The sequence below is a fragment of the Sesamum indicum genome, linkage group LG12, assembly GCF_026168435.1.
Source record: "Sesamum indicum cultivar Baizhima isolate 11 linkage group LG12, ASM2616843v1, whole genome shotgun sequence".
NCBI lineage: Eukaryota > Viridiplantae > Streptophyta > Magnoliopsida > Lamiales > Pedaliaceae > Sesamum > Sesamum indicum.
Window position 1 is genome coordinate 6,854,283 of NC_142668.1, and position 72,089 is coordinate 6,926,371.

General features: G+C 36.9%; 3 protein-coding genes, 2 long non-coding RNA genes and 2 pseudogenes across 5 annotated transcripts in view; 5 read left to right on the forward strand and 2 right to left on the reverse strand.

Moving 5' to 3' along the window:
* Positions 1-1,186, forward strand: part of LOC105178646 (anthocyanidin 3-O-glucosyltransferase 2) — a 1,733-nt gene extending 547 nt beyond the window's left edge. Inside the window, exon 1 of the mRNA XM_011102157.3 lies at positions 1-1,186. This exon is cut by the window's left edge and continues 547 nt beyond it. Coding sequence (XP_011100459.1) covers positions 1-1,081 — 1,081 coding nt within the window. The 3' untranslated portion in view covers positions 1,082-1,186.
* Positions 1,187-22,360: 21,174 nt separating this feature from the next.
* Positions 22,361-23,933, forward strand: LOC148784809 (uncharacterized). Its single transcript, XM_088876522.1, is given in 4 exon segments — positions 22,361-22,392; positions 22,721-23,018; positions 23,626-23,776; positions 23,779-23,933. Coding segments are annotated over 4 exon segments (636 nt in total).
* A 2,158-nt stretch (positions 23,934-26,091) lies between these two features.
* Positions 26,092-27,778, forward strand: LOC148784810 (uncharacterized). Its single transcript, XR_016063008.1, has 3 exons — positions 26,092-26,181; positions 27,518-27,621; positions 27,702-27,778. It is a non-coding gene; the product is annotated as an uncharacterized LOC148784810 (long non-coding RNA).
* Positions 27,779-32,153: 4,375 nt separating this feature from the next.
* Positions 32,154-33,769, reverse strand: LOC148784811 (uncharacterized). The gene is made up of 2 exons (XR_016063346.1): positions 33,646-33,769; positions 32,154-33,163 (listed from the first exon to the last, which is right to left on the reverse strand). It is a non-coding gene; the product is annotated as an uncharacterized LOC148784811 (long non-coding RNA).
* A 2,972-nt stretch (positions 33,770-36,741) lies between these two features.
* Positions 36,742-38,444, forward strand: LOC105178645 (anthocyanidin 3-O-glucosyltransferase 2-like). Its single transcript, XM_011102156.3, has one exon. The coding sequence runs from the start codon at positions 36,864-36,866 to the stop codon at positions 38,289-38,291; it is 1,428 nt and encodes a 475-aa protein (XP_011100458.2). The 5' UTR covers positions 36,742-36,863; the 3' UTR covers positions 38,292-38,444.
* Positions 38,445-51,495: 13,051 nt separating this feature from the next.
* Positions 51,496-53,141, forward strand: LOC105178644 (anthocyanidin 3-O-glucosyltransferase 2-like; annotated as a pseudogene).
* A 6,101-nt stretch (positions 53,142-59,242) lies between these two features.
* LOC105178695 (berberine bridge enzyme-like 8 pseudogene) lies at positions 59,243-60,922 on the reverse strand (annotated as a pseudogene).
* Positions 60,923-72,089: the final 11,167 nt, after the last annotated feature.

Sequence of the window (72,089 nt, forward strand, 5' to 3'; positions counted from 1 at the left end):
GTTCTGCACTAAATTCATACAAGTCGCCGACGAGTTCAACCTCCCGGCTTATGTTTACTTCACTTCCGGTGCGGCTGCACTCGGCCTGTTTTACCATCTCGTCTGGCTTAGATTCGAGCAGAATGAAGATTTATCAAAGTACAAATCCTCCGACGTTGAATTGTCTGTCCCATGTTTCTCCAATCCTGTTCCAGCAAAAGTATTGCCTGCTGTTTTTGTAGAAGAAGGTCCCATGTCCACTGTCTTCTTGAGCTACTTCAAGAGACTGACGGAGACGAAAGGGATTATCGTGAACACGTTCTACGAGCTTGAATCCTATGCGATTGAATCTCTACTAGCTGACACTAAGAAACCAAAAGTTTATCCTGTAGGCCCTATTATGAAATCGAGCTCTGATCAGTCGTTTGATGAAGATATCAAGAAATGGCTGGATGATCAGCCCGAAAACTCGGTTGTTTTCTTGTGCTTTGGGACTATGGGGAGTTTCGTGGAAGCCCAGGTGAAAGAAATCGCGATGGCACTGGAGAACAGTGGAAGCCGTTTCTTGTGGTCCTTAAGAAAGCCGGGACAGAAGGGAGTGATGCAATTGCCGACCGAGTATGAAGATTTTAATGAAGTGCTACCAGAAGGGTTCTTGGAGAGGACTGAAGGGATTGGGAAGGTGATCGGATGGGCGCCGCAGGTGGCCGTTCTGTCCCACCCAGCGGTGGGGGGATTTGTGTCGCACTGTGGCTGGAACTCAACATTGGAGAGCGTTTGGTTTGGCGTGCCGATGGCTACGTTTCCATTGTATGCTGAGCAGCAGCTCAATGCTTTTCAATTGGTTAAGGAGCTGGGGATGGCCGAGGCGATCAGAATAGACTACAAGAAGGACTTTCGAGGAGAGAAGCCGCCGGAAATTGTGGGGGCCGAGGAGATAGAGGCAGCGATAAGACGGCTGATGACGGAGGAGAGTGGAAGTGGGGTGAGGCAGAAGGTGAAGGAGATGAAGGACAAAAGCAGGATGGCTTTAATGGAAGGTGGATCTTCTTATAATGCTCAGAGTCTCTTCATTGAAGATGTTATTAAAAACATTGCTTAGGAATTTAAACTTGCTCCCAAAAAATTCTGTTGGATCAATTAGTCCATTCAATATATCTCACGTGTTTATATTTTTTTCCAAATAAAATATATAAGGTTATTATTACATACATAGTGTGTAAGTTGAATCAAGAAAAAAATGAAAAAGAAGTTTGTAACAGAAAACTTACTTGCCTTTGTTGTAATGAATAGTGTAATTCAATAGTCTAAATTTGTTCCCACAAAAGAAAACACACGAGGTAAGAATATTTGTGCAAAAGGAATTATGTCCTTGTGGAATGTAATGATACAAACATTCTCATATAATACGAGCGTGCATATCATAAAATAAGAATTAAGTTTTATGTGGGTAAATTCATTCCTATTGCGCGGAACTCCAGGTCCTGATTGTATCTCCACTGGAATGTGTGATACTCGACCTCTTTTCTTTCACATTAAGTACACAATGTACTAATAGCAATGTAGTAATTAAGCATATATATATATATGCATTGTATTCTATTCTATCCAAAAGGTTTAAATTTTTAACGTGTCTAATCCATATTCGTTATGATTTGTAGCCAGAGGCAAAATATTTGTCATGGTTTTAATCATAGCTAGTGTTTTAGCCACACTTGTAAAAACAATGGTTAATGGCCATTGCGAAGCCATGGTTAGTCGTATTCGCCACGATTTTCTTCTTTTAACTATAATAATTTGCCATAGATAAAATCATATTTTTCCTACCGTAGTTCTCCATTTTAGGAAATTCGAATGATTTCAAAGAAAAATATTTATTAAAGGGGATGATTGCTATAATTCATGAGGTAGATTTAATTTATATGTTGTCATCATTTTATTAATAAAATTATGTCATAGCCCTCATATAAACAACAGAATACTCATATTTCTTATAATAGAAACTTATGAGTCTTATAAAGAAATAAGCTGAAATTTATATTTAAACTATAAAAAATAGCATGTATTATAACTAAGGGTACGCATGCCATTGAATTGCGACGTTTATAACTAAGTAAATACGTTGCTACAGGTAGTTTTATTTGGGCTCAAAGCCTCAAAATGATCAGGATTGCGCCAACTAAGGGTGACTTATTAGGGCTCACTAACAATATAGAAATACTAGCCAGAGTGCGCCATGTAAGGGCGGCTTATTAGGGCTTGCAACCAACAAAAATGCGTGCACTAGAATAGGCAACTTATTAAAGCTCGAAGCCAGCGAGGATGCATGTGCTAACTGAGGGCGGCTTATTAGGTCTCAAAGCCAGCAAAAATTAAGGTGTATTAGGGCTCAAAGCTAGCCAAAATGCATGCGTCTGATGAGGGCAACTTATTAAGGCTCAAAACCATCAAGGTTATTAACCTGTGATCAATACATAATATAGCAGGGGAACGAAATCGTTCTTATTCTAGTAGGATAATGCTTTAGCAAGTAAAGCAATAAGATTATGAGTAAGAGTAGGGTTTTAAGAGTAAAATTTTCTAAGGTTGTAAGCACTCATGGTCGGCAGAGCTTTCTGCCATTTGAGCTCATATGCTCGAAAATTAACGATATAAGGCAGCTTATAAAGACCCTCCCAGTTGGGGGCTAGCTTTCCTATTGGTTACAAAGCACTTGCTTGCCTTAGCCCGAGATCTCCCATATGGAACTCTCTCCTTCTCATCCCCTTGTTGTAGGCATTCACCACCTATTATTTGTATCTTTCCATGCGGGTTCGAGCATCTTCTCGAACCTTATCTATTAAATCAAGTTAGCACGTAGCAAGATATTGTTACCCTGTTGTCTATAGTGCTGGACTTTGAAGGTATTGAACCCTACTTTAGTAGGGATAAAGGCTTTTGAACTGTACACCATGTAAAAATGAGTTTCTCCTATGGTTGACCTAGGGATGGTCTTACAGGACCACAACCCGAGGGCATCAACCTTTTGCCCTCCTATTTGCTCAAGCTCTGTTTTGATGATTTGCACCAAGATTCTATTTGTGACCACCCCTTGACCATTAGCTTGGGGATGATCATCGAAGTAAATCATTGTTGGATGCCTAAGTTGGCACACCAATTCTGAATTTTCCAGCACTAGAATTGACGAATGTTGTCTGGAATAATTGAATGTGGTAAACCATACCTATAAACTATATTTTTCAGTGGAATTTGAGCACTTCGTTCTCTGTGATGTTAGCAAGAGGTTGAGCTTCCACGTGCTTGCTGAAGTAGTCAATCACTACCAACAAGAATTTGCATTGTCCTTGTGCTGCGAAGAAGAGACCGATCTACTGTATCCTTCTTAATAGTTAGCCAATAATATCTAACTCGTACTATATTCCTTGCAAGGGTTATCCTGCCTATATGAGACAAGCAGGACCTTCATGTATTTCCTAGCACGGTGCTTCCTTCCTCAACTGACAAGCATCAGATGTAGGGCTGAGAGAAACTACGTTTATAAATTATTCCTCCTAGCAAGGTAAACTAGGCTACCCTGGTTTTTTGGCAGGCTACCTTATTTTTGTCAACAAGAAGGGTGGTAGTTTTCTTATAGTTTTAGTGAGTATTTTTACAGTTGATGGTGCGAGTATTGCAATTGGCTAAAGAGTTAGGTAGACCAGAAAGGTAATCCACCTTGGTTTTCTGAATATGGGAATTTGGTCGAGCTAGAAACTTTTAAGACTGGTCTTAAGTTTGCTTTTTTCCCAGAGGTATTCCTTCATCCTATTGTCCTTTACATGATATGTGCTATATGCATGATTGGTCACAAGTTGGACATCGGGATAGGAAATTAGATTTCTTGCTCCTGAATCAAGGGTATTCTGTTACCTATTAATAGAACCTCATATTCAACCTCGTTATTTGAGGCTTTGAAATCAAATTTTAGGGCAAGCTACTAATCATCCCCTTTTGTGCTATTAAATCTCTTCCTCCACTGCCAAAGTAGGTGGAGGAGCTATCTGCGTTTAGAAGCCATTTTCCTTCATATTTCTCAGCCAGTGCTTGGGCCTTGATGGTTGTCCTGGGATGGTAAGAGATATCATACTCACTGAGTTTTACAGCCACTTTATTATTCTACCAAAAGTATCAGCTTTCCACAACGTTTGCCACCGGGGGTATTAGTGTACACAATAATAGAATATGATGGGAAGTATGGACGTAATTTCTTTGCAGGTTATTACTAAAGAGAAAACTAGTTTTTCTACCTCAGGATAGCTTTGTTCAGTGCCATGCAATACCTTGTTGACACAGTAGATGGGGTTTTGGGTTCCCTCCTCTTCTTTGATAAGATGAAGCTCACAACATGCTGCCCTACAAAGAGGTAAAGATACAAGGGTTCACCTGGTGATGGCTTATTGAGTGAAGATATCTCGACCAGGTAGGCCTATAGGTCCTAAAAGCCTTGCTGACAGGTCTCGTCCTAGGTGAAGCTTTTGGTTCTTCCTCAACACCATGAAGAAGAGCAGGCTGTGCTCTGCCGAGCTGCATAAGAACCTATTGAGATCAGTTATGCACCTAGCAAGATTTTGTACCTCATTGAGAGTTGTTGGAGGTTTCACATATTGAATTGCTTGTATTTTATTTGGATTAACCTTGACGTCATTTTCGGTCACCATTTAGCTGAGGATACGTCCAAAATGTGCATTTCCTAGTATTCTGAGTGTTTCAATAAGATTAGTGATGTGTTGATCATCTTGCCAACTATTAATTAGCATGTCATCCACATAGACCTTCGTGTTACACTCAAGTTGTTCTTGGGCGTACGATCGACTAACTGTTGGTAGGTAACACCTACTTTTTTATACCCAAAGGGATAACAATATAATAATATGTGGCTTCTAACGTGATGAAACTTACTCGCTTCTATTAATCGGGGTTAAGCATGAGCTGGTGATAGCCCTGTCATGCATGTATTAGACTTAACAGTTCATGACTAGAGGTGGAATCCACCAGCTAGACTATTGGGGAAAGAGAAATCTCTAGTTCATGTTTTATTAATATACCTAAAATCCAAACACATACGCCATTTGTTACCTGACTTGCGAACAAGTAAAACATATCATAGCTACTTGGAAAATTGAATTTTCTTGATGTGTCTCACTGCAAGGAGCTTACTTACCTCCTCTTTGATGACCTTGTCCTTCTCAGAACCAAAATATCATTTCTTTTGCTTCACTTGAGGGAAAGAATGAAAATCACCTGTTAGCCAACTGGGGTGAATTCCAAGTTTACTCCACAATGAAGGAAAAGCGAAAGTTATTGAGAATCAACAGCCAAATATACTAAAAAGGTAACAAAATCATTACAAAATCTTTTAAAACAGTAATTTATCGGAAATTATTGGCTCAATCTTTAATTGATCCTATTTATATTTTCATTACCAGACATAAAATTTTCCGGCACACATAAAATCCAACTATATATGCATACCACCTCAATAACACATTCATACACAGACAACGAAGATCTCTGTTGTGATGTGTGTTACAGAGCAAACGCAGAGCAGCTGAAGCTTGAAGACAATGCTCATTGTGCTGCCAACTTGGCGCTGACCTGGAGCTATGTTGGCTGCCTCATAACTTAACTTTATGTTCAGTCTCTGCTTTTAGTTAGTAAACACGCTTTTCATTGGTTAGATGTACGTTCTTTCCTGCAGTTAGTTTGCTAGCGTTAGTTGAGAACTGTTCTTCCTCCAACTTGTATAACTAATTCCTCCATGAATCAATGAGAATACACCACGGATTTTTCCCAATTCTGAAAATGATCACAGCACACACCTCAGACTCTGAAAATCTACAATCTCAAGATTGAGCACACTTGAACATGGCAAATATTAGACTTTTTCAACTAACTTTTATTGCAATTTTCGTCTGTGTCAACAGGTTTAGTTTTTCTCTTATTATGTTTTGATTGAAAAATCTTCAACGTTCGCAACCAATTATTTCTAGGCAGCATCTCCAAACTATTTCCACCATGAGGGAAAGACACTGAAATTCCGTCTCTGATTGGAGACGGGATTTTGTCGAGATGGAAAATTTGATGAGAATTACACTTTTAGTCGTTAAATTATATCACTTATATGATTTTTGTTTCTTAATAATCATTACTTATACTTTTCATCTCTAAACTGCCACTTTTTGTTGTTTTGGTCATTTTTGTGACCTGATTGTTAGATCAGACAAAAAATGAACATTTTTTTGTGCCTCCTTCCTAACCACATGTGTGCTATGTAATTTTTTCCGTCTCGGTTAATTTACCAAAATGCGTAAAATAGTTAAAAATTTGCATGTGTATAGGGACCAAAAGTGTAAGTTGTTGCTAATTAGGGACCAAAAGTGTAATTCTCTTGAAAATTCATCTCTATTCAATTTATATACGGACGGAAGCATCTAAATCCCTTTTCCCTAGTAGTTGTTTATTTTTATTATGTAGGAAAATTTTTGTGGTTAGATATAGTATTTCCATTGATCTAACTAATACCAATTATTATTCTACATATATGCGAACAGCTTACAGTTTTTAAGCTATATATATATATATGTATATCATAGTACAAATATAATTAACTGATTACATAAAAGTTTTGTCACGTCCCGTGCTTGATCTAAATTCACCGAGTGCGTTCTAACATTTGATTATAAACAACTCGTCAAAAATGAATTTTGAAGAGATGAATTTGAAATTTTTTTTATCAAAACTTATCTGATACTTATGTTATGAATTCAATGGTTAATTGTTTGGAAATTTGCAGTGCAATTGTCGACTAAAATGCTTGGAGGAGGGCGTTGGGCGACGGCTGTCGCCCAAGGGTGAGGAGGGTATGATACCCTCCTCTTCAGCCAGCGCCGCTGCTGCAATTTCTTTTTATAATTTAATTTAAATAATATTTTATTAATAATAAAAATATATAATATTTTAATTAAATAATTATTATAAAAATAATATTTTAAATAATTATTATAAAGATAATATTTTATTATTAATAAATATATATAATATTATATATTAACTGTGAGATAAGGGCAAAAATATAAAAAAAAGGGTACTTTTACAGAAAAATCACAGTCAAAGCGCGTGTCACCCAAATTTTGTACGAAGGAATTTTTAAACTTTATTTTATATCACGGGGAGTATTTGATACTTTAATTTTCATTAGGGGCTTTTTGAACATTCCTATTATCACAGAGTCTCTGAATTTTTCCCAAAATTTATACATGAATACATACGGAGGTTATCAAGAATCGAAGAAATAGAACTGTTGAGTATTTTATTGGATGACGATGTTTTCTTACAAAGATTTGAATACAATCATGCATCATAATTATTCTATTACTCTACTGCATAGATATCTTACCAGGAAAGTAGTTACAAAACTTTTGAGAAATTAAATTATATATAATACTCAAAAAGAAAAAAAAAGACAGTTTGATATAGAATAATAGACTGATACAATTTCCCCTTCCATCCTGCTCGCTTCAAATGGGTCTCTCTTGAACTCAGCTCCGTCCCCACTTCCTCCCTTTTTTTCAGATTGCACCCCCTTCTGCAGGCGAGCTCCTTTTGGCGCCCACCTCCCACTCCTCTGCACTTCTCTAACCTCATCCCCTAGCTTCAGATATCCTCTCTCCTCCTTCCTAATGGATGCCTGAGTTGCATCTGTTTTCACTGAAGATGGCTAACCCTCAGCCTGCAGTAGCTTCGATCCCCAACTCCAACACACCTCAAACTGTGAATTCTCTCAAGAAGCACCCCAAGGTCCTCTTCTCTACATTTTTAATATTTAAAATTATCATTTGGAATGTTAGAGGTATTGGTAAGTTTGAAAAACAAAAAATTCTTTCGGATATACTTTTAGAAGATAAACCTATCATGTTAATACTACTTGAACCTTTTCTACAGTTTGGTGTTTCCTTTTTCTCTCGTAAATTTGGTTTCAAATTAATCTGTGTTTTGTAATTCTAACAACAAGATTTCGTGTATTGCTATGTTTGGTGTTGATGTCTAGATTATTCAGGATCATACACAATTTTTGCATGTAAAGATCACCTCAGGAGCCCTTTCGGAAGAGATCTTATGTACATTCATCTACGCCAAGTGCTATAGAACTAAGGAGAATACTTTGGGAACAACTGACATGGATTTCCATTCAAAATGTACCTTGGCTTGTTGGAGGAGACCTTAACACTGTCTTACACTCAAAATGATAATCAAGGAGGAGATATGAGAAGGCTTGGACCTATGGATGACTTTAATGACATGATGTTTGACACCGAGTTAATTGATGCTGGATTTGAAGGGGAGTCATTCACTTGGACTAACAACAGAATTTGGAAGAGACTGGACAGGGTTCTCTATTCCAAAGAGTGGACTTAAATCTTCATCATCACTAGAGTTTCACACCTTCCCAAAAGCTCTGTTTTGATGATTTGCACCAAGATTCTATTTGTGACCACCCCTTGACCATTAGCTTGGGGATGATCATCGAAGTAAATCATTGTTGGATGCCTAAGTTATCCGAAATTATTGGCTCAATCTTTAATTGATTACAAAATATACTAAAAATGTAACAAAATCGTTACAAAATCTTTTAAAACAGTAATTTATCCGAAATTATTGGCTCAATCTTTAATTGATCCTATTTATATTTTCATTACCAGACATAAAATTTTCCGGCACACATAAAATCCAACTATATATGCATACCACCTCAATAACACATTCATACACAGACAACGAAGATCTCTGTTGTGATGTGTGTTACAGAGCAAACGCAGAGCAGATGAAGCTTGAAGACAATGCTCATTGTGCTGCCAACTTGGCGCTGACCTGGAGCTATGTTGGCTGCCTCATAACTTAACTTTATGTTCAGTCTTTGTTTTTAGTTTGTAAAACACGCTTTTCATTAATTAGATGTACGTTTCCTTCCTGCAGTTAGTTTGCTAGCGTTAGTTGAGCACTGTTCTTCCTCCCACTTGTATAACTAATTCCTCCATGAATCAATGAGAAAACACCACGGATTTTTCCCAATTCTGAAAATGATCACAGCACACACCTCAGACTCTGAAAATCTACAATCTCAAGATTGAGCATGGCAAATATTAGACTTTTTCAACGAACTTTTAATGCAATTTTCGTCGCGTCAACAGGTTTAGTTTTTCTCTTATTGATTGAAAAATCTTCAACGTTCACAACCAATTATATTTCTAGGCAGCATCTCCAAACTATTTCCACCATGAGGGAAAGACACTGAAATTCCGTCTCTGATTGGAGACGGGATTTTGTCGAGATGGAAAATTTGATGAGAATTACACTTTTAGTCGTTAAATTATATCACTTATATGATTTTTGTTTCTTAATAATCATTACTTATACTTTTGATCTCTAAACTGCCATTTTTTGTTGTTTTGGTCATTTTTGTGACCTGATTGTTAGATCAGACAAAAAATGAACATTTTTTTGTGCCTCCTTCCTAACCACATGTGTGCTATGTAATTTACCAAAATGAGTAAAACAGTTAAAAAATTGCATGTGTATAGGGACCAAAAGTGTGAGTTGTTGCTAATTAGGGACCAAAAGTGTAATTCTCCTGAAAATTCATCTCTATTCAATTTATATATGGACGGAAGCATCTAAATCCCTTTTCCCTTGTAGTTGTTTATTTTTATTATGTAGGAAATTTTTTGTGGTTATATATAGTACTTGAATTGATCTAACTAATACCAATTATTATTCTACATATATGTGAATAGCCTACAATTTTTAAGCTATATATATATATATATGTATATCATATTACAAATATAATTAACTGATTATATAAAAGTTTTGTCACATCCTGCGCCTGATTTAAATTCACCAAGTGCGTTCTAAAATTTGACTATAAATAACTCGTCGAAAAGAAATATCCAAAAGATGCATTTAAATGTTTTGATCAAAACTTATATGGTACTTATCTTATGAATTCAATGTGGGATTGGGGTATCAAAAAATAGTGTTTGCTAAATCTACCTTAACTAGAATTTATCGATTTTTTCAGAAAAATAGTTAATTGTTTGAAAATTTGCAGTGCTATTGTCGAATGAAATGCTTGGAGGAGGTGTATACACAGAAGCAAGAGAGTTAGGGCAAGGTGTTGAAATATGTGTGATTTGAGTGTGAAGGAAGAAAGAAGACAACCATTGTAGAGTAAATTCACTCTGAATTTTGTATATAATGCCAATCAATCTTTTATGTAGCAATACAAAGGATATAAATATGCGTTGGGTATAACCTCCTCTAACTAACTAACAAAATACTGTTACAGAAAAGGACAAAAGCGGTTAAAACAAATCTACCCCGTATCTAATAAAACTGCAATAGAATTTCCCACAACCTAATGACATGCGACCTAGGAATGAGTGGAAGGTGCTGCGACCTGGTGTGGGACCTCATTGCGACTGGCTGGTGAGGTAGCGACCTCATCGGATGCAATCCTCGGTCGATTTGGTCGAGAGGTCAACTCTCAACAGCCCCCTCACAAGTTGGACGTGCTCCGATCGAGAACAAACCCAACTTGGAGAGTAAAGTGTTAAAGGAAGATAGAGGCAGGACCTTGGTGAACAGGTCGGCTAGCTGCACCGAACTCCAAACGAAAGAGGGAGCGACAAAACCTTCTTTTTAGGCATCACGAACCAAGTGGCAATCCAGTTCTATGTGTTTGGTCCGTTCGTGGAAAACGGGATCAACCAGGATGTGTAGAGACGCCTTGCTATCATAAAGTAGTTCGATGGGCAGAGAGGTAGAAACACCAAGATCAGTTTGGATGTATGAAACCCAGCGCAGTTCGCAAACAGTGGCAGCGAGACTGCGGTACTCGGCCTCAACAGTCGACCTGGATATTGTAGGTTGCTTTTTAGTCTTCTAGGATACTAAAGTTGTTCCAAGGAATATACAAAAACCTGTAAGCGAATGCCTGAATCCGGGCAGGTCGCCCAATCTGCGTCGTAGAAAGCCTTCAACACTAAGGAGTTATGTGAGGGAAAGATAGCCCGTTAATGGGACAACCTTTGAGATAGCGAACCACGTGCAGAGCCGCACGCCAGTGGGAGTCACAATGATTTGTGAGGAATTGGCTAAGTTGTTGAACAGAATGAGAGATGTTTGGACGAGTGAACGCCAAATATAACAAGTGACCCACAAGACGACGATATGAGTCTAGGTTAGGGAGCGGATCATCTAAGGTAGAGTGAACCCTTAAACCTTGTGGAAGAGGTGTAGGAGCTGATTTTGCCTGACATAGACCTGCATCTCGAATGATATCTATAGTATACTTGGTCCGCGAGACATAGAGACCATCACTGCATCGAGCAACTTCCAACCCAAGAAAATAGCGAGCATCACCAATGTCTTTGATCGTGAATAGGGTGTGGAGGTAATCCTTCACCCCCCGAATGGCTGCCAACAAAGGACCAGTAATCAATATGTCATCGACGAAAACTAACAGTACCATCGGTCCTAAGGGAGTGTCTTTGACAAAGAGGCAGTGATCATGCGCTGATTGACGAAACCATAAACAGTGAGTCGAAGAGTGAATTCCACATTCCACTGTTGAGAGACCTGTTTCAGTCTGTACAACAATCTCTTCAACTTACAAACGAGATGGGGTTCCATATCATAGCCCTCAGGCGGAGTCATGTTGATATCTTCCTCTAGATGCCCGTGCAACAATGCGTTATTAATATCCAGTTGTTGTAGGGGCCACCCACGAGCTGCAGCAACAACAAGGAAGAGTCTCACTGTCACAGTTTTCGGTACTGGAGAGAAGCTGTCCACATAGTCAATGCCTTCGACTTCGGTGAAACCTTTAGCCACCAAGCGAGCCTTATACTCTACTGTAGCATCAGCTTGCATTTTGGTTTTGAAGACCCATTTACACCCTATCGACCACTTTACCCCGCTCACTTTCCCTCGGGTAAAGTGGTTGATGCCAAACACTATTTTTCTCCAAGGCCTCCGGTTCAGATCGCATCGCATCCCTCCACTCTTGATGTTCAACCGCCTCTGAGAATGATCGAGGCTCCTACAAAACAGACAACGAGGCCACAAAAGACATGTATGCAGGGTTGGCAGAAAGGGAGCAAGAAGAGGATCTGGCATTGCAAATGAAGTTGTTGAGCCAAGCAGGTCGCTATATGTTACGAGTAGATCTACGAGTAAGAAGTACCATAGGTATGGCTGGTGATGTATGAGTGGGGAAACGATTGATTAGAGTGGATGAGGTAGTAGGAGGTGGAGATCGCGGGTCGCTGATCAGAAGATCGGCGTGAGGAGCAACTACAGGAAGTGGGTAAGATGTGGAGGTCGTTTGCGAGTTAGCGTAAGGGAATTGATTTTCATAAAACTGGACATCTCTCCATGTGAAGGTGCTTGAATTCTCGAGGTCGTATAATTTATAAGCTTTAGGGTCGTGGCATACCCTATCATGACACATTTGAGGACTCTAAATTCAAATTTATGTTTATGGGGATTAGTATTGGTCGCACAGCAGAGGCAACAAAGGTACGAAGATGAGTATAGGAGGGAGAGAAACCATAGAGGAGTTCAAAAGGCGTCTTCTAGTGGAGTAGTTTGGAGGGAGTTCTATTTATCAGGTAGGTCGCTGTCATGATAGATTCGCCCCAGAATTTCGTAGGCAAAGAGGCTTGGAACAGTAGAGCTCGCACGACATCGAGTAGATGACGATGCTTGCATTCGACTCTATGGTTAAGGAGTATAAACACAGGAAGTTTGATGAATTATCCCCAAAGCATTACAAAGGTCACGACAACTATGGTTAAGGAATTCTGATCCGTTGTCAAATCGCAGGATTTTGACAGTTCTGTTAAATTGATTACGGACAAGATTAAGGAGTGTTTTTAGTGTAAAAGCGACCTGTGTCTTATGGTGGATAAGGTAAGTCCATAGGCTGCGACTATGATCATCCACAATGGTTAAGACATAGCTACAGTTGGAAAGGGTGGGGGTCTTATAAGGTCCCCAAAGATCTACATGAATGAGGTCGAAAGGAGCAGCAGATTGTGCTTTACTACAAGAGAAGAGAGATCGTGTTTGCTTTGATTTATGACAAATTTCACAAGATAGAGTCAATGAATTTTTATTTAAAATCAATTCTGGAATTTTTCTCAACACTTGTAAAGACGCGTGACCTAGTCTATGGTGCCAAGAAAAGGAAGCACTAAGACTGTAGGTCGCGGGTCGCTGGTTGGAAAGAGAGGCATTGCTAATACCCAGTTGCTTGACAACATACAGGTTCTTGAAAGGAAATCCCACAACCAGGTTTCTCTTAGTTACCCAGTCCTGCAAGATACAATTTGTTTTAGTGATCTGGAAGAAGTACGAACTATTATGACATAGCTGAGTGACATAAAGCAAGTTGACGGAGAAGGAAGGAATATAGAGAAGATCTGTGAGGGTGACCTCATCGTTCAAATGCACCTCACTAATGTATAGTGCATTTTTCTTACTCCCATCGGGTAGAATTATGGAGTATGTCTGTGAAGGTTTTGAGTAAGAGTGGAAGAGTGCAAAGTTAGTACATATGTGATTGGTGCCCCCGATGTCTATTATCCAGGAAGTCAGATTATTAACAAAGGTTTCAGAAACATTACCATCAAAGTCGTCATCAGTGCAAGCAAAATTAGTGGAGCTGGTGAGAGGGTCTATCGACATCTCCGCCCTCAGCATAAGCCTGATGAGGTCGCTCATGAGTTCTGCAATCTGTTTGGTGGGATCACGACCTCCTTAACATCTACTGCTGTTCCAGCACAGCCCTTGACACCTGACCCAGACCCCTTGCTTCTTCTGTTGTCGCTCAGAGCCTTATACCAATCTGGGGTCCCATGAAGCTGAAAACAAATTTCCTGAGTGTGTCCAGACTTGTGACAGTGTGAGCAGGTCGCGGTTCGCTTATCCACTGGAGGTCGTTTTTGGCTCTCAAACTTGTTCTCGGCTTCCCGTCTACCATCCTTGAATGCGAGTAAACAACATTGGAGAAGGCTCGTTCCATGTTAGGCAATGGATCTTGCATTAAAAGCTGACTTCTTTCGGCATCGTAGCTCTCATGAAGCCCCATGAGGAATTGCAGAAGTTGCGTCGCTTCATCCTTCTCCGCAATAGCTTTGTTAACACCATAAGAACACCCCTGGCAGGTCCAGCCTGGTGTGGGAGATAGACACAGGAGCTCGCTCCACAATTTCATTATCTTTGTCATGTATGATATCAGCGACATGTCACCTTGGGAAATGGTAAACCATAGGGTTATTACTGCTTCCATATCTGGCCTGAATCTCAAGCCATAACTCTCGCGACAATGAGACATACATAAAACCTTCTACAATATCTTTGGAAATTGAATTCCAAATCCATGACGTGACCATGAGATCCACACGCCTCCACTGTTCGAAATTCGCACACCCCATCAAGCGTCTGGGAAAAGTCCCATCAATGAAATCGAGTTTCATCTTGGTTCCAAGTGCAACATATACTGTCCGACTCTAGGGAAAAAAATTCGTACCTTCTAACGATGAGGAAGATAAAACCAGACTCAAGTGTTCGGAAGGATGCAAATATAGAGCATCCTTCTCATGTTATGTTATTTCTGGCATAGCATTGGAATATGCCATGATGTGGTGGCAGCGAGTTTAGATGTCGTATTCAGAGTCCTTCACAAGGAAGGCTCTGGTACCATGTTGAAGTATGTGTGATTTGAGTGTGAAGGAAGCAAGAAGACAACTATTGTAGAGTAAATCCACTCTGAATTTTGTATATATTGCTAATCAATCTTTTATGCAGCAATACAAAGGATATAAATATACATTGGGTATAACCTCCTCTAACAAACTAACAAAATACTATTACGGAAAAGGACAAAAGCGGTTAAAACAAATCTACCCCGTATCTAATAAAACTGCAACAGAATTTCCCGCAACCTCATGACATGCAACCTGGGAATGAGTGGAAGGTGTTGCGACCTCAAGATTAGCGACCTGGTGTTGGACCTCATTGCGACTGGCTGGTGAGGTAGTGACCTCATCAGATGAGATCTCTGGGCAATTTGGTGGAGAGGTCGAACTCTCAGCACAAGGCCATTTGCATGAATGCCGGAAAACTTGTGTCACCGACGAGGAATGTCTGAAAGCTAGTTGTGGCTTCCGATGTTTAAGATTTCTGATCTTATTAAACAAAATTTATGCATACATATGGAGGTTATCAAGAATCGAAGATATAAAACTGTCATGTATTTTATTAGACGACGATGTTTTCTTACAAAGATTTGAATACAATCATGAATCATAATTATTCTATTACTCTACTGCATAGATATCTTACCAGAAAAATAGCTACAAAAATTTTGAGAAATTAAATTATATATAATACCCAAAAAGAAAAAAAAAAGAGAGTTGATATAGAGTAATAGACTGATACAATTTTCTCTTCCATCCTCCTCGCTTCAAATGGTTCTCTCTTGAACTCAGCTCCATCCCCGCTTCCTCCCCTTTTTTCAGATTGCACCCCCTTCTGCAGGCGAGCTCCTTTCCGCACCAACCTCCCACTCCTCTGCACTTCTCCAACCTCATCCCCTAGCTTCAGATATCCTCTCTCTTCCTTCCTGATGGATGCCTGAGTTACATCTGTTTTCACTGAAGATTGCTAACCCTCAGCCTACAGTAGCTTCGATCCTTAACTCCAACACACCTCAAACTGTGAATTCTCTCAAGAATCAACCCAAGGTCCTCTTCTCTATAATTTTAATGTTTAAATTCATCATAACCCAACATGTTAATACTACTTGAACCTTTTCTACAGTTTGGTGTTTCATTTTTTACTCGTAAATTTGGTTTCAAATTAATCTGTGTTTTGTAATTCTTACAACAAGATTTTGTGTATTGCTAAGTTTGGTGTTGACGTCTAAATTATTCAGGATCACACACAATTTTTGCATGTAACGATCACCTCAAGAGCTCTTTCGGAAGAAATCGTATGTACATTCATCTATGCCAAGTGCAACAGAACTAAGGAGAACACTTTGGGAACAACTGACATGGATTTCCATTCAGAATGTACCTTGGCTTGTTGGAGGAGATCTTAACACTATCTTACACTCAGAATTACAATCAACAAGGAGACATGAGAAGGCTTGGACCTATGGATGACTTTAATGAGATGATGTTTGACAACAAGTTAATTGATGCTGGATTTGAAGGGGAGCCATTCACTTGGACTAAGAACATAATTTGGAAGAGATTGGACAAGGTTCTCTATTCCAAAGAGTGGGCTGAAATCTTCATCACTAGAGTTTCACACTTTCCCAAAAGACTCTGAGACCATCATCCACTACACATCGATGCTGCTAAAACTCAGGAAAAAAGGCTTTCCTCCTTCAGGTTTCAGAATATGTGGCTAAGACACCACACATTCCTTGATACAATCGAACCGTCATGGTGCCTACCAACACAAGGATATGGGATGTACAAGCTTCAATAGAAAATCTACAGAATAAAGGAACACCTCAAATAATGTAAAAAGGACACCTTTGGAAACATTTTTCACAACAGTACAGCAAGCTAAAAACAATTCCACCGAATCTGAAAAAAGATTTGACAGAGATCTATCCGAGCCCAACCTCATCGCTCTCAATAGATGTAATGGGGACCTTGTTCATGCACTCATATTGGAATCTAAATACTAGAGACAAAAGAGCAACTGTAAGTGGCTTGAAGCCGAGAAAAGGAATACAAAATACTACCATTCATTGGTGAAGAAGAAAAGGTTGAAGTTCACAACCCATAGAATCATGAAAGAGAACCAAGAAGTTACTAATCCAGTTCAAATAAGAGAATATGCAACTACTTCTTTCACAAACATCCTCTCTTGCAATTCGACCTGGAATAATGTCCCAAAATATACATTTTAAGATCCTGAAGTCTCAGAAGAAATCACTCATAACATCTGTAGCCTACCAACAGACATGAATATTAAAAACATAATTTTCAGTATTGATAAGGATAGTATGGTAGGTCCGGATGGCTTTTCATCAGCATTTTATCAAGCTTGCTGGGAATTCATTGCAATAGATATATGTTGAGGTAGTTAAGGACTTCTTTTGTGACACTCTAATGCCGAGTATTTTGACAGCTACAACAATTATGCTCATCCACAAAGTGGACTCCCCTCAGACCTAGAATGATTCCAAACCCATTTCCTTGTGTAATGTCACTAACATAATTCTGTCCAAGTTGCTCTATAACAAGCTTGCTGAAACACTCCCCGATCTAATCTCCTTCTCAAAGTGGTTTCATCCCAAGAAGATTAATTGGCGACAATATTCATATGGCACAAGAGATGATTCACCATCTTGACCTAAGATACAGCAAAGGTAACTTGAATTGTCAAACTAGACATGTCCAAAGTATATGACAGAGTTAACTAGAACTTCCTTCTTACAGTTGTGCAAAAGATGGGTTTCCCTCATAGATTCTTCACTTTTATCAAGCAGGTGATCCAAAACTGTTGGTTTACTGTTCTTGTCAATAGAGAAGCATCGGGATTTTTTAAGTCCACCTAGGGCATAAGATAATGTAAACCCATTTCTCTAGCCCATTATTGCAGCAGAAGCATTTTGAAGAGGCCTTCATCTCCTCTTCAATGAGAATCCAGAAATGTTTTTATTAGACCTATTATGAAGCTAACATCTCGCACCTCTCGTATGCTGATGATGTGATACTATTTACAAATTGTGAGGAGGTTAGCTTGAATAAACTCATGCAATTTTTAAGAAACTTTGAGTAACTGTCCGGCAGAAAATCAACCACTCAAAAAGTTCTTTCATTATATGGAAAAAATTCAATCTTACAAAATAAAGAATCAAAATTATTACTAGCTTCTTAACAAAGGCACTTCCTATTACCTACCTCGGAGCTCCTCTCTATAAGGGCAACAAGAAGAAAATACTCTATGAAAATCTTATAGATAACGTTAGAGCTAAAATCTCTGGATGGGAACACTGCCACCTTTCTTATGGGGGTAAACTCTAATTGATCAAGAGTGTGCCCTCCTCCATGCCAATCTACCTCCTCCAAGTGTTGAACCCGCCAGTGGGGATCATACAGAAACTAGAACAACTGTTCGCAAAGTATTTTTGGGGCAGCATAGCGAAACAAAGGAAAATCCAATGGACAAAGTAGCAAAACATTTGCTATCCCATTGAAAAAGGTGGGCTAGGGATTAGAGACCTTTGAAATTTGAGCACAGCATTCTCATATAAACTTTGGTGGTGATTGGGCTCAAAAATTTCCTATGCTCTAAATTCACCTTAATAAATATTGTGGAGGATACTTTCTCACACTCTCCAAAATTTTCATGACTGACTCGAACATCTGGAAAAGACTCTGCAAAATCCAAGAAAAAGCATAAGCAAACATCTTTTGGAGTGTGGGGGCTGGAACCACTTTTTTTTGGCATGACTAGTCGATACCGGAAGGCACCCTAGCTAACCTTTTGGGTGCTCACTACAATCTTCATGTTCCTGTTAACTGGGTTTGGATCAATTCTGAGTGAGATGTAGACAAGCTCCAGCAAGCTGTGCCACAACACATGATTCAGCTAATCGTGGAAGTCCCTATTATTCATAGTCAAATAGAGTTCCTACATTGGAAAATGTCCAAGAATGGTGCATTTACTACTAAATATGCTTGGAATGCAATTAGAGATCACCAACCCCCTCAGCACTTCTACAGAACCCTCTGGTCCAAATTGATCATTCCAAGCATTTCAATATTCGCTTGGATGTTGATTCACAATTAGATACCTGTTGACTAGAGGCTTAAACAAAAGGGAATCAAGCTCATCTCAACACCACGACAACATGCTTGGAGTCACCAGAACCTCCTCCAAAACATCCGGAATTTCTTGAGTCAGACTGTGTATAAGATCTCCCACATTGATAGAGAAGGCAACAAAGCGGCAGATTTTCAAGGATGCACATCCTAACAACTTAGCATTCTTTCCAAGGAACACTTCACAGGTAAAGCGAAAGGTATTGTTAATCTTGACTCTTGTGGCCTCCCATACATCCGCTTCTAAAAGATGTTGCTAACGTTACTTCAAGTTTTGTTTGGAAAGCTGGTTGAAATTATTCGCGTGTACAGGCCAAATTGGAGCTTTTTTGGCGATACTAACCCTGTTTGCAGGTGGTTGGAAGTAGCATTGTTGTTTGAAGTCCTTTGCTGCACCGGCATGACTTTTGAACCTTGATTGTGACGTCTTTTCATCTTTTTCGTGGTGTCTGTTTTTTATTTCTGCTGGTCTGCTTTACACCAGCTGCTGCCATGGTTCTTTTCTGCTGTTTAGTTGCATTTTTTACTGTCCATTTTTAGCTGACTGTGTTGCTGTTTTGCTGCATTTGATTTTATTGCCCTGTTCTGCTGCTGCCCATTCAGTGGTAACCACCGATGCCGCGGAGGAGTCTTCTCTTAGTTTCCTTTCATCGTCTTATGTTAGTCTTGAATTGTCTTCTAAAACTGAGACGGTGGAATCATTTTCAACAAATTCTGTCCGGGTGTAGCCTTTTTTGGTCGAGGTAGCACAGGAGACGCTGTTTCTGTTTCTGTGTTGTTGCAATGTCAGCGCCTGCTGTTCCAGTGTTACGGCATCGACTTTTGGGTTTGATAATTTCAGAATTTACACGACATTAAGGGGAACTGGTTGGGCTCATTACTTCTTGTTATGATCTGCTGTTTTTTGTCCTGAATGGCTGCATCCTTGAAGCTTTTTTAGCTTCTTTTTGTCTTGTGAGCATGTCGGGGTTGAATCCCACTATTGTGCATACTTGTATATTGTCTTTGGTGCTCACTTTTTGGCTAGTATTGCTTCATATTTTCGGTGAGAAAGCTGAGGGTTTATCCCACTTTTGTGCATACCTTGCTGTAAGTCGTCCTTTCTTTTCCCTCTAGCACTCCCATTTTTTCTTTACTTTGCATTACAATAGTTGGAGGTGTACAATCCACACCTGTACATTTGTTGGATTGTTTGCATAGTTTGTGTTACTTGTGCTTAATTGGAGCCGATGATTTGAGTCTTGTAGTAGAAACTTTTTGACTTACTGGATTATTGTTCCTAACTTTTTTGTCAACTTCGATTTTCATGTCTAACTATTGTAAGGGACTAGTATTCCTTTTTTGTGCTTTCCTGAATTGTGTAAAGGAATAGTACTCCTTATTTATACTTTTGGCGAATCTTTTGTAAGGGAATAGTACTCCTTATTTATGGTTCCTTGCATTTTTTCTCATTTTTCCCATTGGCATAGATTCGGGATGTAATTCATGTTCCATAACTTAGCCTATCTGCGATTTTAGTCTCATTGTTTTACAATTTAGTGGATTTAGAAGGTATTTGGGCTAAACTTTTTTAAAACATCTTATAAGCTCCTACATCTTATAAAAGGTAGGAGCTTACAATATGTTCGATTTTATTTTTAAAATAATCTACTAGAGTGTTTACATAAAAAAAGGATGTTAAAGCTTATAAGATGTAAAAGGATCTTATTTTTAAAATAAACTCCTAGAGTGTTTGGATAAAAGAAGATACTAAAATGGACATGATACCATTAGAATGAAATAAATTATTATTTCTTAACATATTTTGTTTTAAATACTTTTTGAATGCTTTAAAAATAATACATATTAGTTTAATTTCAAATAAAAATTTAATAGATAATCTTTTTACAAAAAAAATGACAAATTATTACCTAATTTTTTGAATAAAAATAATATATACAGTAAAATCTCTATAAATTAATAATGTTGGGACCATGGAATTTTATTAATTTAGAGAGATTAATTTATCGATAAATTAATATTTTATTAATTAAAAGAGAGACTTTTCTACTATAGCCAATTAAATATATTCATGCATGATTAATGAAACATATACTATATAAATCTTAATATGAAAATAAAATAATTCATAACACCCAATCATGTCTTCTCATCTAAAAGGCATCGCAAAATCATCCATGAATGTTCAAATGCGTAAAGCATTACAAACTTTATATTTTAGCATATTACCATAATATTTATAATTGTAATATTTATAAATAATTAATTTAGAGTTTTAATGGGACCTAATATTTATAAAGGAATTTTTCAAAAAATTATTATCTTATTATCTTATCGAATTTGAAAAATTTTAACAAAGGCCCAAGTCAGGACTGAAAGATTTTATTATTTTAAAGAGTTTATTAATTTATAGAGTATTAATTTATAGAGGTTTTACTGTATGTACATTCATACTAGTTGAATATTGATATAAATATAATTGATGTTTTTTTTATTAACGCGGTAACTATTTCTAGTCCTATAATTTATAATGTTTTGAATTGAGTTCGCTTCTGAGTGAGCTTCCTTCCTCATGCTCTGGCCTGACCTTCACGAACAGCTTTCTTTCAGCTACCAACTTCAAAGCTTGATCTCATCTCCCTTCTTTTGCTTCTTTTGAAAGTAAAGTACTCTACTTGTTGGCATGGAAGGAGTTCATCTTGAATTTTTCAGCAAATATAGTATTAATACCAATCTTATTTTTATTTAATTATAATAACTTATTATTAAATAATGAAGTATTTTCTTTTTTTTTAATATTAGAAAAATTAAATAACAAAAAAATTGTTTAAATCCTAGAGAGAGAGAAAGAGAGAGGAGAGAGTGTGTGGGTGTGTTAGGAGAGAGCGGGTGTGTGACTGTGATATTTTTGTCTTATAATATAATTATTTAATAAAACTTTTAAGATGTTATAAAAAATGTTACGAAAGCTAACTTTTCTTTAAAGAACTTATAAGATCTAAAGAATCTTATGTTGACATCTTATAAAATCTTTAAAAAAAATACCCAAACAAATATTGACATCTTATAAGATGTTTTGAGAAACTTATAAGTTAGCCAAAAACCCTCTTAGTCCCACAAAAAAAATGTTGCAATTTACGTCTTATTATTATTTGTCCAAGAGGTCTTTAAATGAGCATCTCTTCGGACACCACCTCAGGAGAACTTTCTCTAGCTTTGTTAGGTGCAATTCAGAAGGTGGTCGTGGCTACAATTTGGGAGCAGATGATAGTGCTTGTTCCTGGCCGCTTAGCTCCCGTAATAGAAGCAAGCATCCTTGAGGAAAGAATAGAAGGAGACCTATCTGAAGAAGATGCCCCCCTATCCAGAACCTCACTGATTGAGAAATAGGGGGGCCCTCCAGCGGTTTTCCAAGAGGTCCTTCGATAATGGCTGGCCTAACTGGAATGCCTCCAAAAAGGTCTCGAAGATGTCCAACATCCGATTGCAGGGGCACCTAAAGATGAGCAATAGGGTGTCCCCTTTACGGATCCATTGATGACGGATGAATTCCCAGCGAAATGCCGCACCCCAACTATTGCTGAATATGATAGGACAATTGGTCTTTAAGAGCATCTCTCATATTCTAAAAATGCAACTCTTTTGCATAGGTACACGGACTGAATAAAATATCGTGTTTTTGTGACCACCTTCGCCAGGGCTGCGCAGTAATGGTTCAATTAGTTGCCAGCGGGAGCGATAGGAAGTTTCCAATAATTTCGATCTCTCTTTTTGCACCAATTCGGTAGCATTCAGAAGCTTCGAAAGACGGATCTCAACCTTTTTACCATACACCAAAAGGACAATGAGCCATTAAAGGAATACTTGCTGAAATTCAATGCTGCAACGCTGGAGGTACCTGCCACCACTCAAGAAATGAAGGCTAGTGCTTTCTCAGAAGGACTACTGGATGGGGATTTCTTCAAGTCCCTGGTCAAGAAACCTGTTTCCAAGTTTGATGCTCTCCTAGCTCGTGCAGCTAAGTATATCAATATGGAGGACGCCCAAGCTACCAAAAAAGAGAGTCGTCGGGGAAAAAGAAAAGAAGTACAGGAGGAGGCCCCCTCCAAGAAGCCTCGAACTGATTTTTAGGAGAAGAAAACACCCTTCCAAAGGGTTAATGCAGTATACACCCTCCTGACGGTGCCTATCACTCAAGCCCTTATGGCGGTCGAAGGGAAAAACCTACTAGCTTGCCCCAAGTCATAGAGGGAGAACCCCTAACGTCCTAAGTCCGACAAATTGTGTCGTTTCCACCATGATTACTGTCACACCACTGAAGAGTGCCGGCATCTGAAAAGTAAGATTGAAAGACTTATCCAAAATGGATATCCGCAGGAGTACGTTTGTTGGAAAAAAGCTTAAGGAATAGGGTCATGTCAATAGCAGGAAACAGACAAAGGGAAAGAAGTGTAGATTTCCAGTCCTGAATCTTTACCAAACGAAGAGAACAGAAGTGCATTTGGGGGGAATGATGAAGCTAATGACCGACCCTCCTCGTAAAGGGGTTATACGAATGATTGCAGGGGGTCCGAGTGGAGGCGACTCCCATCATGCTAGAAAAACCCAAATCTGAGAGGCACATGGCATAACTATAAAAGAATTATGGGATGTTAGGGCGATGGAGGATACCCCCCTCATCCAATTCGTAAAGGCAGAACAATCAGATCCCAAAAGCTCTCATGATGATGCTCTAGTCATCATGGCATTATTAGGTAACTATGAAGTAGGATGCATCTTCATAGATTCAGGAAGTTCTGAAAATATATTATTTGGAGAAGCATACGATCAGATGTAGCTGGGGGACACCCCTTGGAAAAGGTGAACACCTCCTTGTATGGTTTCGAGGGAGAGGTAGTCCACCCTAGGGGCATGGTTTCACTCCCATTGACTCTAGGTGCTGGCACCACTCAGAAGACTTTGCTGTTGAAATTTTTAGTAGTGGATACCCCCTCAGCCTAAAACGTCATTTTGGGGAGACATACCCTTAACACTTTCCAAGCTGTAATTTCCACTTATCATATGAAAATCAAGTTCCCTATACGTGGAGGTGTAGGAGAAGTACAAGAAGACCCCCTCCAATCTTGCAAATGTTACATGGAAGCTGTACGCAAATGGCAGAAAAAAAACAAAGATGAGATGCTTAAGGAGGCTCCCCCAAGCAAGCGAGAGAAGGGGATTGTAAAGAAGACGTGGGGTCATCCCCCAAGGTCAGCCAGTTAAGGAATTAAAAAATGTTGAACTTGAATCTGGAAATCCAGAAAAATTTACACAAATCAGTTCTTAGATGGAGGATGCAGTACGTGAATAAATAATTCAATACCTGCATCGCAATGTAGACATCTTTGCATGGACCTCCCAAGACATAGAAGGGATTGATCCTAATGTCATAACTCACAAAATCAATATAAATCCCAGTATCAAGCCGACGAAACAAAAAAAGAGGCACTTTGGGCCTGAAAATGATAGAATAAAACTACAAAAAAGGCAAAATTTGGCACGGGTAAGGCAACCATTCCAAAACCTATTCCATATTGGAATGGGCCTTGGAACACATGAGGAACAAATATTGATAGATGATGTCATGATCAACATTTGTTTTGGATTATAATTTTAGAACGGCCAAACCGTTCCAATATGTGTTCCAAACTAATCGTTACAAAGCTGTTCCAAAGATCGCTCCAAGATCGTAACGATTAATATTTGGAACTCTGTTTGGAATAGATTGTTAGAATTATGAACGGTCTTGCAATGACGGTTCCTATATGTGCTTCAATAGATGTCCAAGAGATGACAGTTACAAAATATGTTCCAAAATGAGGTAAAATTTAAAACGGTTTTACTACACACTTAATCAATTATGCCAAAAGTCGTTCTAAATTATGAGTTTTACTTAAGAAGTAACGTGTTTCAAAAATCGTTCCAAAACCCATTACAAATTGAAATAGTTTATGGAATGGATTTTGTGGACAAATTGTAAAATAATGTTCTCACACAAATAAAATTATTTTTAAAACAAAAAAAATATTTTCCTGTTTAGGAACGGTCCGAAAACCAGAAGATCGTTCCAACTTTCAACGGACTTTAAAAAATAAACAGTTCCTAAATACATTACAATATCCTAAATAAAAAAGGAGGAAAAATCAAAATTTAGGAACGGTCAATTTATTTTGACTGTTCCAAAATCAGTTCCAAAAATTTTAATTTCATGCCATATGAAAAGTGGAAGGAAAATCAAACTTAGGTACGATTTTTTAAATATTTGATCATTCCTAAGATGAATTTAACAAAAATTATTCCTAAATGTATAAAATATCCGTTCCTAAAATGATTGCAAGAAACCATCCCTAAACGAGTTCCAAAATCGTTCCTAAATATGTCAACAAATTCCTCGTTCACTTTTCAGTTATGATATCTCAACATTCGGGACTCTGATTAATTCCGAACTTGAACTCAAAACAATACTTTCCATATGTGAGCATATCTGCGATATGATCTAAAATCACATGGTTTGATGGACAGTTGCGTCATTATTAATTTCGTTAATTATGTATCAGATACGATATTTCAGTATCTGTATAACAAAAATGTCCAAAATTTTATCGAATGTAGTATTTTGTCAATTTAATAATACCCAATGGTCTGATTAAAATTGTAAGGGTCTGATTAAGCGATCCACTACAACAGTATAAGATGCTACCTACATTTATATAAGACTAACAATCTTATATATACAAATATACTTAATCTTCTAATCATTAATGTGTCTGGGATAGTTTTTTCTATATTTTTTATTTTTCTATTTTTTTAGAAAAAATAATTTTGGCTCACAATTAGGAACGGTTTCTAATCATTACGAACGGTTTCTAATCATTAGGAACGGTCACATTAAATTATACAAAAAATATGTCATTTCGAAAAAAAATGACATCATTTTGTTTTTGTTGGAACGGTTAAACAATAGGAACAATTTTTTAAATAATGCTCATCAACAGAAACGACGTCATTTTTTTTCCTTTTTGCTAGGAACGATTTTTTCAAAATTGTCCGTTCCAAAACTCGCTCCAAAAATCAATATATATACAATATATAATAGAATTTTTTGTTTCCCCCTCCCTTTTCTTCCTTCACTCTCCTTCCCTCACTTTCCTTGACCGACCGCCTCCTGCCCCTGATACTCAGCTCCACCGCCGTCCGTTGCTGTCTACAGGTAAGTGGAATTAAATGACCGTTATTTTGTTTGTTTCTTGACCATCCCTTTTTTCTTTGATACCCCCCACCCCCACTATTTTTTTTCTTTTTTTCTACTACACTTTTCTTCCATTTCCCCCCACTTTCGTATAAAAATAAACCCCAACTTTTCTAAAAACATTTCGGCTAGTTTTCGCCAAAACATTGGTCCGTTTTTTTGATATAAAATTTTGGTTTTTTGAAAAAAATTTCTAATTTTTTTTGAAAAAAATAATTTCGGTTTTCTGAAAATATATTCAGAATATTCTGAAAATTTTCCAGAAAATAATCTAGAAAATATTTTTGAATATTTTCTGTTTTTCTGTAATTCTTTTTAGTTTTCCTAATTTTTTGTGTTGTTTTTGTAATTTTTCTAATTTTTTGTAAATTTTTGGTAATTTTTAATTTTCTTTTGTAAATTATTGGTATTTTTTAAAATTTTCTGTAAATTATTTTTTAATTTTTGAAAAATTGACAGAAAATTTTTGTTAAGGTTTAAAAAAAATTGTCAATTTTTTCTGATTTTTGGTAATTTCTACAATTTATGTGTAATTTCTGCAATTTATGTGCATTTTAATTGAGTAATTTATGCAACTTATGCGTAATTTATGAAATTTATGTGTAACTTAATTGAGTAATTTGTGCAATTTATGTATAATATATTGTGTAATTTATGCAATTTAGGTAAAAGCATTTGACCAATTTCGCCAATATTAACATTTTTACATAATAAATGTAAATCATCACAAAAATTGGAACAGTATTCCAATAATAAATCTATATAATAATCACATTAATATATTTTTTTTTTACCAATTTCCCCAATATTAAGATTTTTACATAATATATGAAAATAATCACAAATATTGGAACAATATTCCCATTAATAAATTTTTACATAATAATCACATTAACAAAAATTAGGCTAATATTCCCTATAATGGCATTATTTACATAACAATGTCAATAATTACAAAATTAGAAAATATTTCCAATAACAGTATTTTTACATAATAATGTCAATAATCACAAAATTAGATCAATAATCCTAATAATAATATTATTTACAAAATAATGTTAACAATAACAATATTAAGGTAATATTTTAAATGAAAATACAATTAATAATTAATAATTATTTAAAAATATATAATTCCTTCGTAACCACATACAAATTGATCACGCATGCCTTTAAGCTTGTTTAGCCCATCAAGTGAATTTTGGCAGTAGAACAAGTTAGGCTTATCCATCTGTCAACAAAAGAAAATGTTCATAAATAAGATGCTAACTGTTTTTTTTTTTTTTTTTTTCTACAGGAAGCAGAGCTTCATCAACCGCCCAAGCAGATGGAGTTATTTGAAAGGTGCTACAAGAAAAAGGAGGATGACGGCTAGAGGGGGCTGAGGGCTGCTGAGGTGCGGTAAGTAGATTATTAATATTATGTTTTTAGAAAAAAATAATTCTTGGTTAAAAATACTAATAATTATGTTTGTTTTACAGGAGACACTCCAGAACCGCTTCTGATAGACCCCTTGCCCTCGAACCAGGATGATATGGATGTTGCTGAAGAGGAGAGGTTAGATTAGGTCTTAATTTTCTTTCATTTTTGTAATTACATAATTTTTCATATTAATATAATGTTTTTCCTTAATTATTCATGTTTTATAATGTTTATTACTATCCATTATTTCATATTTAGTTAATTAATTAAATTCATAGATATAATTAAGTAAAATTTACTAAAATATATAAATTTATTTATTTATTACAATTCATTAAGTATTCTAATAAGTTATAAAATATAAATAAATTAAAAAATTAGGAAAAATTTTAGTATTGATAAAGAAATGTTACAAATCTAAATAAATTACCATTCCAAATACCATTACTAAAACAATTTCAAAAGCGTGTGCCTGAACTGCATTGATCGTTCCAAATATCATTGCTAAAACTATTTTAAATAAGTGTTCCTAAATAGTAGCTGACCGTTACTAATATCATTGCTATTTCAGTTTGAATAGGTGGTTCAAACTCAGAAAGACCCTTCCTAATACCATTACTAAAGCAATTTCATATACGTGTTCCTAAATAAGACTGACCGTTCCTAAAATCGTTTCAATTAAAAGTAATTTTTTTGATAAATTCAATATTAGGAACTGTTTTCATAAAGTGTTATAGTTCTTGTCTCTAATAGGAACGATTTTGGCTGAACCATTCCTAAAATTTTGTAAGGGCATTTGTATAGGACAGATTTTCAACAGTTTCAAAAACCACTCCAAATAAGTTCAGTATCCTGCAAACCGTTCCAAAAACAAAAAACTCGTTCCTAAACCCGCTCCAAATCCCACCTTTTTTTGTAGTGTAATCCAAGCTGAATTTGATAAATTATTGGCGGCATGACACATTGATGAAGTACAATTCCCCGAGTGGCTATCCAATATCGTATTAGTACCCAAACCAGGGGGAAAATGGAGAATGTGCATGACTTCAGAGACTTCAACAAGGCGTGGTCTAAGGATTTTTTTTCCTTTACCTCGAATTGATCAATTGGTGGATTCCACATTAAGATGTGGTTTGTTAAGCATATGGATGCATCTCAAGGATATCACCAAATAATGTTGGCCCCAGAAGATCGTGAGAGAGTCAGTTTCATCACTTTTGCTGGAATATTTTGTTATGTGGCCATGCCATTTGGTCTAAAGAAAATCGGGGCCACCTACCAACATTTGGTAGATAAAATATGTCATCACAAGTTGGAAGGAACGTCGAAATGTACATGGACGACATGCTAGTAAAAAGAAAGGAGAACAAAGACCATGTTGCAGACTTACAAGAAACATTCTTTGTTTTGAGGAACTACCAACTAAAGTTAAATTCTGGAAATACGCCTTTGGAGTGAAAAGGGGATGCTTCCTAGGGTTTATGGTCACCCAAAGAGGGATCAAGGCCAAGTCCCTCAAGATCAAAGTTATTCTGGATATGAAGGTCCCCTCCAAAATTAATGAAGTACAAGGACTAACTAGGAGAGTGGTGACACTTAGCCGTTTTATTTCCAAATTGGTAGAGAAAAGCCTACCACTTTTCAAAGTCCTGCGGAAGGTAAAGAATTTTGAGTGGGACAATGCGTCTCAACAAGCCTTTGAAGAATTTAAACAATATCTAACGGGACTCCCTCTACTGGTGAAACCATTTTCAGGGGATACCCGCAAACTATTAGCTCCATCCCTATTCATGAAGATAATGGAAAACAAATGATGATTTATTACGTCAGCAAAGTACTCAATGGAGCTGAAGGACGAAATATCCTTACTGAAAGAATGGCCCTCGTGCTCGTAATCACGGTTAGAAGATTACGACCCAACGGAGAGGATTTAGAGTTAGTCGTTAAAGCTTGGAATACAAAGTTACTAAAAGAAAACCTAGATTTTATTGAAGAATTGGGCGGAAAGCTTTCATTCGTATTCAAAGATACAAAAACACTATGATTAGCCCACAGCAAGAGAGTAAAAATTCGAAATTTTCAAGTCGGAGATCTAGTATTACGAAAAGTGGACACATTAAAATCAGTGCGAAAACTAGACTCCACTTGGGAAGGACCCTTTAAAGTTACAGGAGTAATAAGAGGAGGAGCATATGAGTTAGAAGATCTTGAGGGGCGTCGATGCACTATCACATCCTTGGAACATACACAACCTCAAAACATAATATGCATGAAGAAGGGCGTCCCCTTTGCGTTCAAAGAGTCCTCTAGTAAGTCATGTTGAAGGACTCCCTTTAAACATGTCCACTTGAAGGACATCTCCAATAAGTCCTCTTGAAGGACTCCCTCTAAACATGTTTTCCTGAAGGACATCCTCCAACAAGTCCTTCTGAAAGACTTCCTCTAAACATGTCCCCCTAAAAGACATTCTCTAACAAGTCCTCCTGAAGGACCCCCTCTAAATATGTCTTTCTTGAAGACATCCTCCAATAAGTCTTCCTGAAGGACTCCCTCTAACCATGTTCCCTGAAGGACCCCCTCTAAATATGTCTTTCTGGAAGACATCCTCCAATAAATCCTCCTAAAGGACTCCATCTAAGAAGTTTGTACCTGTAGACATCAAGAGTCAGATCATTACTGACGAATGGATATTCCATATTTCTCCTGTTGGGGGCATCCCCCATAAAGGTATGTCTTCTTGCATTTTTATTGAGCATGGTACAAAAATAGAATAAAAATAAGCTTTGCCAAAATTCATGCAGGCCTCCATCATCAATGGAGCCTCTGGGACTTCTTTTTTAAGCCCTCATACACCTCTCATCCATTTCTTTTCACATAAAAACGTTTCATATATAATATGAACAGTAAACCCATTCTTGAGTACTTAGAATATTGGAAAGACAAAGGGGGCATCCGACAAGAAGGGTAAAGAGGGCATTCCACAAGAAAGACAAAGGGAACATCCCTCATTGTCAGTCTCTCTCATATCGTGTCACTTCAAGCAAAGCCTAAGAACTCTATTAATCAGGAAAGCAGTGGAAAATAAAGGCAAAAGCTAAGGCATCACATTGTTACCCCTAGGCTAAAAACATGGCCAGGGGCAAAGCAAATATAACATCTAACAAGCAAAAACTGTAAATTTTCTCATCCCCATTCCATATGGGGAGAAAAGCAGAACATGAACAATTAAATTGTTTTCAGCTAACACGGAGACGGAGTATATCATATGACATCATCATTTTTTTCTCCACACGCAGGATTTTCCTTTTCCTTTTGAAGAGGGGCATCAACAGCAATCACAGGAGTAGTGGGAGGCTTAACATCAACGGCTAAAGAGGTTTTTCCTTCCTTCAATTTAGGGGTACCTACACCATGGAGATCTCCCACTGCGAAATCAATTGCTGCTTCATTAGTGGGACTACTCATTTCTGCCTCGACCTCTCCCAGTAGATGGTCCAAGTGTCCTTCTGCAAAACGTTGTAAAATCAGTATAAAGAAAAAAAGAGACATAAGAAGAGGATGAAGGAGGAAACTAACTTGAATCAAGGGGGGTACTCCCATCCTTGGGAATGGAGGGCTCAGCAAAGGGATAAGGCGCATTATATAAAAATGTGGCAGGGTCAAGGAAGGTAGACTCCTCTCCTTAAGGGGATACCCCTGAGCCTGGAATTGCTCCTTGCAAGCCGTGAAACTACGTTCAAATTAATGCCCAACTAGGTTGGCCACTTCCTGCTGGTAGCCTCAGATTTCTTAAACTCCTTGAGGCGACTCTCCCAATAAGCTTCGAAGTACTTTTTGCCCTCCTCTAAATTGGAAAAATCCAACACCGCCTTCTCTACCACCTTCTTAGCGCCCCTCGTGGCCGACCACCTCCTTCTACAGCTTTCTTAAGTATTTCTCCAACTGTTGGCAGCGGCTTGTAGCTTCCTTCTTCGCCTCCCTCAGTTTAGCATTTTTATTTCGCAGGCACTCCACCTTATCCTCCAATTTCCGCCTTTGGGCAATAGTTAGAGGGATAGAGGGGAACCCCTTGAGACTTGGAAGAAAGCTCTTCATATACAGAGGCCATTTATAAAAAAACATGGAGCATCAGAATATCATTTCAAAAAGGAAAGAGATACATCAATGTTATAATACTAGGAATCTACCATCTTCCCAAGCTCTTTTCTACGAAAAGAGGCCAGAAGTTGGTTATCCCTGGGGGATAAAACCCCCTTTCTAAGATCGGCTACTAAAGGATTTCTCCCCCTCTCCTAATCTAAGGAATGACGACTGTGAAAATAGGCTGAGAAAATGTACGAGGATCTAGGAGGAGTATCCATCTCTTCTTTGGAGGAGGGGGGATGTAGCACCCCCTTCGCTACAAGGCTATACCTTCCATAAACGTCATACTTATAGTAATCCCTGTGTTCATATATATAAATTTGCACATAATCAACTAATCAATTTGCATACGTAATCCCAACATGTCATAGCAAGTATTATCAACCTACAATATTATATATATATATACATATCAAACACCACAAGGTGATTCACCACAAGTAATCCGTACAATTATATTCTCTCTGCACAAACAAAATGTGAGTTGTACTCTAACTGACTAAGAGGAGAAAACTGCATACTGGGCCGACCTGCCTGAGTATAGCGCATGGACCTATTCTTCAATAGTCAGACACCTCAAAGTCTATTCCTGAAAGAAAATGTCAGAAGGGAAATGAGCCTGCCACTCAGTAAGCAAATAACCAGTCCTATCTATATATGCATGTCAACCATAGCCCAAACAAGAGAAACAAGCAACACAAATGGAATACAATCAATTTAATTCCAACATACTCAATTTTATTACACCACATGACTATCTCATAATAAGACAACTAACCAAACTCCATTTTTCCTAGTTTGCTTATCAGAAGGTGATATTGTGTTTTTCCCACCAACTCAATCTCACCGTTATATAAATTTAAGTGAATCCCCTTGACAGCCGGCTCATCAATCTCATTTCGCACATAGCATTTTCTTTTCGCACATAGCTCTTTCATATCGCATCAAAGCTCTTTTCATCTCATTTCGCCTTATATGCTTTTGAACACGTCAAGGGGTATTCACACCACAATTATATTCAATTTCCACCACTCCCTCATTTCCACATATCACCATTCTTGTAAGCAACTAGTAATGTAAAACAATATATCCATATATTCTCATTTTCAGACATCCACAACACATCAAACAATAAACATAATATTTCAACGTATGTTCTCATTCTACGTACACAATATCGTCAATCAAATCAAATCATCCACCACTCATATATTTTCAGATAAATCAATATCAGCATGAACCACAAATTTATATAATAGTAATATCACAAATAAATGGAACATATATAGATAATACTAATTATTTACTTACCTTGACCTTACAACGTTTCTTTCTACTCAATCGCTAATTGTCAGTCCTTTCACTTCACCCCCGTATCCTATAATGAGTTATACTACATACAGTTAATATATCGAGAATATCGTAATTTCTTTTAAATATAATATTAAATATTATTCGTACAATTTCTAATAATTCTTCAATATTCCATTTCTGTCGAAGTACAAATCTTCATTTTTCCTCTTTAATAACATAATATTTCTTAAAAATAATTTTCAAACCATTTTTATGAATTTTTTATGAATTTCTCGCTACTATACACTTTAATTACATCCAATACGTAGAATTGCGTATTTGGTTGACAATTCCGATTGAATTGTATAAATTAGCTATAGTAATATTCAAATCTAATAAATTTAATAATCTAATTAACCAACGATATTATTTTTATATCCAATTCGATATTTAATTCGACACTACTATTTTAAATAGTACATCACTTAGTATAAATAATATTTAATAAACGGACTAATTAAATACTATAATTATATAAATTAATAAAAATTAAATTACAATTCGTACCTCTGTTTCTTCCTCTTTCTTTTCGCTGAATTTGTGTGTGTGTGTGTTATGTGTATATTAGTATGTGTATACAACTACAAAACAAAAGAAAAGAAAAGGAAAGGGAGGGTGAGGCGGTGGGAGGTGGGCCACAGCCCACTCTCATCTTTTTCTCTACTCTTTCATATATATATATATATATATATATATATATTATTACTTAAATATATATATATTATTTACATATATATAATATTATTATTACATATATATAATATTATTATTATTATATTTATTTAATTAAATTTTTCTCAAAATACCAATTACGTCCTTCCTAAATTTCTTAATTAATAGAAATTGTACCAAAATATTATAACAAACTCCAATTTAATTCATTCAAGTGTTATTATATTACAATTATGACCCATAATTTAGTGGCTAATTAACTAAATTTCACGAAAATTTATCAATTAATCCTACAATTATGTATTATAATATTTGGGGTGTCACAGGGGAAGAGGAGACATAGATGAAAGACGTGACGGGGGAGCCACCATAGAGCCTGCACGAGGTCTTTTTGAAGAACTACCAGCGGTGGGCCCTGGAGATAAGAAGAAGATGGACGGTTACCCTTTAACTCATTGGAGATGGGGGTCTCCTTTGAGGACTTTCGAGTAGAGGTCCCTCCAGCATGGCCTCCCAAGACATGATCGCTCATGAGTTTGTTGAACATGATGTTTTCTGCCAAATACAAAGAAAAAGTTAGTACCCCAATGATACACAAGACAAAAAGCACAATAATAAATAGAAAACAAAGAGATACCTAAGGAATCTCCTAAGAGTTCCTTTAAGGGGCCAAGTCAAAGTGCCCTAACCGTCTATCGTCAATAAGGGATCGGTAATCATAGAAAGACAACAAAGAAGACAAAGACACTATTCTTGCCTCCATATGCACAAGAGGCGGGGTTTCTTGAACCTATTGACAAGGGAAGGACCAGGTATGGCGGGGGGATGACATAAAAATAACTATTCTTTCAATGTTTAGGGGGACTCAAAAGTGGTAAGAACGACACCCCCTTGCGAGAGACAAAACGAAAAAAACCTTTCTCAGCTCGTTTAAGGAGACAACATTTAGGAAAAACCATGTGCTGTTAGAGGGAACCATGAAAGCAAAAAAATAATAAAAAATTCAGCTAAATTCTAAAAGAGTTAGGGACTAATTGGTTCAAAGAAACTTGAAAAAGACAAGCGACCTTTGAATAAAAAAGAGGAATGGGAAAACCCAAACCTGAACGTAGCAAGGAGATGAGAAAACAAAAACAATTGGGGGGAGGATGAAACGGACGACTTGTGGGGAAAGGAGTATACACAATAAAGGAGGAAGGAACCTGAAACTCTTGGTGAAGCTGATCTATGGAAGAGGTTTTTAGAGTAGAAGAACCCCCCACTCTACCGGTGATTGGGGCACCCTGTCCTCGTTTGACATCTTCTCCTCCTCCACAGGAAGAGACCTAAACACCCTCTCCTCCTCAGGAGGAGACCTAGACACCCTGTCCTCCCCAAAGGAAGACCCAGGTATCTCCTTTCTCTTCCTTTAACGGAGACCTAGGCGCCGCCCTCTCTTCCTTAGGAAAGATCCCTCACTCTCATTTTCCCCTACCTCCTCATCGGAATCCTCGTCTATTAAATCATCGTGCAACAATAATCGCTTGTTGCAGACTCCCCCTCCAACCACTAGTAAATTGAGACAAGACAATACTTATCTTCCTGGAGGTGGCCTCGGAGGGATCATCGCCCAAGAAGATTTTGCTGAGGAAACGGACAGATTCATTGGAAGAAGGTATAGAGAAAGATGAATCTTGGAAATTCAAGAAAGGAGAGAATACTTATTGGAGATGAAGATGGGAAACCCTTGTGTTTCAAAAATGAATTCTTAGGTGGTCGAAGGGGATTAGACCCACAACCCACTTGTAACCGCACGAGAGTAGGTGGTTACCAAGTGCGTGGATGGATGGTTACCAGGCGCATGGGGGGTGGTTCCCTGCAGTAATTATGGCAATCAAATCAAACTGACAAAAAGTGAGATACACTTCCCTAGGTTGCAGAAAATGGCATAAGGAGCAAGCAGCCTTGATGTTGAAGAAGCATCCCCTGTTCTTGTGCTACAAAGGCTCCTACTCTAAGGAGCTCGGGGGGCATTCTTCCTCCTTAGAGTGGGGGGGGGGGAGACCGAATGCGGTCTAAGAGCATTTGGCCTAAAATAGGTTATGGAACCCAAGTTAGGCCCACCAGCCCATAAGAAGGGCAGTCCACCAGAAAATTCCCAAATTTAGCCAAAAAGGGGCACAGTAAAATGCTTGTCAGGTCACAGACCCGCCTTCAAAGCCTTGTTAAAGTAGTCCAAGAGAAGGGTTGCACCTCTAAGACGTTGGACTCCTTAATCTAGAAGGTCTCCATGCAGATAAGGAGTCATCACGTGAAATGAGTCATCACGTGAAAGGAGTCCTATCTCAAACAAAGACGTGTTGTGTATACTAATTACGTAAAGATAAGACCAAAAGCCTTATCCCACATGTATCCTGCCCCTTTTTTGAAAAATATAGGTAGTATGCAGAGTCCATATGGAGGGGTAGACTCGCTCTATAAATACAGGTATAGTCCCCCAACGGGGACACTCTCCAAAATCTGAAAATTACTTTCTACTCTTGCTATAGCTATCAACTTGCGCTCTAACACTAATTTTCTCACGAATTTCTTACTTATACCTCAATTTCTCATTACGATTTTTTTTACGATTATTCATTACTAAATACTTAAACGTCTGAGTGCCAACGTGTTGTTTTGCCAATTCCGTATTTTTAAGATCTTTTGCTTAATCAACCCAAGGTCCAAGCTCGTTGGACCAGTACTAAAATTATATGCATCATGCACATATCTTGTACATAAAATCTTCCTTTAAATAAAATAAATTCGATAATTTTTATACACATAACAAATATTATATAAAATAAAAAGTAGAGCTAATTTGAAATAAAAAGTCCAGTCCTGTACAGTCAATTCTGTGCAATGGTTGACAGGTGGTAGCTACTCTAGTCAAATAAAAAGGCTATGAGGTTATACATGGAGACACGCAAACATAACGAACGGCCAATGCAAATTGAAGTCCCTCGCCTTATCTTGTCCCTTCAACAAACTCCAAGCAACATTTCAACACCAAGCAAACAGCCAAGACCATAGTGATGACAACGAAGAACGCGGAATTGGTATTCGTCCCCTCTCCGGGGCTGAGCCACCTCGTCTCCACCGTGGAGATGGCCAAGCTCCTCCTTGACCGCGACGGCCGCCTCTCCATCACCGTACTCATCATGAAGCTGCCGACAGACCGTGCTGTCGATAGTTACACAGAAAACATCTCCGCAGATTCGCGTTTACGGTTCATAAACCTCCCAACTCAAGACGATGCCTCTTTGTTCAAAATGTTTGATTTCATGGACAATCAAATTACTCATGTTAGAGACATAGTCTCGAATCTCATCAAACAGCCATCTCTGCCCGGTTTTAAGCTGGCAGGCCTTGTGCTTGACATGTTCTGCACGAAGTTCATACAAGTAGCCGACGAGTTCAACCTCCCTGCTTATGTTTTCTTCACTTCCGGTGCGGCTGCCCTCGGCCTGTTTCACCATCTCGTCTGGCTTAGGTTCGAGCAGAATGAAGATCTAACAAAGTACAAATCCTCCGACGTTGAATTGTCTGTCCCATGCTTCTCCAATCCTGTTCCAGCAAAAGTATTGCCTGCTTTGTTTGTAGAAGGAGGTCCCATGTCCACTGTCTTCTTGAGCAACTTCAAGAGACTGACGGAGACGAAAGGGATTATCGTGAACACGTTCTACGAGCTTGAATCCTATGCGATTGAATCTCTACTAGCTGACACTAAGAAACCAAAAGTTTATCCTGTAGGCCCTATTATGAAATCGAGCTCTGATCAGTCGTTTGATGAAGACATCAAGAAATGGCTGGACGATCAGCCCGGAAACTCGGTTGTTTTCTTGTGCTTTGGGAGTATGGGGAGTTTCGAGGAAGCCCAGGTGAAAGAAATCGCGTTGGCACTGGAGAACAGTGGTAGCCGTTTCTTGTGGTCCTTAAGAAAGCCGGGACAGAAGGGAGTGAAGCAATTGCCTACCGAGTATGAAGATTTTAATGAAGTGCTACCAGAAGGGTTCTTGGAGAGGACTGAAGGGATTGGGAAGGTGATCGGATGGGCGCCGCAGGTGGCAGTTCTGTCCCACCCAGCAGTGGGGGGATTTGTGTCGCACTGTGGGTGGAACTCAACATTAGAAAGTGTGTGGTTTGGCGTGCCGATGGCTACGTTTCCACTGTTTGCTGAGCAGCCGCTGAATGCTTTTCAATTGGTTAAGGAGCTGGGAATGGCCGAGGCGATCAGGATAGACTACAAGAAGAACTTTAGGGGAGAGAAGCCACCGGATATTGTGGGGGCCGAGGAGATAGAGGCAGCGATAAGGCGGTTGATGGCGGAGGAGAGTGGAAGTGGGGTGAGGCAGAAGGTGAAGGAGATGGAGAACAAAAGCAGGATGGCTTTAGTGGAAGGTGGATCTTCTTATAATGCTCGGAATCTCTTCATTGAAGATGTTATTAGAAACATTGCTTAGGAATTTAAACTTGCTCTCAAATAATTCTGCTGGGTATATTTCTGTCTAGATAAAATATATAATCTTATATTATATATATAGCGTATGTATGTTGAATCAAGAAAAAAATGGAAAATATGTTTGTAATATAAAACTTACTTGCCTTTATTGTAATTAGCTCTTAAATGTAATTTGATATTTACAATAGGTCGGTCAATATTCATAGTTGATATGTTTTGAAAAATGTATTAAAACAAACTTAATATTGGCACAAACTTACAAAATAATTGTTAGGCTAGTTTGAAAATATAAGTTTGTGCATCTACAAATACTTATGTGTAGTTGGGATTTTGAACCAGACAAGAAAAAAAAGTTCCATAGAAATATATCTTAAATTTATCTTTTTCTACTCCTCGTTTCTCTTATTCACCTGACGTTAACAGCATAATTCAATAATCTAAATTTTTTCCCACAAAAGAAAACACACGAGGTAAGAATGTTTGTGAAAAGGAATTATGTGCGTGTGGAATGTTTAGAAATGATAGAAACATTCGGATATAATACTAGAATGCATATTCAAACGAAAACGTTAAAATAAAACAAAGAAAAGTTGAAGCTATGCAAGAGAAGCACAGAAATCAAAATTCAAAAGACACAAGCAAGTGAACTATATCACCTCTAAAACCAAGTAATTAAATGTATTAGATTCATGAACTCTTGTAGTTTGCTTGTGTGTCGTAAGTAAGCAAAATAAATTCTTTTAGGACAATCCTCAACATTCTTGTCTTGGGTTTTATATAATCATGAAATCTTGCATCTGGCTTTGGTTTGTTTTGTTTTCCATGTTTGCTAGCAACCACTGTTAATTATCGAATATTTTGAGTCTAACAGCATTGTTAATTTATTTGCTAATAAGTTAATCTCTAATGCAAGTAATGTAGTTATTAGACTGTGAGAGGGTTCACTATACATATTTTGTGTAGTTGTAATACTAATAGCTATAATATAAAATTATCTGCAGATAATGTGAAGAGTTATTCAATTTTTTTATATATATACGATAGATATAATAAGAATAAGGAAAAAATATTTTTTTAGTCTGTTAAGTATGCCCAATTTTAGTTTTAGTCTTATAAGTATGCCCATTTTTTATTAACTCCAGTAACTTACAAAATCGATTACATTTAGTCCTCCGATGGATTTTAGATTTATAATTTGCGCCGGAAAGTGACATGATTGGACACCTAGATGGATTTTTGTTGATTTATAATTCTTTGTGGCTAAAACATGAGGTGCAAGACAAGTTGGACATCTTTTGGAGGGAAGAAAGATGACTTTTCTTAACCAACAAAAGATATATTCTTCTCTCAAAGCTTGCACAAACCCATTTTTCTCCCTTATCTCTCGGCTCCAATGTGTTCTTCCATGGAAGGACCACTTTTTTGCTATTGCGGAAAGAAAGCAATGGTTCGGACTTCTTGTACTAATCAAAATCTAGGAAGGAGGTTCCACTCCTGTCAAGATTACAAGGTAATAAGTTGATTATTTTCCCTAATCAATTTTTCTTTTGAATTTTTTAAATGAATTTAGTTTTGTAGAGAGAAGGGTCTGCCCAGTCAACATACAAGCCACGTATTCTTCCATGTGGCATGACACGTGGTTAATTTGGCTGGAAATTGGACCAACTAATTTACATGTTAGAAAGTTCCGTGTAAATTTAAAATTTTGGTTGGAAAAAAAGTAGAAAACTCCCAAACGGACCAAATCTAATCAATTTTGTAAGTTAGTGGGGTTGATAGAAAATGAATATACTTATAAGATTAAAACTAAAATTAGACATACTTAACGGACTAAAAAAATATTTTTTCTTGATAACAACAACAACAATATGATTTTATTTTTAGGATGTTATACTAGACGGTCCGCTTGGTCAAACCAACAAGGTAGGTAAGTGGGTTTTCCTTTCTATTCTTTTCATATTGGGCATGATTTTCAGTAATAAGGCTGAATTGAGACAGGCTATTCAATCACATTCAATGAAAAACAAAAGAAACATAAAGATTGCAAAAAATGACAAGGAGAGATTGCATGCAAAATGTGTTGATAATGACTGCCTGTGGAGAATTCATGCTTGTGCCTTGAAGAGTGAATGTACATTTCAAATTAGGGATTATGTCCCTAATCACACTTGTAACATCACCTTTCATATGAAGAATATGAAATCAACATGGCTCTCAAAGAAATACATGCATAAATTCAAAGCTGATCAAAGGAGGGGGATTAAGGGATTCTAAATAGATGCAATTGAAGAGATCAGATGCATATAACAAGAAATTAGGCTGTATGAGCCAAAAGACTTGCGTTGCTTATGCTTGAGGGTAGAGCTAGTGAGCAGTATGCCTTGTTGTGGGACTACGCTGATGAGATAAAAAGAAGTAATCCTGGGTCTATTATGATGCTAGGGATTGAGCAAGAAGGGGGCAAAACATGTTTGACAGGTTTTATGTTTGTCTTGAAGTATTAAAATTGAATTTTCTGAATGGTTGTAGACATGTCATTTGTGTTGATGGTTGTCATTTGAAGGGGGCATATGGGGGAATTTTATAATCTGCTGTTTCTATTGATCCGAACAATAATTTCTTTCCCATTTGTTATGCAGTGGTGATGAAAGAGAATAAGGACATTGCTCAAAATGGATTTGCGTGTAGAAGAATGTGGTCCTATGACTTTAAGCCAGATAAACAAAAAGGGTTGGTGGGTGCACTACAAGAACTTTTTCCTAACACTGAGCATAGATTTTGTGTTAGACACTTGCATTCAAACTTTAAAGATTAGGGGTTTTGGGGTTTGGCATTCAAGAATACTTTGTGGAAGGCTGCAAAAACCACAAATGTGAATGAATTTATAAGAAGAATGCAAGAAACGAAAGAATTAGATGAAGGTGCTTTTGCGTGGTTTAATGATAAAGAATCCCAAAGAGTGGAGTAGGTCACACTTTTCTTGTTATCCAAGGTGTGATATTCTACTCAACAATGCTTGTGAAAGTTTAATAGCAATATCCTTGAAGCAGAGATAAACCCATCCAACCAATGCTTGAGTGGGTAATGGACTATTTGATGCAAAGGCTCCAACAAAATAGGGACTGGGCAAAAAAGAGATGGAAGAAAGTTTTGTCTCCTAAGATCCAAAAATTCATGATGGAAACATTGAAAACTTTAGAGATTGCATTCCTATCAAATCAGATGATAAGCATAACTAGATTTCATGCTTTGATGGGACTCAATATAGTGTGGATTTGGAGAATGCAACTTGTGGGTGTAGGAAATTGGATTTGAGTGGTATTCCTTATAAACATGCCATTACTGCTATTTTCTGTCAAGGAGAAAACATAGAAAACTACACATACAAATGCTATAGGGTGGAGAAATACTTGAAGGTGTATGAACATACAATTTTTTCAATCAATGGAAGAAAAGAATAGAAGAAGTCAGATTTCATCCCACAGTTCCACCAAATTCTGTGAAGAAAGTTGGAAGGTCTACAAAAATATGAAGGCTAGAACCTGATGAGCCTGTCTACAAGAAGAAGAAGAGGAAACCTGCTCCAATATTCACAAAAGGATCCAATAAAATACAGAGGCAACAAACTATTGTAAAATGTGGAAAATATGATGTTCAGGGGCACAATGCTAGGACCTGCAAAGAGTTTGTTACTGATGCTGCAAGCCAAGTGAAATAATCATATTTTTGTTTTATTAATGCTTTATTAATGTCATATTAGTTGTTAATAGTTGTTATGCTAGGTTATGGGAAGAAATGAACCTGTAAAAGAATCTCCAAATAAACAACTGCAGAAGCTCCAAATATCCCACAGAAACTTAAGGTATAATTACAATTGTTGTTAAAAATTTTATTGAATGATGGTTTGTAAATTGCTGGAGAACCTTCTATCAGGTTAGAAGAAAAGGAAAAGAGCATGTGCATGAAGAAGATGTGGCCATACATAGAAAAACAAAGAGTGTAAGTGATCTTGGTTTTTGGCTTTCATATATTGTGGTTCAATTAATTAATTTAAACTTGTGCAGGGATATATCCCACCAATCTTTGCTTTCAAGTTACCTCCAAAAACTACAGCAACAACACCAACAATGTTTGAGCAATTTAAACAATCTCAAAAGGGGGTGAAGATCAGAGAGCTAGCTTTTTTTATTGACGGTGGAAAGCCCACTCAAGAACAAGCTAAGTTCAGGATATTGGCAAGGGAAGGAAGTGCCTTTGCCAACTCCTAGCCAGTTTCCCGTTAGCCTAAAAGCGTTAGGAGAACTGACATAGCTGAGGGGAAGGTGCTTCTCTCCTAAAGAGGGGAGCTAAATCGAAGGAGAAAGTGATCCACAGGTGAGGAGCACGAAAGACTGACAGATCAACACCATCCACAGTGAAGGGAGGAAAAAGATTCGTCACATTGTCCAATCTAAGTGAAACAATGAATGAAGGAAAATAGAAGAAGGATAATAACAAGGATAAGGGAAGAAAAAAAATGTTAAGAGGAAACAATGTTTATATTTTGTTTGGTTGATGGAAACTGAATTACTTATGTACTGCTGATTGTTTTTGGGGCTTTTCAGCATTTAGGTTGTATTTTTGGTTTGTTGGTTTCATGGAAAACGAATATATGTTGTAGCAACAATGGAAAACCTACATATACTGCAGCAGCAATGGAAAAATTGTATTTTGGCTAAAAATGTGGTGTTATTTTGTTAGTTGAATGCACTTTGTTCTTTTGTTGGCTGAATTTCTAAATGGAACAGAGCTTCTAAATGGACAGTGACCTCAATATTTTTTTTTTCACTCTTTGTACATCATCATTTTCTCATTGTTCAATCACCTATCAATGGATGAAAATGGCAGTAATGAAATGGGAAGATTTTTTTTTTCTTGGCTTATAAAAAATAGAGGCCATCATCAATTATTCATAAATTGTTCTTCAACCAATAATGCACAACATACATACTAATATTCTTTATCAGAAAACAAAAAAACAGAGATCATCAATCAATTAAAAAATTGTTCTTCGATTTATAGTACACAACAACCACAACATACATACTAATTGTTCTTCATCATAAAACAAAAACAAAAGGCAACAATTAAACAAACCATGCCTTAAGAAAAAATAAGAAAAATACGAGTGCAATAATCTTCCAATACATACATCTCCTCAAATAAATAATTTCTTCCTCAACCTTCTTCATCTTTCTAGTTTACTCTTCAGTCGGGAGCATCTTGCAAACAGTCCAAGAATTACAGTCTCTGCCCGATCCCACATCGGAGGATCTTCTCAAGCAAAAAAAGCACACCCTTCTCTCTACGAAACTAAATTTATTTAAATAAAATTCAAAAAAATTAAAATGAAACTGATTAGAAAAAAATATGAGCTTATTACCTTGTAATCTTGACAGGAATGGAACCTCCTTCCTAGATTCTGGTTAGTCTAAGAAGTTTGAACCATTGCTTTCTTTGCACAATAGCAAATATTGGTCCAAAACAAGTTTAAGATTCTTATTTAAAATAAATATTGGTCTATCATTTGGGTAAAATCAAGTTCATTATTTAAATTTCAAGGATAATCAATTTGCAACTATTGAAATTTAAGTATTTACTTTTATTTTATGGACCGATGGGTCATGAAAATCCACTAATAATTAAGTGTAACATAATTGGTTAGCTTGAATATAAATTTAAATATATTGTAGAAGAGATAAAATCTAGTGAATCTCAAATGGGTAAGATCCAAACTCTACTCAATTCTTTTGGATACTCTTGTCCTAGCTCATGGGAGAGTAGATTTGCCTCAATTATTTGTTTCTTTCCTTCAGATTTTCTCAAATTAGTTTATCCTATTTCAAGAGTTTGTTGAGCTTCTTGTGCATCAATATCACTACCCTTTTCTGCATTATTTACTAAAACAATGATCTCATTATTGCCTATTCTAGCAAGTATATTATGGGTAAAACCTTATAAGTATATTATAGGGTAGGGTATGAGTAAAGAGTGAAAAAATTGCTATGGATATCCGTTGGATTTGACAATCCGAGTAGAGCAATACCCATCCATTGAAAGGTCTAGCTAAAATGTTAGAACAAACAAAGAAAATCAGAAGCGACGCAAGAGAAGTAGAGAAATCAATTTTCAAAAGATAGAAGCAACAAGGGAGTTATATCACCTCTAAGGTCAAGTATTTACATATATATATATATTAGATTCATGAACTCTTGTGATTTGTTTGTGTGTGGTGAGTAAGCAAAACAAACTCATGAGCCAGCAAGATTAAGCCTCGGTGGGGGTTCACCTCTGTTGCATCATCATTCCCCTTCCTACTCCAGATGTGCAAGACTTAATATTAGATTGACGGAGTAGTTAGAAATAGTTCAGCAAAAGATTTTCCTAAACAAATATTTTTCGCCCGTTCTAGTTCAACAGTGAAAATCCAACTAAGCTGCCCAGCTTGTCTCGTGGTGTTGTTGGAGGAGAGCCATGTGGGGCGCAATTGCCTCACATACACATCCAGATTTGTAGGATGTAGACCTATCCACAAAAGGTAAGTGATAGTTGCAAGAGTAAAGTGATAGAAAAGACCTGGCGGTGCGAAGGGAGTACACACTTGCTTATTGGTAGAGAGGTGACAATTGGGACAGAAAAAGCCGAGCTCTGTGTAGATGGGACTGATCTACTACCTACACTTTAAGGAAGGTAGGCACGAATTTCATGTCCCATTTTCTTACGAATCTTTTAGGGGAAAAAAAAAATCCATGGGTGAGTTTTTCTCTCCTCCCTTTTTTCACTTTTTTTATTTGGCAAATCTCATGACTGATTTCTAGATTTTCCACTGCAAGTGTCCGAATTTTCTCCTGGCGCTCAAGCTATCCTTGCTTACTTCATGAATTTTTCTCTTTCCTTTTCCCTTTTTCAAATCATGTTTTCTGAGAGTGTTGGTGAGAGCAACTGAGGATTATTGGTGGATTTTGTTAGATTCTCTCGGAAGGAAAAGGAGAACCACACTACCTTTGATTCAACCTCCCGGCATGGAGGTAAGATTGAAGAAGAGGAGGAGAACAGTATGGACGAAAAAGAAAGAAGAAAAGTAAAAGATAGATTAGGTTGATAGGTTAAGTCCTTTCAGAGTTACAATTGCCGTTTTTATGTTGAGGATGCGGTGAGTTTCAGGGATGAGTATGGGATAACTGATGATCTCATGATTTAGATTCGTGCAGCTGATGCTTGATCGAAATTACCACCTGAGGGTTTTCGCTATTTTTATGTAGCCAACTAGAGGCTGGGCTACGTTTTCCCATCCCTGAATTTTATTCAGATGTGGTTGCGCTCTTTTATTTTTCTTCGAACCTATTGGCCCCAAATCCTTTAGCATTCTATCTAGTTTTTTTATTTTGGCGAAAATCTAGGGGAATCCCTACTGCTGCCTAATTCCACTCCTTCATGCTCAAGAGCAAGACCTGCCTGTTTTATTTCACTTCCCAAGGGAAAGCTTAGTTTTTGCCAACTCAGTCCTTAATGAAGGAATTGAAGCGCAAATATTTCTTCATTTCATCTCCCGTGCCCTGGAGGTTTCCTCCTATGTGGATAACAAATCCTCCCTGACTATCTCAAGTATTCTGTCCGCAGCCGCCCTACTGCTTTCTAAAGCCAGTTGGACTACTTGAATCCCAATGATCCTCTCAAATAAGCCCATCCTGTCGTCTCCGTTGCTATGGCCTGAGTCCCAAAAGTGCGGACATGGACCATGTTCTTGGTATACCTCTTGAAGCCTTGCTGATATTTTTTCCCTCTAAAAAGAATAAGTTTATAGGAAGGTACTAATTTTTTTTGTTAGTACCTTGGCAGTGAAAATGTTTCCTAAATTGCTAGAAGGTTGGGTTGAGAAAGGGAAACAGCAGGACAGACTTCTGCTATCGACTCTTCTACCAAGCACACTATGCTCAGGAATCGTCCATCCACCCCATCTATCTCCATTTTAGCCAATGATCCCAAAGGTAAGTGTCCTATTGACTCGCTGCCCACACCTCCGAAGAGGGCTAAGAGCAAGTTCTGCTTCTAAGTTTCTGTTGCCCCTCGCCTAACTTCCTGAGTAGGAACTCCCCCCTAATGAAGAAACGATGACTAAGAAGAAACAAATCCTTGATTGGATTATAATAGAGAGCCAATCCTAACTATTGGATGACGACGAGAGCAACTTGGTTGGAGATTTCCTGGCTGCTTTGGTGGAGTATGCGTGCTTCAGGGCTCCCTTAGAGCAGTGTGTAACAGGCTTCAGTTTTAGGTAGCTTAGCCAGCCTGGTGAAAATTTGAAGTAAACGAGTACCAAAGCATGAAAACGAGTATAAAGGTAATGTAGTTAGTAATTCTGCCCATGTATGCTAGTAAATTGTATGTTTCAAACCTAAATAAGAAGGCAGCTTTTTGCGGCTTGTAGCCTAGAAAATGAGGAAAAATGAGCCTGCTAAATGTGGCTTATTAAGGCTTGTAGCTAGTAAAATGTGTGATGCATAGTGGAGTAAAGCAACACCATAAAGGTCGAAGAAGTTTTAAGAAAATCCTAAAATTAAGGGGGGACTAACCTACAAAACAGAGGTTGGTGTTAGAATATGAGTAGAAAGCCAATTGGATTGGTAGTTTTAGGAACTATTTAGCAATTTTTATTAATGTGATATTAACTTAATGAATGTTGTAAGCATTCATTTATGGCATTAAGTGTTTGTTGTACTTACTCATTATGTTAAGCTGTATTTTAACGTCACAACAAATGATCATAGACCAATTCAAAAACCCATATAGTTGGGTTGCACCTTGGATGTCAACTATGAAACTAGCTTATGAGAGTGGGTTTAAAATGTTCCAAGTTGAGAACAACAAGACGGACATCGAGAGTCCTATAGAGACTTGCATAAAGTATTGTATTCTTTGAATGAGTGTCATGTTTCATCAGCTACAGACGTAGGACGTGTATGTAATTTTAGTGGGTTAGTTGACAAAGAATGTTAGCTGGCTAAACTGATTTACGGGAATCGTCATATGGAATCTTTGGAGACTTGGTCTGTATCATTGGAATTCTCGGCTACGCTAGCACGGGATTAGTCCTTGGACGTGAGAAATTATTGCAGTCACATACATATGTTGATTGTATCTTGGATCTGACAAGAGATAACCATGTCTTCGATGTGGTTGTTATAAGTCTTGTCCAATGCAGTTGTATTATGTAGTGAGGATGGTGGATTCTAAGTTAGAAACAGTCCCTTGTCAGTAGATGATAGATATTTCTCCAATACGCTCTGAGATGGTTTAGAATCTCTAAATCTATAGTCATAGCGAATGCTTGATTAAGAATGATTTTCTTTGTCAATCAATAGAGTAAACGCATTTCGCGTATTAATCATAGTTGCCTAGTCCAGTATGGGAACTGACGCTCAACTCCATGCCGTTGACTAAGATCAGGAGACGATCGACGGAAGGAATGTGGAACTCGGGAGCCTAAATATCACGCCAACATTCACCTAGTCTCTAGTGCCACAAATTGTTGCTAGACGGCCACCTATAGTCATGGGCATTTTCAGTTAATGGTTAATTGGAAAGAATTAATTAAATTTTATTTAATTAATAAATTATGTCAGCCACAAGCTTAAGTCTAGCTGAGGGTAAACATAAACAATCACACACAAATCACTATGGAATCGGTGGAGTTAATTTAATTAGATCGAAGAATTAATCAATTGGATTAATTGATTTGGGCTTTACACCTTTAATTAATTAAATTATTGTATTGAGTTTGTTTAAATTAATTGATTGGATCAATTAATTAGTATTTGGGCTTATATTTATTTGATTGAATTAAATAAACTTTTGAATTTCAATAAGGTATGAAGTTAATTGGATTATGAAATCATGGATATTGGTTGAAATTAATTTAATTTGATTAAATCAAAATTGATCAAATCAATCTATAACTTAAAGTCCAAGCTCATGAATTAGAGTGGGTTGAAGAAAATAATGTTTTCTCCCTCACAATTCTCCTTTGAATGTTCTAACATGAACTTGGTTCAAGCCAAGAACCAAGACAAGTCAATTACACTAAATTATAATGTTTGTTTTCAATTTATTTCTTTTCTTGTTTAATTCTATCTAGCAATAGACTTATACTTCATAATGTGATGTGAACAAATCAAAGCAGTTCTAATCTGAATCCTATTTTAATCTTTCTAATCATCACAAATATTAATTAAAAAAAATTAAAAGATCTCACATTACTCATAAAGACATAGCCAATAGATGTTTCTCAATTAGTGTTAAGATTTTTAACCAATGTTTTTTTATTTAGTTATTTGTTTTGAGTAAAACTCATATAAAATGGTTTATTATAATTTATTTTGATTAAAATTTTCTCTCAATTCAACTAAGCAATTAATTAATTACAAAATTACTTATTTATAATTTATGCTGATTAAAATTTTCTCTCAATTTCAAATATAAAAGGTTATATTTGAAGTTTAAGTAAAGGAAGAATAATCTGACAGCAAGGCCACGATGCCAATTCCTGTTTAGTCTTACATTGATTAAAAGAATAATCTTTTTTAAATTAAAAGCGAATGAACTGTTACTAATTAAAATAAATGGGTGGATAGCAATTTATCCCTATGTGATATTGAAAATGAGCACATTACCCTCCTATAAAAAAAATATAGCATTTACCTTTCTACTTTTTAAAATAAAGTAATTTACCTCCTTAAACATGGAGGTAAATTGCTTTATTTCAGAAATTATATAGGGGTAAATTGTTGTATTTTAAAAAATACAGGGAGGTACGTCACTATTTATTTTTTCATAAGGGGGTAATTTACTAATTTGCATTTTTTCTTAAAATAAATTGATGACAATCATTTATGTCGAATATCAATATCTAACAAAAACTATTACAATAAAGGAATAATCTTTTTGAAGCAAGACTCATGAGCTATAACTAGTTGAAGTAAATCAATTACAATCATTCATGTTGAATATCAATATTTAACAAGAATCATTACAACAATCATATCCTGAACAATAATGTCGAATAAATTAAAACTAACCAACACCTACTATTATAGTAGACAATACGTATTATATATAAAGTAGAAATAATATCCCATATATATGATGGGATTTAAACTCCTAACTTCTAAGATCATAAAGTCTCAATTTCGATGACTGAGAGACGTCATTAGCGATTAAAGGAACAATTTTATTAGCGAGACATACTCGTGAAGTCATTCCGTCAACCTGCATGAGGAAAAGGAACTTTCACAACAAACAAATGGCCCGTCATTTTCACATGTCATGTAAAAGACTACCCATAAATTGCGTATCCTATTTGTTAATGTTTAAGATCTTTCAATAAATTAAATAACTATCTTTTTACTTAAATAGTTGTGTCAATAATTTTCTTCTCATACATATTTAAAATAAATAAATGATTCATTTTAGTTTTGTAATTAAATTAAATCGTTTAATGCAGTACACCTTCCTATAATATCATAAATAAATAAATTACTGTCCTGATAAAATAATAATAATTTACCTCCCTATATTTTTTAAAATTAAATAATTTACCTGTTATTTAAAAAACTATATTTATACAGAATAAAAAACTCCGTGTGTCATCCCCAACCTTCTCCCATCACCATCAGCCCCCCTCACTAGGGTCGTAGCAACCCCCCTCTCCTTCCTTCGCCGCCCCCTTCCCCATTCCCCTTACTCTTTTAGTACCCCGTCCCTCCCTTTCGTTCATAGGTAGGTGTTTCTGGATATTTCTTGTATGAGATAAATTGCGTTTAACTTCTATCAAATAATTAGTATTTACATCTTTTATGAGTATGACAAGATTTGAATTATACTAAATATTTGTTATAATTGAATTGTTAAATGTCTTCAAAAATTAATATTTTTATTTTATAAAAAATGTAAAATTCGTGAGAAATATAATAAATTTCAAATGTCTACAGTATGTATGCAAAGATAAAAAATGAACATGTCAAGATTGTTTGGTACATGATAAAAGTACAATAACAAGTAAAAACAACCACTCTTACATACAAACACTAATTAAATTTTTATTTTTAATTATGTTCTACCTTTATTTATATATATACATCACGTACATAAAATTTTCTATTAAATAAAATAAATAATATTAGTTTTTAGAGAAAAAAAAAATTCTGGTCCATTAACTTTGTCCGCGATTAATTTTAGTACACTAACTTTTGTTATTATCACATTTTGATCAATAATTTACAGAAATGGGTCAATTAAGCACGGTGGAGAACGAAAATTGGATTTTTTGCAGGAAAATAGCATGTGCACGGCACATGCTCTTTAATTTGGGGATTTTTAGTCCCATGTGGCACTATAATATTACATGGCACTTGAGGTGGCAATTTTTGAAGGAAAAAATGTTAGTTTTTCCTCCCAAAGCCAATTACCAACTAATAAAAAGGGAAAAATAATCTCCATTGAGGATGGGTTTCTCTTCATCACCATTTTAGTAGCAAATATTTTAGATTTCACAAAATAATAGAGTGAATCGTAAAAGAGGGGAGAGAAATTAGGGCCGAAGAATTTGGGAAGTTCCGCTTCTGAAGAATTTGACAAGATATACACGTCATTGTCTACATGGAAATACACGTGGCTATACTGGCTGCTTTTTCACCATGGCCTTGCCAAGTTAGCAATTTTTCGGTGGAAATATTTAAATTAACTGAAAAATTGACAATAAAATCCTAATTTATATTTAATTGACCCATTTTTGTAAATTATTGGTCAAAATGTGATAACAACGAAAGTTAGTTTACTAAAATTAACCGTGGATAAAGTTAATGGACCAAATTTTTTTTTTACCTAGTTTTTATACATATTATGTGTATATATTACATGAAACGAAAGACAGCATATTTTAGAATAAAATTCCAATCCCGTACGATCAACTCTGTGGGATGGTTAACATGTAATAGTTAGTTGCTACTTAAGTCCAATCAATTATATTTATTGGATATCTTACAATAATTAAAGAAAGTAACAAAAAAATATTAAAAATAAAATAGACTAAGTGGTTATATATAACTACCAGCCAACGCCAACCTGAAGTCCCTCTCGTTATCTTATCCCATCAATAAACTCCAAGCAAACAGCCATTGGTGATCATGGGAACCAAGAACGCTGAATTGGTATTCGTCCCTCTCCGGGGCTGAGCCACCTTGTCTCAGCCGTGGAGATGGCCAAGCTCCTCCTTGACCGCGACGGCCGCCTCTCCATCACCGTACTCATCATGAAGCATCCGACAGACAGTGCTGTGGATAGTTACACAAAAAACATCTCCTCAGATTCGCGTTTACGGTTCATAAACCTGCCAACTCTAGACTATACCTCTTTGTTCAAAAAGTTGGATTTCATCAATTATCAATTTACACATATTAGAGATATAGTCTCGAATCTAATCAAACAGCCATCTCTGCCCGGTTCTCAGCTGGCAGGCCTTGTGCTCGACATGTTCTGCACTAAATTAATAGAAGTCGCAGATGAGTTCAACCTTCCTGCTTACGCTTTCTACACTTCCAGTGCTTCTACACTAGCCCTGGTTTGCCATCTCGTCCCGCTCATTTTCGAGCAGCATGAAGATCTAGCAAAATACAAATTCTCCGACGTTGAATTGTCTGTCCCATGTTTCTCCAATCCTGTTCCAGCAGAAGTATTGCCTGCTGTGTCTGTAGAAGAAGGTCCCCTGTTCACTGTCTTAGTGAGTAACTTCAAGAGACTGACAGAGACGAAAGGGATTATGGTGAACACGTTCTACGAGCTTGAATCCTACGCGATTGAATCTCTACTAGCTGACACTAAGAAACCAAAAGTTTATCCTGTAGGCCCTATTATGAAATCGAGCTCTGATCAGTCGTTTGATGAAGACATCAAGAAATGGCTGGACGATCAGCCCGAAAACTCGGTTGTTTTCTTGTGCTTTGGGACTATGGGGAGTTTCGAGGAAGCCCAGGTGAAAGAAATCGCGTTGGCACTGGAGAACAGTGGTAGCCGTTTCTTGTGGTCCTTAAGAAAGCCGGGACAGAAGGGAGTGATGCAATTGCCGACCGAATATGAAGATTTTAATGAAGTGCTACCAGAAGGGTTCTTGGACAGAACTGAAGGGATTGGTAAAGTGATCGGATGGGCGCCGCAGGTGGCAGTGCTGTCCCACCCGGCGGTGGGGGGATTTGTGTCGCATTGTGGCTGGAAAGCGACATTGGAGAGCGTGTGGTTTGGCGTGCCGATGGCTACGTTTCCACTATATGCTGAGCAGCAGCTGAATGCTTTTCAATTGGTTAAGGAGCTGGGGATGGCCGAGGCGATCAGGATAGACTACAAGAAGGACTTTAGGGGAGAGAAGCCACCGGAAATTGTGGGGGCCGAGGAGATAGAGGCAGCGATAAGGCGACTGATGGCGGAGGAGAGTGGAAGTGGGGTGAGGCAGAAGGTGAAGGAGATGAAGAACAAAAGCAGGATGGCTTTAATGGAAGGTGGATCTTCTTATAATGCTCAGAATCTCTTCATTAAAGATGTTATCGAAAACATTGCTTATGAATTTTAAACTTGCTGTCAAAAAAATCTATTGAACCTTTTCGTCCATCCAACATACACATATCATATGTATAAATCTATTTCTAAATAAAATGAATAATATTATCATGATATGTATAAATCTATTTCTAAATAAAATGAATAATATTATCATGATATATATAAATCTATTTCTAAATAAAATGAATAATATTATATTCATGAACTCTTGTGATTTGTTTGTGTATGGTGAATAAGCAAAAGAAATTCTTTTAGGACAATCCCTAACATGCTTGTCTTGCATCTGACTTTGTTTTATTTTGTGTTTCATATTTGTTAGAAACCACTACTAATTATCGGATATTTTGAGTTTGGGTAGCATATTAATTTATTTACTAATAAGTTAATCTCTAATAAAAGTGATGGAAATGTGATTAATTCACATTTAGTTATAAAAGCAAAACAGGAATTTATATATATATAAGTCATATAATAAATACATACACTCTTTCATACTACATAATTTCCAACACCACTATAAATATTCAAAATATTATTTTTTACACCTAATTCACTGTTTATTAGAGTTGACTACTCATTATATTCTCTTCCGAAAATTCTCTCTCTCTAAACTTATTTTACTTGGTGAACCATTGTATCGAGGATAAAATTCCCGTTTCATCCTTTCACCCAAATCACCACCATATGAAAATGTAGTGTAGTCATTAGATTGTGAGATGGTTCGCAATATGAATTCAAAAAATTATGAATTACAAAAAATTCTATTGCAAAAGGTGTTACTTGTGAATTGGTCCCCAATATGAATTATTAATAAATTAATGGAAAAAATAAAATATATAAAGAAAAGAATTTAATTTAATTTAAAATTTTTTTAGTCTTTTTTAGCCTACCCAGACCCAAAACATCCGATCCAAAATAATAGCACTGGGTCTTGAGGGAATTGGGTAGGGTTTGGGTATTATTTGTAGAATAGGTGTTTTATGGGTATGGGTCTAGATAGGATCTTACCCTACCCATTGACACCCCTAGATGTGCCCATATTTAATGTTGTAGTCAACTGTGCAGAAGAAGGAAATGAACAACTTTTGCTATTGAAAATAGCATGATTGCTGTACTAATTTTAGGAAATTCTTTTGTTTAGAAGGTTTGCTAGAATCAAAGAATTGATTACTTCACTCCTTTTAGGGCAATTATGTATCTACCCCACTTTCGGATCCAAGTTCATAGGGTACTTGTAGTATAAATAGAGAGGCATTTTATACGTCTTGAATGATCTTTTATCCTCTCTTCACATCTTTCCTTTAGATACATTGTTGATTTTCTAATGGAATTATACTTTCTCTTATGAATTATTCCATTAGTATGTTAAGCTAATCCTTTTATTTTTCGATTGAAATTATAGTGATTGTTTGATTCTCAAATATTTTGAGATCTATTCTATGCTTATCACTTTAGTTTAAAATATATTTGTGTTATTCTCTATGCTCTCATTAGTAATTTGATGTTATGGAGTAGATTTGTATAGTACATTGTTTAGGTTTCAAATGCACACTCCATCATTTCTTTTCATAGCATTACTTAATTTTCAGTTGATAATGGACTTACTTGTCCAGCGATAGGTTGTTAAATGTTACGTTTGAATAATCTAAGTTAGAAATACTAAGTATTTAATACATATGTATATGTGTTTGTTTTATGAGGCAGAATATTTTTGTACTCTTTATTTGTTGATTGTCAATTCTAGTAGAATTTTTACATGTAAATGTTACATCCAATCTAAAATTTTCTTTCGATCCTTATGTCGAATGTTAAAGCCCTACTTCCCTTTTGATAGAGTGATGGCTGGTAGACCTAAGCAAACCATAGAGAACCCTTGTTATGCAAACCCCCTAGACAACTACAATAAGCTCCCTCTATATCATTCACCACGAGAAAACCAACTAAGAATAAGCAATGGGACCTAGTGGCCATAGCGACTGCAAGAGCTCAACCATAGCAACCAGCTCATTGGGAACCACAATCCCCTGCAAACATTGGAACAAAAGTTCATTATGAGGCATTGAGCAAAGCACATGTCCTAACCTTTCTGATGGAAACCATGACCCGATAGTAGTTCAGAAGTGGCTTAAGGAAGTAGAAAACAACTTTGAGTTAATGAAATTTCCCTTAAAAATAAGGCCAAGGGTAGTAACATGTTTTTTAGTTGGTGAAGTGGCAAGATGATCGGAAGGAATATCAGTTTCCTTATTAGTGGATGAATCTATCACTTGGGCAGGTTCCGAAAAAAGTACCTTAGATATTTCTTTCCTAATACAATCCTCTCCTTGGTGGAGGAGGCCTAGAGCTTTGAGCTGCATCTTGTTCCTAGGATGTGGAGTACTTGTATGATGGCTTCCATGATTCTTTGTGTGCAACTTTTTGTTTATACCGAGGTGGCTTGAATGGTTTGGGTATTTCCTATAAAGAGAATGAAATAAATCGAATAAGTGAATGATAAATAAAATCTTGAAATTATTTGAGAATTACTTACTGAAGCTATAGTTTGTTGGCTTCTGTGATGGACTGCAATACTTGAAAGTTATTGCTCCTTCATGCCCTGGAAAAACAATCAATATCAAGTATTAGAAGATGTATAATTAAAATGGAATGAATGGGTGCTGAAGTTTCTTACCACAACTTGTTTTCCTCAAATACATCAGGTTTCGTTCTTGCATCCCCTGCAAAAAAGTTATTAAGGATTGAAAACAATATTTGGCTCTATTGTTTCATCATCATTAGACCCTTTTTCACTCTGAAAGTCATCCTCACTCCCAAACAGGTCTTTCTCACCCTCTTCATTGCTACGCTTGTTATGACTTTTATTTTTTTTCATTCTTTTCTTTCATATTAGTTTCTTCTACCTCTCTTTCTATTTGTTTTTCCAGAGCCTCTTCATCAATGCACTCTCTTGTATTTTGAGTATTCATCTCATCAATTCTCAAATCATAGTTACTATCTTCAAAGGATTCAGATTCTTTCGAATTTTCACCCTTTTCAGTTAACCTACCCTCCTGAGGTTGAGTACTACATTCACCAACCTGACTACCCATAACGTTTCCATCAACTTCAACATATATATCGATTTCTTTTTTAGAAGCAATACCAATACACACATCAAACAAAACATCATCGGTATATCTACTTTGTAATACACATCTCCAAGCTTTGTGAAATATGTCCTATTCCCAAAATAGCGCACCTCACTAGCCATTGCATTCCGTTTTGAAATAGACATTTCATACACATCGTCATAATCAAATTTGTATATTATATTCCCCCCAAAAATGTAATGTAATGGTTGCTATCATAGTGTCATTATTATGTGAAAGAAAAAAAATAAAGGAACACAAAAAAACAAACACAAAACAAAACAAGTTAAAATTCATACAAAAACAGAAAACAGAACAAGTTAACAAGTTAAAAAGTTTAATCACAGAAAAATTCATAAAAAATCATACAAAAAACAAAACATAATGGATACATTTACACATAATTTTAGAAAATGAATACATTTACACGCACGTGGGCAAAATAAAATATTCAGTAGACTGATAGGAAAAAAAAAATCATCCATTGTTTCTTTCAAGACAATAACAACACAATGGGACCATAGTGTTGGAGATTTCAAAATAAAAACACAATGGACCGCTTTCATTTTTTGAGACCATAAAAAATCCTAGATTTAACGCTAAAACTCAGATTTTTTGAAAACATACAAAACTTACCGTACGAAGGTGGAGGAAAATCGTTAAACTCAGGATCTCAAAGTGGCATTGCTTCAACCGGGTTTCTTCCTCCTCAATCGACAATCAGTTATTTGTGGGAGTTGAAAGAAGGATTTTTAGGATTCTTTCAATTTGGGGTTGAATTTTTGCTGCTTTGTTTTACAGCTCTCTTTTCAACTCCTCAGTTTTTTATATTGGTGCCACGTCATTAATTTTTTTTCCTTCGTGTCAGGCCACGTGTGCTGCTGACTGTGTAATTTATGCCTTGTTGTCCTCTTTTTCCCGTCTAAAGCCACGTCAATCACCACGCAAGCTCCTATGTGTTTAAGTTGCGAACGTAGACGTCGGAACCCTAAGCCCCAAATCTCTCCGTCGCGTTTTTGGGCAATTTTGGTTGGAAGGACCAAAATTACCTAAAAGTCAATACTTACAGGACTAAAATTGCCCGCCCTGTACTTATGGTCCCAATTATGCTACCCCCTCATACTTACGAGACCAATTTTGCAATTTTGCCAAAAAAAAATCCACTTGCCTATCTCGTTGGTTTTACCAAATGGACCGTCTACTCCAAATGACCCTTGTCCTAAAGACAAAATCATATTATTATTATTGTTGTCGTTGTTGTTATTATTGTTGTTTTTGTATCTATCATATATATATAAAAATTGAAGAACTTTTCAAATCTTCTAATAACTTTATACTATAGCTATTATTATTATACCTAGATTAATAAAAAAAAATTATTTTATCATAACAGTTTTTGTAACGATCAAATTATTGATTTAGAACAGTTTTTAAAAATTGTAACGTGTATTTTTATAGGTCATGAGAGGCGATTTTTGGAACAATCAAATTAAATTAAATTTAATCATTATTAGAACGGTCTTTGTTACACATCTGGATATGATTTTTGTAACACACTCTATACTACCTTTATTTATTTATTATCCATTTTCCTCTTTCTCTATATAATTTTCTTCATAATTTACTGAAAAATAATATACATTCATCTGGAATAAAATATGAAAATTTAAAAATATTTGTAAAACTTCTTAAATATGTAGTTAATTATTAAAATAAAAATAAATAATTTTAATATGTAGATTAAATATTGACAAAATCCTTCAACTTTCCGGGCTCTTAACTTTAGGCAAGAAGTTTTAATATGTATAATACTCTATATAATTTAAAGAACAATTACGATGAAAATACTTCAAAAAATTATCTAGGCAATTAACTTGTAATGTAATATAATAAAGACTGTTCAGCATCTTAATTATCTATACTAATTATCAATTATCATTAAAAATTTGTTTTCATTCTAGCAACTACCGCACGCTGTTTGTAAACGCATAATTTTTTTGAAGTAATAGTTAAGGTAAGTATAATTATTTTTCTAATTTCAAATAAAATAAAGTTGTACATTTCATGTTAATAAAGCTGTACAATTCATGTTTAATTCATGTTATTAACAAATCAAAATAATTCTTTGATTAAAAATAAAAAAATTGTACAAATTATTTGATTTGATTAAATATAAATAAAGTTGTAGAAACTACTTGATTTTTTTATTTTGTTATTAACATGCTATTTCGTTTGTTTAATTTAACCGAGTCCAAAATTAATTGTGTCAACGTGACAGCTCCGCAAACCATGTAGATATGGTCTTTTTATAAAGCATCTCCCTATCAATGTCTAAGACATAAAATTCTAAACCGATTCTCATCATAGACTTTGATATCTATGAATTCACTTACTTGTGTGTCTCCTAGACCAACATAGGAAACTCGTGTCTTTTTTTATCAACAAACGTAAACACAAACTTCTATAGAGTACACAACCTAGACAACATAGCATATTAGTGTCATCTCATGATGAGTGATAGATCATTTCTTAAAAACAAACCAACTTCCATGCATGTTTTGTCTGCAAGGGTACATGGCTTTTTAACAACCATGCATACATGAAACTATATCCGCCAAGATCAAGATACAACTGCCAATACATAAGGCTACTGTGGTTTTTAAGTCAAAAGACTAATTACAATACTATCACACCCCTAAGAGAGTTCTATTTATATTGATTATATTTGTGGCTTTTATAGGATAACTCCTACGAATTTGTTCAATAAACTAGACAACCCATGTCAAGCACCTGCTAAAGTGCATAGACTCGTAAACATCTATCGTTGATAAAATACAATGCTCATTATATGAATGCAATACTTAGTGCAAGTCTTTATAAAATCCTCCAATGGATTTTCTTGAGAATTATCTAATTGAACATTTTAAATTATTCAAAACAGATTACACTGAAAAAGATTGTTCAAAACATTAAGAGAAACCAACTAACTGAAAAGATCGTTCAAAATAGATTACAAGGAGCCAACTAATTGGCAAGCCGTTCACCTATTTTAACAATCTACAATGTTTTATTCGCATACAAAGCAGAAAGGAAATCAAATTAAAGAAAGCATGTAGTACGTAGAAATCTGCAGAACCACATCATGTTCCTCATGATGAATATAATCATCATGTTCCTCATGATGAATATAATCTTATATATATGTCCTCTTTTCCTGTCGCTGTGGTGGTGGCGGAGGACTGCTTGGTTGTGGGGGAATGCTTTGTTCTTCTCTGAAGAAATTCTCTGGATCAACTCTAGTTTTCACCTTAACCAATCGATCAAAATTGTTGTGGAAGTACTTTTCACCCCAAACTCTTGCTGTTTCAATACTTATCGGCCCTTCATTATTGTTCACTCCAATGTCAAGATCTCTATAACATAAGAAAGCTCCCCGTGGGTTGTACGTAACATAAGGAGTCACGTAATTGTAAAGTCTTCTAATCCAATTTATGTACTTGTCGGCATTATCTGCGTCTTTTGCTTCCCAGAACACCATATGATGGATCTTGTAAAGATAACCAGCCCTATAAGGAAAAGGGGTTGCATTATCAGGAATTTTAGCCATTTCTCCACCATATGGGGTAAAGAATAACTGTGCCAACTTGCCTTCGGGTTCGTAGATGTGTCTCCATATGCCTTCAAACCCTTCTATGGGAATTGGTTTCTGCACATAATCTGATTTTCCTTTGAAGTATCCTACATCATGTTGAACCCTGTCGAGCAAAGGTTCAAGTGAATCTATAGGCAATCCGGTATTGTACAGGATGGATTGGATCCAGCTCATTTCTGTGCAGTCTTCTCTTACTAACCGCAGTTCGGGGAATTTTTCTTTCATCAATGCAAGTAGTCTTTCGGTACGACCAAGGAAAACAGAGTTAAATGTTGCACGAATTGTCCTCATTCCTTCCGAGGTGGTGTTTCTTATAACGATGACTCTCATGAATAAGTCTTCATCGAAGTTAGGTGCGACGAACTGCCAGCGGTGAATGAGTCGAGTGGCTTGTTGCCCCAAATCCCTATGGATTGTGAAAACAGTGACTTTTTCTGGAACATCCACCAATTGTACTTTCCATGCAACAATGACGCCAAAACTGGAACCTCCACCACCCCTAATGGCCCAAAATAAGTCCTCACCCATCGACTTTCTGTCGAGAATCCTGCCATTAACGTCTACTATCCTAGCATCAACAACATTATCTGGAGCTAGGCCGTATTTTCTGAGCAATACGCCCCAACCTCCCCCACTGATGTGCCCGCCGACACCAACAGTTGGGGAAAAACCGGCTGGAAACCCCAGTCTTAGGCTTCTAATCGCAATATTATAATATAACATGCCAAGGGTTGCACCACCTCCAACCCATGCAGTTTTTTGCTCAACATCAACTGTTACTTCACTGAGGTTCAGCAAATCAAGGATCACAAATGGGACTTCAGATATATAAGACCGTCCCTCAAAGTCATGGCCGCCACTCCGAGTTTTAATTTGCAATTGATTTTGTTTGGCACAGTAGATGATAGGGGGGATTTGGTCCTCGTACTCGGGGGTTATTATCACTAGCGGTTTTGGGGTGGAAGCTAACATGAATCTTTTGTTTCGGATTGAAAAATCTAGGACAGACTGGTAAGAAGAGTTGATTGGGGTGTAAACAAGGTTAGAAATTGAGGAATAGTTTTGGATTTCTTCTTTGAGACAGTCAAGAAAACCATCCACGTTGGCGTCGGCAGCAGAAGCTGCAGACGACCACGAAAAGACAATAAAAAGAAAGAATATGAGAGTGGAAATGGTTGGAGTCTTCATGATTGTGAGATGCTGTAGTTTGTGGTTTTGGGAGCAGAAATGTGTCGTATTTATAATGGTAGTCGATGGGTGAATTACGTTCACATTGCGATTTTAAGTAGGAATCTGATGAATTAAAATGCACCTCCTGACTTCCATTTCTGTATATAAAATTAGTTAACAGAATTAGCAGACCAAATTAGGCAACCAATCCATAAAATTTTCATATAATAACAGTACGAATTTAATACAGAAAAGATACAATTTGATAGCGCGCTTGATAACGTTTGCTTGTTTTAAATACATTAAATGATGTTGCTGTGTTTGGTTTATTGTAATGAAATTAGATTACAATTAGTCTCATCTTCTAGGCTGATCCTTGTAATCAAATTATAGATTTTCTAAGTCAATATTGTTGACTTGAAATACTCATAAATGAAATAATGAAAAATTACAATCACCCTCCTTAAATGAATTACAATTATATTAATTAGATGTTATTAAAATTAATAAGTTACAATTTAAAATAATTTATGCAATTTATATAAATTATATTAAAATTAGTAAAATAAATAATTTATTTATTAAAAGTGTATTTTAAATTATTTTTAAAAAATTATTCCTTCTTTCCACTCCTATAGCAATGCCCACCCTCAACCATTGCGCTTGCCCTTGTTCCCACCTCCCCATTGCGGCCTTAATCCTCTCCCACCTTGCACCCAGCCTTTCATCTTCCTCCACCATCGTTCGCCATAAAAATATGTATATATAAATGTATAAATATATACATATAAATAAATGGAATTATATAAATATCTATGACTTATTAATTTTAATAAAATTTAGTTGCAAACAAAAATAAAAAATAAATATTTAATGTTAAGAATTTAAAATAATTTATACAAGTGTGATAATTTTTTAATTTGAATTTATAAGCTAGGAAAAACTAATTTTTATTAATATATTAATTACATAACTTAATATTTTAGTTATTAAGAGGTGTAACTTTATATACAGATTCAATAAAAGAATAGTTCATAAATAATTTAAATTTAATTAGTATAAATAATAAAAAAGTTATACGGGTCATATTATTAATTGCTGTAAACATTACTTTGAGTTCCCCTTTACCTTTTGGTAATTAAAAAACACCCCTGAGGGCATTTCTGTCATTGAAAAATTAAATTAAAGTTTGGCCAACTCAACAGGGGTATTTTGGGATTTTAAAGGCTATCAGGGGTGGTTTCTGTAAGTTTTTGAAAGACAAAGGTAGTTTGTGTAAAATAAAGATAGGTGAGGGGTCTACATGTAATTATTCCTATTTATAATAAGCATATAACTAAAGTATATTTTTTCTCTGTCACCTCGCCCACGTATCTTTCTTCTCACAGACCCTTTTTCTTTCTCATCACAATTTTTTTTCGCTTCACCGCAAATCATATTTTTTTTTATATGCTCGCGAGAATCACGTGTAACAACAACTAATAAATCATAATCCAAAAGGGTTATTTTGGTCAGTTCACAATAAAAATTTGATGAAAACATTGAATAGGCTCGTCGTTGGACATATGTTATTTATAATTTTTTAAATAATAAGATGATATTTGTAATTATGTCAAATCTAAAAAAAGGTGATTTAATTTATTCTAAATACCACTTTAAGAAGTTTATAATAGCTTTTCTCTAGAGAAAAGTTAGAAATTCATCATGTTTATGTATTCTTTCTAAAAACAGTAACAACAAAACTTTCATGAACCGATCATACTTTCATGTATCCATTTTCAAAATATTCTTAGCCAATAAGTCTTGTTCATCAAAACTTTTCTCCACTACAAAAATACAGCTTCTAAGAGACAGTTTTCTGATTTTCAGAAAATCCGTCGCAAATTTTATTTACGAAGGCCTTTGTTACGGATACTTAGAAGTGTCGATAAAACCCATCACAAAATTTTGTGACAGAGGTTAACATTGATCGGTCACAAAATCCGTTTTTAAAAAAAGGTGTGAAATCCGTTTTGTGGTGAGCAATTTAAAAAAAAAAAAAAAGAATAAATTTGAAGACGGCTTTTGCAACATATACAGTTAACTCAAATCCGTTGCAATTGTGTGATAACCCATACCCATTGCAAATGCATCACTAAATTTGTCACGAATTTTGGACAAGTTTGTGATAATATTTTGAATGAACCCAAACCCATCTCAAATTCGTATAAATGTGTAATAAATTTTAGTGACGAAATTGCAATGATTATATAAATTTGATATGATATAATCTTATGAAACATGTCTTAATTAACTCAAAACTTCAAACCAATATTGTACCTTTTATCAGTGGATACTAGAAAAAAAAATGACTATCGACTATAATTTTAATAATTATGGACTAAAAATCGTGGTAAATAATTTTTATTGATTACAGTTAAAGAAAATCATTACAAAAATATAGATTTTCCACCAAGAAAAAGTTATTTTTCATGACTAAGAGCCATGGTAAAAATATTTATCAAGACAAATATTTTAGCCATCCTCGCAAATACCACAACCAACAATCATTGCATGACCGTGGTCAACAATTATTTTCTACGATTATTTTTATTTTAAATCATTACAATTAAGAATAATTAAATATTATATTTTTTATAGTGGTACGACAAGGTAAACTAATATAATTAAGAGCTGAAGGAATGAATAAGTAAGACAAGACTACAGTAAAGGACAAAAAAAGAAAAACAAACGAAAGAACGAAATTACTCTTATAATTATTCATTCAACAAATTGGAGTAAATATATATATATATACATATATATATATATATATATATTCTAATCTATATCTATATTATATCATTATATTATACAATCTATAAATGTATGAATTGGTCCTAAAAAGTTGCTTTCATTTTATGGTTTACTCTTATTAACTATTTTTCATATTATTCATATTTATTCGTATAAATTACTTTTCACATTGTAATTATTTGGACAAAATATATTTTTAGTCCCATAAAATAAGGGTAGAATTTTTTTGATTAACAAATCAAAATAATTATTTGATTAAAAAAAAATTGTACAAAAAAGTTATTTGATTTGATTAAAAATAAATAAAACTGCAGAAACTATTTGATTTGTTTATTTTGTTATTAACATGCAAATTGGTTTGTTTAATGTAACTAAGTTCAAAACTAACTATGTGAACCTGATAGCGCTGCGGACCATGTAGATATAGCCCTTTCATAAAGCCATCTCTCTATCAAAGTATAAGACATAAAATTGTAAACCGATTCCCATCATAGACTTTGATATCTATGAATTCACTTGTGTGTCTAGACAGGTTGAATGGAAGAGCAATATATACACTCCATCATTTCTTTTCTTAACATTACTTAATTTTCAGTTGATAATGGACTTACTTGTCCAGCAATAGGTTGTTAAATGTTACCTTCAAATAATCTAAGTCAGAAAATACTAAGTATTTAATATATATGTATATGTGATTGTTTTATGAGGCAGGATATTTCTGTTACTCTTTTTTTGTTGATTGTCCATTCTAGTAGAACTTTTACATGTAACTGTAACATCACATCTAAAATTTTCTTTCGACCCTTACGCCGAATGTTAACACCCTACTTCCCTTTTGATAGAGTGATAACTAGTAGACCTAGGCAAACCACAAAGAACCCTTGTTTTGCAAACCCCATGGACAACTACAATGAAGAGAACCAACCGAGAATAAGGCAATGGGATCTAGTAGCCATAGCGACTGCAAGAACTCAGTCATAAAAACCAGCTCATGGGAACCACAACCCCCTACAAACATTGGAACAAAAGTTCAGTATGAGGCATTGAGCAGGGCACATGTCCCAGCCTTTCTGATGGAAATCATGACCCTCTAGTAGTTCAGAAGTGGCTTAAGGAAGTAGAAGACAACTTTGGGTTAATGGAATTTCCCTTAAAAATAAGGCCAAGGGTAGTAACACGTTTTTTAGTTGGTGATGCGGCAAGATGATGGGAAGGAATATCGCTTTCCTTATTAGTAGACGAACCTATCACTTGGCCAAGGTTCCAAAAAACGTACCTTAGATATTTCTTCCCTAATGCAATCCTCTCCAAAGATCGTTAAATTTGACACTCTAACCAAGGGGAAAGCATGTGGTGGAATACTTAGTGAAATTTCATAAGCCAGGAAAGTACTCACCTACAATTATGATAGACCCTCAACTTAAAATTCATAAGTTATCTAGGGATCTCAAGAGTCGGATATAGTCAACACTAGCCATATTTGGAGCTTGGACCTTTAATAAACTTCTGGGGCAGCAATAAGAGCTGAAGCAAACATGGGTGAAGGGATGAAGAAAACAATCTAAAAAGACCCAGGTTGGGCTAAAACCAAGTGAATGGAGGCCCGAACAAGCGTCCTACATTCCTGGCCAATTGGAGGCTAACCTTACGATCTCAACCACAATTCCAACTCCCTAGAAGCAAGATTTGTCTTAAGAGATACATAGGAGAAAGTAAGTGGGCATTGAGTCCTACTATCGTTGCAGTCAGATGGGACACAACATATCAGAATGTACCATGCCTGATCAAAATGCATCTTGGGCATCAACTCCTAGAGCTAGTACTTTGAAACCTTGCCAAATGGGAATGGAAGAGCTTTTGGCATGACAAAAGTACAGGGCGACCACACGGAGGATGTGGTTACAAGTACTATTACAATTAATGGTTTGGTTGCACATATATTGTTTGATTGTAGTGTGACATATTCTTATGGCTTAAAAATTTGCAAGGCTTTTAGAATATGAGCCTGAACTACTTGATGAGCTATTTAGATGACTACCCCTGGGGATAATATTTTGGTGGCTAACCTAATTTACAGAAATTGCACTGTGGGGATTAAGAATGCCAGACTCAATGTTAATTTAATACAAATAAATAAAAGAGAGTTAGATGTAATCTTGGGATTGAACGGGCTAGCTAAACACATTGCACATGTGGATTGTAGAAATAAATTTAGAAGTTTCCATCCACCTACAAAGGAGGGGTTCACATTCCGAGGGAATGGGGGGTATTGTTGTAGGGATTCAAGTTCCTTGCTTTCTGCTACCTAAGCTTGGAGATTCATTAGGAAGGAAGCCTACTTGGCCCTTTTGACTGATACTAACAAGAGATAAAATTAGATAACATTCCAATTGTGAGAGAATTCTTGATGTTTTTCAGGATGACTTACCAGGACCACCACCAGGTAGAGAGGTAGAAGTTGAAAATTAATTTGATACTAGGAGTACGACCTATCTCTAAGGCGCCTTACAGAATGGCCCTATAGAACTAGGGGAGCTTAAAGCACAACTAAAAGAACTTCTTGATAATAAGCAAATTAGGCCAAGTGTATCCCCTTTGAGGCTTCGGTGTTATTCGTAAAGTAAAGGGCTGGAAGCCTAAGGTTGTGCATTTTTTTTTAATTAAACCATCCTTGTGGAGGAGCTTTTCATAGTCTCCGACTCTACTTTATTAATCCGAGAGAAAAGTAAATATACAACAGTGAGTACTAACTCAATAGCATGCCTAGAAAGCAGTAAATAAGGACTACTACTCCCTTACAAAATATTCTCCAAAAGCATAAATATGGAGTACTATCCCTTACAAACTTGAGACCTGAGGCACAAAGGTGGAAAAAAAAATATTGGAAACGATAATCCAGTGTGCCACAACATTTCTACCATTACGCTCAGATCATTGGTTCCAACTAACCCTGCGAATCAAGCAATGCAAACAAACCAAAACATGCCCTGGTATGGAGTGTACCTCCAACAATAGTGAGGGACTAGCATACGTTCTTCACAGAGAACCTTAGTTATCTCAAAAAAATAATGGAGCAATAGACCAAAAGGTGAGCACCAAACAATATACATATATGCACTGATGGGTATACACTTGTAACCCCTACAATAAGACTAGATTACCCTTCATTAAGGGCATTAGAGTCATTTCGCGACCAGGATCCGCGCCTCTTGTAACGGGCGGGTCGCGGAGGACCCGACCCGGGTCGCACAAACCGACTGAAGACCCGGACAATGGAAGCCGTTCGATCAGAACATGAGCCAGTAGGATAAGGCCACGTGGCCCAGTACCCGATACACAGTTGTGCTCTATAAATAGACCCCGATACGCCATTATTGAGGTACCTTTTACACATTTATTGAGATCGAACTTTGAGATAGAATATATTTCTCTCGATCAACCTAACTTGAGCGTCGGAGGGTCATTGTCGGGGACGTGCCCGACGAGCTCACGGTTCGTGTTTTATTCTCAGGGAACCCAAAATCCGGTCTTGGACGAATTGGCATTCTTAGTGGAGATCGAATCTCGAGATAGCGTAATTCGACCCGGATCAGTTGGCGCCGTCTGTGGGAACATCTGAGAATTACATCATGGAAGGTTCATCGAGAAGGAACGCCGGGGAAGAAGATACACCAAGAAAAGGAGGAACGATAATCCAGATAACGAAAGAGGAGCTCCACAGAATGATAGAAGAAGCGAGTCGGAATGCCATTGTGGAGTACGAGAGAAGAACTGCGACCCCAGTGGCCAAAGAAACTGCAAGAAGGCAATTGTTCGAGAATACCGAGCCCCAAAGAGAGTCGCGGGTGCATGGCGAGCCAGAGCGCAGGACTAAAAAACTGGTCTCATCAGACGCGGGATCCAGTAGTCATGCCCGGTCAAAGAGAAGAGAACCCGTGATTTCGCGAGCAGAAGTGGAAAACGTAGGCAGGCAGATAGAAAAATTGAAACAACAACTAGACGACCTGAAGAAGCGAGGCGACCTGAAGAAGCGAGCCGACCTGAAGAAGCGAGGCGACCTGACGAGGCGGAATATGAACTCGCCCTTCACTAACGAAATTCTATCCGAAGTTATTGGTTCAAACTTTCGATTACCCGACCTACCCAAATATGATGGGTCGAAGGATCCACGCGAGCATATCACTGCGTTCGAAATGGTAATGAATCTATATAGGCAAACGGATTCTATTAACGCAAAGTTGTTTGTAACTACTTTGACAGGGAAGGCACAAGAGTGGTTCACCAGCTTACCAAGTGGGACCATCGAATCGTATGAGCAATTGATACATAGGTTCGCGTACCACTTCGCCAGCAAAGGAAAATCAAAAAGATCAGCGACCCACTTGTTCGCGATCCGGCAAGGAAGTGATGAATCTCTTAAAAATTTTATGGGTAGATTCAATAACGAGACATTGGAGGTGCAGGATCTGCGGATCGAAATGATGACGAGTATATTAATACACGGGTTAAAGAAAGGACCATTCGCATCGGCGTTAGCTAGAGATCCTCCCGGTGATATAGAACAATTGATGCTCTTAGCCCACAAGTATATCAACGAGGAGGAAATGAATGCGATCAAGGACAGAGAGTGGAAAGGACATCGAGATAGAATATCCCCAAGCAGATCGTGAACCAAGACATCAAGCAGAAAGAAATAAGAGCTAGATAGAATAAAGGGAGAACAACGCTTTCAGTGAGGGCAACAACTCGGAGGATAGGGTATGCATGTACCTCTATTATTTTCATAGCGGATTTTAGCTTTTGCAGGAATAATATTATGGTGCTTACAATTACGAATTATGGGTCATGTGTATAAATACCATATTTGGGAGTATTTGCGTCTATAAATGTGCGTGTGAAATAGATAGCTTTCCCCGTGTGTCTGCAAAAGACCATCAACCACGTGACCTGCAAAAGGCGTGATCCCTTGTGTCTGCAAAAGACCGTCAACTACGCGACCTGAAAAAGGCGCGATCAGGTGTCTGAAAAAGACCATCAACAAACACGCGACCTGAAAAAGGCGCGACCCGGTGTCTGAAAAAGACCATCAACAAATATGCGACCTGCAAAAGGCGCGATCCCTTGTGTCTGCAAAAGACCATCAACCACACGACCTGAAAAAGGCGCGATCAGGTGTCTGAAAAAGACCATCAACAAACACACGACCTGAAAAAGACGCGACCCGGTGTCTGAAAAAGACCATCAACAAACACGCGACCTGAAAAAGGCGCGATCCTTGTGTCTGCAAAAGACCATCAACCACGTGACCTGCAAAAGGCGTGATCCCTTGTGTCTGCAAAAGACCGTCAATTACGCGACCTGAAAAAGGCGCGATCAGGTGTCTGAAAAAGACCATCAACAAACACGCGACCTGAAAAAGGCGCGACCCGGTGTCTGAAAAAGACCATCAACAAATATGCGACCTGCAAAAGGCGCGATCCCTTGTGTCTGCAAAAGACCATCAACCACGTGACCTGAAAAAGGCGCGATCAGGTGTCTGAAAAAGACCATCAACAAACACGCGACCTAAAAAAGGCGCGACCCGGTGTCTGAAAAAGACCATCAACAAATACGCGACCTGCAAAAGGCGCGATCCCTTGTCTGCAAAAGACCGTCAACTACGCGACCTGGAAAAGGCGCGACCCCGTATTTCTGCAAAAGACCGTCAACTACGCGACCTGCAAAAGGCGCGACCTGGTGTCTGAAAAAGACCATCAACAAACACGCGACCTAAAAGACGCGATCAGGTATCTGAGAGACCATCAACTAACACGCGACCTGAAAAAGGTGCGATCCGGTGTCTGAAAAAGACCATCAACACATGCGATTTGAAAAAGATGCATTCGTCTTGCCATTTGAAAAAGAAGCATCAAATACGCGACCTGAAAAAGGTGCGACCCGGTGTTGGAGAGAGACCGCGATCTACATGAAAGAGAGCAGAACCCACTTGGAATGCGCGCTGCAGATCAACCGTCGAGATGCCGCCACATGTCCGCCTGGGTAACCGATCGACGGACGCGACTGTTCGACTTCTTCAAAGGCAACGGTCATGCACTTTGAAAAAGTGGGGGAGTAATGATGGGTATACACTTGTAAACCCTACAATAAGACTAGATTACCCTTCATTAAGGGCATTAGAGTCATTTCGCGACCAGGATCCGCGCCTCTTGTAACGGGCGGGTCGCGGAGGACCCGACCCGGGTCGCACAAACCGACTGAAGACCCGGACAATGGAAGCCGTTCGATCAGAACATGAGCCAGTAGGATAAGGCCACGTGGCCCAGTACCCGATACACAGTTGTGCTCTATAAATAGACCCCGATACGCCATTATTGAGGTACCTTTTACACATTTATTGAGATCGAACTTTGAGATAGAATATATTTCTCTCGATCAACCTAACTTGAGCGTCGGAGGGTCATTGTCGGGGACGTGCCCGACGAGCTCACGGTTCGTGTTTTATTCTCAGGGAACCCAAAATCCGGTCTTGGACGAATTGGCATTCTTAGTGGAGATCGAATCTCGAGATAGCGTAATTCGACCCGGATCATGCACAAAGGCAGGACAAAACCTGGGCATGCTCACGAGACAAAAAGAGACAAAAGAGCTCCAACAATGAGGCTATAAGGTCCAAATAATAACATACCATACCAACCAAAACGGCCCTACGTACAGCAGACAAACTAGCAATGTACCTGCAAAATTGAGACAACAACAACGTAACTAAAGAACAACAAAAACAACAGCAGCAGTAAACAACAAAAGCAATAGTAAACAACAAGAGCAACAGATAACAACAGCAGCAAAAAGCTCCAGCAATAGTAACAGAAACGACAGCAACAACAACAACAGACACAACAACAACAGCAAAAACAACAAAAGGACAATAGAAAACAAACAACCAAACATCCAATTGAAACAACAAGCAATATAAGTCTCACCAAAGGCTCAAATTTAGCCCGTGGACACGAATACTTTACTCCAGCTATTCAATACCTTTCGCTTTATCTGTGAGATGTTCCTTGGAAAGCTTGCTAAATTAGTGAGATGTGCATGCTTGGTTGGCTAGAAAATCCGCCACTTGGTTGTCTTCTCTAAAAACATTATATTCGATTTGGCGCGAAACATTCCAAATGTTTTCGAAAAGGTTATGGTGATTGTCATTTTGGTTTCAACCTAAATATTATAAAACTCCTTTTCAATAGACAGTTCCAATCCTCTGTGGATGGCCCGAAGTTTAGCCTGGGTGTTACAGGTAATTCCAAAGGGTTCTTGAAAGGAAGAGATGACTTGACCAAGGTGATCTCTGAGGATGCCCCGCGCCGAAAATTGTTGGATTACCTTTAGAAGCTTCATCTGTATTTAGTTTGTACCACCCTTTTTTAGGCTTTCTCCAATGAGCAATAATAGCTTTCTAATGCTTACTCCTCGGCTGGAGGGCAATATTAAGAGTGTTGAAAGCGAAATAATCCCTTTGCACGTGCTCGGGTTTCAGCAACTCGCTTCTATGAAAATTATGCAGATATGCTAGTGTTTTGTAGATAACGGTATTGGCCTTGAATGTAACCCCCCTGTGCTTCTGTTGAGAACATTGTTGAAAATGCCGTTCAGCTGCATACTGATAACATTAAGTTGTTCTTGATAATACTATAATTAATTCTAACGCCTCTGTTTCTCTAATCTCTCATGTACTTGAACCTGAATCACTTGCCATGCCTGAAAGCAATCAACCGGGTTAAGCTGCAGTGGCAAGTCCGAATAAATTCAGTTATGAAGATCCCTTGATTGTTAAACTGCTCGATAGAGAATGGGGCGCAGAAAAAATAAGCCGAAACATGACTCACTCCATAATTGATGACATGGAAGCTATTAACAACTTGAATGAACAACATGAAAACCATAGACAGCTTCAACACGGATACTTTGTCGATAAGCGAATGCATAACATGAAAAGTGAAACTAGAGCACCTCCCCAAACTGAAACCACACAAAGCAGCAGTTTGGAGGTTCTGAACTCTCAATCTGAGGAACCAACACGACAAGCAGTTAACTCAATCAAAAGGATTTTTTATGGGGAAACTAGTAGACAAAAGAGCATGAGGGAGCCTTCACAAAAGCAGTCACTTTATGAGGTAGAAACAACCTCCTTGGAAAGTAAAGGAGAAGATGAACCTACCCCACTATCCAATCGATTCCAAAGCTTAGAGGACCTAGAAATGGAGGATAATTTGCAACACTCTACAAACCATGCAAAACATTATACTTCCCGCAGAGGCATCTGGAGCAGAACGAGGGAACAAAGCTACTAATACCTCCAACATCGTAGAGAACAACAAAGATAGGGAAAGCCACAACCAACAAGGCAAGC

Excerpts from the sequence above, each read along its gene's own strand:
- LOC105178645 (XM_011102156.3), top strand. The coding sequence starts at position 36,864 with ATGACAACGAAGAACGCGGAATTGGTATTCGTCCCCTCTCCGGGGCTG.